We start from the raw sequence: 58996 nt of genomic DNA, 5'->3' as shown, positions 1-58996 counted from the left end.
GAAGGCTGCCTGGAGCTCCGTGGCCTAAACCCCTGCAAGCGCAGCCCTGTTTACAATTTCAGACACGCCTGAAGCGTCGGTCGGAGGCGGGTTTTTTCTTTTTTTTTTTTTTCTTTTCCCCCCAGAGCTCGCCTAGCCGACGGGCCCGAGAGCCAGGAAGCGGCAGCGCCGTTGTTCTCGGCCCAAGAAGCTGCAGAAAGAAACAGTTGCTGAGTCAGACGGACTTTCCCGGGGGCTCCGGCCGCCGCGGGGCCTCCGAAGACCTGCCAGCTCCCCCGAGTGCAACCGGGGGCTCGAGAGCGGCCCAAACAGCTCTTCAAGAGGGAACCTCAGCTTTAGCATAGGTTCCCGACGTTTGACGCTAGCTCTGTGGCAAGGAAATCTCTCGAGTGTTATAAGAAGCGTAGGTGCCGCCTGCACAACAGCTTTGCACCCTCAGCCGCCACCGCGGCAGCCGCCACGGGCGCCGAGCAGCTCTGCTGAATGCCGCGGTACCTGCTCCTGTTGCCATGGAAATGGACACTGGCGAAAGCAGGATAGGAGCTTTAAAGTAATTACCAATATAATCAGATTTTTACCCTTTGGGAACACTGGCTTCCCCCAAGCCTCCCAAGTAGTGAAACCTGCCAATTCAGACTCATCAATATTGCAATTAGTGTCTAAAGAGGCATGAGCCAACACGATCAATGTGGGAAYGACACGAGAAAGGAAAGCCCTGCGGGAGCCGGGAAGCGCTGGATTCCCGGGGCCGCCTTCACTCGCTACTAAAAAGGGCCTCTCCTCCTTCGCTCCAGCCACTGCTCCAGTTTCACCCTTAATTAATTCAGAGTCCACAGAAAGGGCACAAACGTGCGGAGAGGCTCCCGGTGACGGCTCAGTAACGTTTGCAGAAGGAACTGAAGCGGGGGAAGGGGAAAGATCTCATTATAGCAACRAATCTCAAGCTGCTAGGAAGAAACCTAAACAGACATGCTGTCCAGCAGCCATTCCGGGAAATCTAAGTAATTCTTAGTACGCTGCAACTGTCTGAATGAAAAGCCTCAGCTGATGAAATCCTCGTCCGAGTGGCACTACACAGCCATTACGCAGGACGAATCTTTCATCCAGGCAAGAAGCACATCAGTTGGTACATTTTGATCTGCATCAGTTTCTGCAACGTTTCAAAAACCTAATCAAAGGTCTCCCACGCTTCCCAGCAACCTTTACCTATGTAGGATTTAAAAGGGAATTTTAATTTCTGGTACATACTTCCACACTGTTAAAAACATTGTGGGCTTCTTGTATTCAGGTTGGATATGGCACTCACCTTCAGCGACCAGTAAATTGTTTGTCCTCGTAATCATTACTGCTTTCAAACAACATTAACATTTGGCTGGATACAGCCAGAAAGGTAAGTGCTATAGTCAGTCAGCAGAAAGGAGACGCACTTAAAAAAGTCAGGGCAAAATATTATGCATAGTTTTGTAGCAGAGCTCTTCATTCACTAGYGGATTTTAACAGTCTCTAAATACTGAAACATGCAATGAAGAACCCATGGATATTAATTTCCCCTGTTTAGCTATGCTTTCAGAGCCTCATGAAATCTTAGCAACTGTGGGCTACATAAACACAGGGCAAGACAATAGAGCTGAGCTCCAGGCAGAGCTATCTGAAACGACACTGTGTTCCTGGAGAGGTCCTGTATAAGCGAACAGTCCCACTTGCTACCATGTAAATCCCCTCCTACCTTCTCCCTTTGGAGCGTCTTGCTACTTACGTGTTGTCGCACAGCCTAGCAAATAAGCACAGCAGAGCAAATAAGGCTCTGTCCCCGTCAAAGGGTAACAAGGCTCAGCAGCACTAGGTGGCTTCTCACTTTACTAGCCATTAAAAAGAAAAAAAAACAACAAAAAAAAAAACAAAAAAAAACTTTAACTTATGTATTGTTATACTACTGTTTCTCATGCATCAGGATTTTCAAGACTCCTTAACATGACAAGCAATTTTCTAAGGGAGCTAGAACATCACCTCTGTTACTTACTCAGTGCGAGAATTTCTCTCAGAGGCACTGAAATCCAAAGGGTTCATTTTATTCATTATTGTTGCTATTCTTTGCAGAAATACAGTTGAAAGGAAAGATTGTATCATCCAGAAGCATTTGTCATAGCCTGTCTCCCTAGCTGCTGTTGCTGCTAAGTGTTTTCAAATCAGTGTGAGGGTTAGGCTAACTTCTTCCATTCAGGGCAAAACACGGCCGTGGGTGGAACACTTCTCTGCTTTCATGATGACAAGGCACCTAGCAGGCTGGACAGCTTCCTTCCAACAGAGAGTCCTGGAGACATCTGCACACTTGAGACACACACATTTTATCATGGCTAGTTTCAGAGAAGGCTGAGACTTTTTCCCCACAAAGGTAAGCAGTGCAAGAGTTGTGAAGACCTCCAAGCAGAGGGTGTTGTCATGCCACATGACTCCAGAAGGAGGTACTGTAGATCTTGGGGACTGTTTTGCTCCTACATTCAGCTTAAACAATTGCTAAAGGACTGTATCTACAATGTAAGCGCTGAGAAGTTTCCAAAATCCCTGGGCTCCATATCTGCTACCCTGAGCCCTCCTGACTACTACTCCTTCCCCAGAAAAAGAGGATAGCCGAAGTACTCAGTAATAGCTTTACTTTCTTCAAAGTCTACCACCAAATTTCTTCAATAACATCATTCACTTTAAAAATTTAAACACATACAAAAAACATACACTGATTTTTTCATTAACCAAGTAACTGTCTTCGGCAGTAAGAGGGTCACAGTTGACACAGAGGTTGCTGCAACCATGGCGTATTTTGTAAGCCAGCAGAGCTACACCAGACTGAGTTCCAAGGCAAGCACTCAAAGAGCTAGGAGGTGCTATAATTAAGGTACATAAGGTTAGGAGGCACATAATTACATTCAACCATAATTACACCCACTGGTGCATGTGCCTTATGATATAGTCTTCAATTACATGACCACCTCCTTTCTTCTTTTCCCTATGGGATCTTTGCCTATGTCAGGACTGTCCTCATGGCACAGTGCTGCAGAATTTCCCAAGCTGCCATTTAACATGTTGTTTAGGACACTGGAAAGAGCAGTAACATTTGCACTGCACTCTGTCCAGGACAGTAGCCTTTGTGTGAAACCAGGCTGGAGACAGAGAAGTCTGAGGCATGACAAGTCTTAAGGTTCACAACTTAAAATGTTCTTATGCAGATTTACAAAAATTTACAGATTTGCATGTCTAGCTTGCATATTATTAAAGCCTGTATTATACACCTCTGCTGATATACAGTATCTATGAACTGCTTTCTGAACTATAGGATAGAAAGCCACCTACTGGAACTTTTTTTTTTTTTTTTTTTTTTAACAGAAAAGGATTTATCCAGCTTCTATTTTTGAACAAAATTCTCACTGACTTAAACAAGAGAAGGATCATGTCTCTGGTACCTCTGCTATCCCAGCAAAGCATTGTTCATTTCAGCCAAGTCAGCAGAAAGAACACTGCAGAGTTACATTTCACCTATTTTTCAATTCATACCACAAATATATGCACACAACATGACAGACTGAGAGGCTATTCCTGTTGCTTACACAGAAAAAATGAGTTGTTTTTTCAGAAATACCTGGCAAAGTTTTGTGTGCATACTGTAGATCAGAATGGAGCACTCATCTTTTACAGACACTCATATGTCAGCATCATGAAGTAATAATATTTATATTGTGAGMAGCTAATAGCAATCTTTCAGAATTGTTTCTTATTAACATTCCCACACTTTTGAAGCATGGTAGAATTATATTTTCAGTGATGCTTCTGAAATAACTAACGCAATGACAACACACAAAGATAGTAATAATCTTAGGCTGTTTGTCTGAAGCAAGTGTAAATAATCTATATAACAATTATACTGGTGATACTAAAACAAAATTCCAGATGAAAATTAACCTAAGTCTGATTTTTAAAAAGACACCACTTAATTATAAATTTCTCTATCATATTACACTAGACAACTACTAAATCATGGGACTGGTCTACAGTATAAGTGTACTTGAAAATTCAAGAAGATTAAGTTAACTAGGAGAAGGGTGTGAAGATCCTGTTTTGATTTACATGGCAGTATAAGTATATTGCTTCTGAAATCTAAAGAAATTAAAAAAAAATCCAAATATGCATCTATCAAACAAATATACTGTACACAAAAGGAGGTACAGACTTCCTTAGTAAGTCCAAAGAGACCACAGATTTCAGAATTAATTGTTTGTTAATTTGCTATGACCAACTTGGAAATGATTCTGTAAAATGACTCAGTGAGAATACTTGTGTCCCTGCTGTAAACCACTTGGCATGGCCTTCTTATTCAGTACCACAAGTTCCATCAATAAAATCTCAGCAAGATTATTGGCAGCAGGAATGGAACTATTTCTACCCTCATTTAATCACACTGGACAACACAGATCTGTTATGACTCAATGCCTCGAAACTGGAGAAGGTTATCTGATATATTTCATTACAGTAGGATAAATAAGATTAAAGATCTTATTATATATCTGGAAACAAAACAAGTGTTTTAATAAAGTGGTATTCCCTTCCTCTGCTCTCCCATAGCAATAAATATTTTTAACCTCAATCTTGTATTTATATTCTGTTCATAGACACACACAACTATAAGTTTTGTAACTAATATCTCACTCTGCTTTTAATATCTCGTTCTGCATTATGCAGTTCATACTGCTGGTAGCATCTTTTCATGTTTCTACTTTTAAAAGTTAAACATCATATCACAGTGATAAAATCACACTCAGTCAATCAGATTTTACTACCAAGGATTAACTATATCACCTCTAAAGCTGCAGATTACCCACTTTAGTGCTTACTCCTATAATTACTACTCACTCAAGTGTCACTTTGCTTTTAGTCTCAACACATCTTGCAATGAAGCACGCACTGTGATCATTCGGAAGCTGCTTTCCTGCCTTTAGAATTAAAATGTGATGCTCCTTTCGTAGTGTGCGCCATCTACATTTGCATCTGTCAGCCTGACAGCCCTTTTTGTACATCTCCAAGTACTGCACGTAGACAAGAAACCACATGGATATGTGACACACAGATTTCTTGCAGCAGCAGCCTGGTCAGTATTTGCTCTCACCAACAGCTGTCAACTCTGGCTTTGTGGGTTTGTTTCTGGGAGATAGTTTAGGCTTCTTCATTCAATCCTGAGCACAGACTTGGCTGAAATAACTGTCTTGACAGTTTTCTTAACTGAGAAACAGCATCTAGAGACCTTTTAGGTTTTTGTTTTACAGCAGCATTGATAGTGCAGGCTTCCAAGGCTAGTTGAGAACTAATGCTTATCAGTTAAATAATATAGTTGCTAAAGTAAATCTAGCCCTTCTACAAAACAGAGTATATTCCCCTTCTAAAGTTAACCACTAATTTACCTTAGTGGACACTTAAATATTTGATTACTCTCATAGTTCATAATTTCTGTCCATGCAAGCTAACTAGACAGTTCAGGTAACATAGCTCCATTGCTTTTCAGCAGAGCTGTGTCAGTGTATCCCAGGTAGAGATCATCCCATACAATAGCCACCTGAAAACACACCTGATACATATTTAATTAAACCTTAACAGTATGTCTGACCATTCTTTTTATAGTCTGCTGCTTTTTAAGGGTAATTCTGTGAGCATTTCAATTAAAATTTTAATAATTTTCTCCACTAATATTTCACTGAAAAGTCTTAGAGAACCTACAGCTGACTAAATTCTTAAAAAAAAAAAAAAAAAGTCATGAAGATTGTTTTGCTGAGTTGAAATACAGAGCTTCAATTAAAAATATATGCCAAAATTAAAAATGCTAAGCATTTTAACCAGTAGCAACTCTGACTGCCAAACCATACCAAGAAACTCTTTCCCCTATCTGCTCTTACAAATTATACTCTTACAAGTTACTCTCTACATGCAGTAAATTACAGGTTGGGCTCGCAGACCTGCCTGCCATTTAGGTGGCCCAATACTTCCTACTGTAATAACCTGTTTTCAATTGCTTTTAAATTTGCCAAATTGTAACCATTTGATCTGAAATTCTCCATGCCAGACGTATTTCCCAGGCTGGTTTCGAGGAAATGAGGAAAATGTCAACTGAACTATTCTGGATACTTCTGAAATCAAAGCAAGTTATTATTTTATTTCAATAATTAAATATATTTAGTATCCGTGTTTTAGAGCAAAGATCTGAAATCTAGCAAAGTGCATTTTGTTTTGAAAATGTCCTTTTTGCAATTCTCATGAAAATACACCTACATTTATCCAGGTTTTATGCCTCCGAAAACATGCAAGTCACACATCTTCAGTAGCAACTTGCTGCAATTATATACCTGAAAGTTTCTGAAATCCCTTGAAACGCTCGAGTCTCCCACAGATTTTACAGTTGGCTCAACTGCAAATGAGCCATTTCTCCCAAGTAACTGTGTTCCCTCCAGGCCACAACCACAGGGTTGAAGCTGGGCAACCTATAATAACAGCTGCTAACCAGTTCAGGCTACAGCAAGATAAACCAGCAGAACTCAAAAAGTGCAGCTTGTCCCTCACGTGGCCTCAGCGACCCATTTCCYGGCAACAGATAAGGTGGCGGGAGGCCGCTACCCGATTCAAACGCAGAGGGAACAAACTGCAAGGGAACTAATTGAACAATTTTTCTAGATCTTAAATCTAAAACACAAATAGATTGTGAGCTACAATAAGTTGTTGTACATAAATCAGTGTTGTAGAAAAGATTATCCAGATAGTATCTCATTATTTCCTTCATGTTCTCAATGGACTTTGCACATATAATTAAAAACAAAATGTACTCTGTGCCCTGAGTTTCATAATGTAATTTAATCATCGTGTCCCTGTGAAATGTATTTGAAACAGATATTATTTCTTTCCATGCCAGGGACATTTTTTTTTTCCAGAACTGCCGATGTTTTACTCCCTTTGCATGGGGGTCACCAGCACCTAAGATCTGTGGAACTAATAGTGTCTGCAATGCCCAGCCTAAAGGACCCCAACTCTCTTAACCTAAGGCTCATCAGTTGCTTTATTATAAGAAAATTCAGTGCCAAAAGCAACATTAACRAATTACAAGGCTTAGAAATTAAGGCTCTTTAATCAGCAGAGCATTTGCTCAAGGCCTTGTTGTGTAGGGGTGGACCTGAACGCATGTTGGTGTGTGTGCTGAATCAGGCAGAGAGTATGCAGAGTAAATCATGCTYTTCATAGCAATTCCTTTTTGGCCATTTCAGTCACCGAATTGTTTTAGTCAGTATCAAAGAATCTGAAATATTGCTGCTTCCCCACATGAAAATTACCCAAAGTTTTATATGCCTGTGTGTTTAATAAATACTAAATACTGACCCTTAATTTATATACATACACTTAATTCATAATTATTATACAATGCCCAATATGTATGGCACAAGAAGGTAGGCATTCTTGCTTATGTTTGCAACTTGTAGCAAGCAAGGAAAGACTCATTGCTTGACACCTGTCAAAATATTCACTTTCTCAAGGTCTCATTTTTCTTACATTTAAAAAGAGATACTGTTATGCATTTTGTAAAATGCTTTCAGATAAAAATTGGTCAGTGAGAGGGAGATTAAAATTTTTATAGTGTCAGGCAAGTTACTGTAGCTTAATTTTCCAGCTTCTTTAACAGCAGCTGTCATTGAGCTCAATAGTTACTCATTCTCTAAAAAATCATTTTTACTTAAATAACTAACCTTGGGCTCTGTATTTTAACGTAAATTGTAAAACTGTAGCCATAAAATACTGTTAATAAATCACAGCTTACACATATAGGAGTTATACTTTGTGTCTGAGAATAAAAAATAAATCAGCTGGTTATTTAGACCACCCTCTCTTTTACTGACAGCAGAATGAACACAGTACTTACAAACACCAAACACATTTCAAGGTGGAAGAAGCCACAGTGTCAGTAAATAAGCTCCATCGAGGCAAAACCGCTACCAGAATACCAGGCATTGCCAGTACCAGTGAGATGACATGACAGGAACATGTAACTTTCATGCTCAACCTGCATTTGTAGTTTGAGATTGATTCCTTAATGACGATCTGACTACAAGTAAATACAGAAATCTTACTTTAAACTACTCTCCATTCTGAAGGCTCTTTTAGATGTTTTGAAGACATACCAAAGGACTCATGTTTCAAAGGTGTGCTGTTGCTGACACAAAGGTATCAATTTGCAATCCATGCACAGAAACAGTTTGCAAACACAGAAGGAACCTTTTAAGAATTCTTAGCCTGAACTCATGATATTATCCAATTATTGATAAAACCATGTATAACCCCCCAAGTCTAATTAAAGGTCAAGAGCAAGATCATACTCTCTCATACTTTCTTTCAAAACAAAGCAGTTCATTTTCATTAAATCTATATAAGAGAAGTCTTTTATTTTCTTGGAGATAGTATCGATTTGTATCCCTGACATACAGCAGTTTCACAAATAAAGTCATTATTTATCGTATATAACAAACCGCAAAACCTCCCTAAAATTTTTCCTTTGAAGATAAATAGCCTAAATCAGAAAACAGAAAAAGCCAATAGAAAATGTGTAATGCCTCACAATTAGGTATCATGATGCTGAGCTTCTGGGATAAAAACCTGAGTGAGACACTAGAGATAATGATAGAGAAATTTATCCTCATATACCTAAAATTTTCATTCTGAAAACTCGCATTCTGCAAAAATTTCATAAATCCTTTACTTTTTGTTAAATTCTAACTCTTTACCATAATGCTTCTGAACAAACCCCAAAGAGACCTCTTCTTCATGAGGCCAGCAGTATCTTTACACTTTTAGCGCAGCTTTCCCTTTTAGTAAAATGAGTGTATCATATCATTAAATGAGAGGAATATACAATTAGCACCTGAAACATCTTTGGTTATCTTGAGGAAATCATCTAGAAAGTATCACTTCTGCCATAATAATATAAAAGTGGAGAAACATTTGTCTGCAGAGCTAYTCTTTTACCTATTCAGGATTAGCTATCACCCGACAAGATTTGGGCACCAACAAGAAACAGCATTCCTTCCGCTGCGGAACAAATCCGTCTCTTGGAGCCTAGTAAGGTATCTTCTAGTTTCTGGGTGCTCAGGAAGATAATACACGACAGAGCAAAGGTAATCACCCTCAGTCCAACCCGGGCAAGGCCTGGTTTTATTAACGTTTCATGCAGTATCTGGCTTTATAAAACTGATTGTATTTCAGATCTCCTGCCAGATTTTGGCTGCATTTTGGAGGYTGAACCATGGCTGGCTTTTAGCAAATAAAGGGCTTAGTAAAAGAATAGGGAGAAACATAAATCACTTGATTCTTTGCCAAATGCATTCGCCTAAGTTTAAAGCATGTGTTTCAGATAATGCAATGACTGGATTTCTGGAGAGTGAAGCACTTTAATGGACAGGAAAAGAGAGCAGGAGGGAGAAGACCAGTTTTTGGTCTGGTAGTGACCAAAATCTGCAAGTATTAGCTCTGCAAAAAGACATAATCTGTTAGAGCCTAGCTGAAGTCTGGAAATAAGAATAGGTCAACTCAATGAATAAAACACAACTAACCTTGCCTAGTTAAAGAAGCTATTTTTAACAATAACTTGGGAATATTACTTACCACCTTCTATGTTTCCTTTTCTCTTTGAATTGACTGGCCTCTGCCTCCGGCTGACAATCTCCTACTAAAGAGCCTTTTAATATATAATGACAATACCTAGAGACTATAATTAAGTCATCACAGAATCTTTTTTTCTTTTTTTGTTAAGCTGAAAAGATAGAGCTTTTCAAGTCTCTCTTTGAATGTTGTTTTCTCCAGCTCTCAATAAGTTCTGTGGCTTTGGATCAAACAGAAGGTTGATCTGAATAGTATCCCATCTCCAACAGCAACTAAAAGCAGATGCCTAAGAGAAGCAAACAAATAGAGCTAGTGTATGTGATATTTCCTTCTGTACTCTTCTAATCACTCTCTACTTTTGGTGAACTTCCTGAAGTGGGGGGAGTATTTAGTTACCCCCTATGGATTTCTTTTCTAAGCCTGGAGCTTCTCGAGTCTTATTCTGAAAACACGTAAACTTGTAGCATCTACAGCAGCCTTGGTAAAGATTTCCACAGGCTAATCATATGCTACCTACAGAGCCACCTACAAACTCCTAACTACTTTCACTTAAAAATATGAACACCAAAACCACACGCAATTGCTGTGCCCATTTTACCACGCTATTCACAGAAGTCGTATCAATAACCTGCTCTTATGCAATAGGCTTGCACTCATCCATCATGAGACTGTTTTAATCATTTTTCCCACAGTCTCATAACAATTCACATCAAGTTGACTACTATAACCAGCCTTCAGATACTTTCAAAAGTCTGTACTTTTTGGAATAGTCCACCAAGCTGTAATCATGGCCTATATTTTTAGTTACCAGATGTGTAACTTTGTTCATGTTACAGAAATTTTTAGATTTAATCCCTCAAGCTCTCAAAAAATAYAGAGAATTCTGTGTGACTGCTTTTCTGGGTTATTTGCAGATTTCATCACCAGTGATGTTACATTACTTTCATATCTTTGAGCAAAGTACTGAATCTGCCAGGTCTTCTACTGATCCCTGAGGATCACTGTAGACCATGTAGACTCTGTTCAATGATAATTTTACACTAACAAGTACTCTCTGAGAACAGTTAGCTAGTTCTTAATCCATTAAACATTCTCTATTGATACCATATAGTGTTATTTTGAAAGAAAACATATAGCACTAAGCCAAATGGCCCTTACATCAACTTTTCTACATTCACTTTTGTCAGGCTTGTAATGACCATAAGTGATTAAATCAGACTTGTCCGACCAAACTCATTTTCCATAAAACTACTTACACTGAATTAATTATGCTCATCATTTATCAGCAGAACAATATTTATTTTCCCACTGATTTGCTGAAGACCGATTTCAGTCTCTCTGACCAACAGTCAGCCACTTTTTCAATACTGAAATCATTAGTAGTTTTACAACTGTGGCATATACCTGGTATCTCAAAATTAACAGCAGTGAGGAAAAAAAAAACCCTACCAATTCTTTTAGGTTTGTAGAGTGCAAGTTATCCAATCCTACTAATTTAAAACTGTTTATTCTTAGTAGATATTGCTTAATATCCTCCTCACTTCATAATGGACTGGAAAGTACCCGATTTTCTCATATGATATGATTACATCATGCTGCTTCTTTCTAAATGCAGAAGAGAAATCATAAATGAAAAATTCTTTTTTGTCACTAACAATATTAGCATCTCCAATTAGTACAGAATCTGTAAGACAAATGGGATTTCCTTGATTCTTACTATATTAACTTCTACATCTTATTGACCATAAATGTTTCGTTCTTAGATTTTTTCTTGATGCCCTTATTTTTTATCTTTTCCCGACACATTACAATTCCTAATTTTATATCTGTTTCCTACTCCTGACCCCATTTCTGTTTCATTTACTTCTAATGCTGTTTTACTCATGAACAGATTGGTTCTTAGGCAGAACTGTTCTCTTTTTATGTTGTGAAAGTGTGAATTTTTTGGCCATTTAATTTCTAAAGTCCTACTACTTCTCATTCACATTTTTAATTCCAATTAATTTTATTCATTGGCCTCTTTAGCAATGATATATTTGGCCCTTTTAATCCATTGGCAGCATAGTGCGAGTAAGTATTGGTTTAGTCTGTTCTGTTAATCAATACTGAACAAAATTAGGTCACGATTATTGGTTTCTAGGCAACCACCAACTTCCAGTCCTGTAATTAATTCATCTTTATCTCTCCTAATTAGGTCTAAAATAGATTATTTGTTGCTTGGTGCCATTTCTTCATCTACACTTTTTACAATTGCCAATGATGATTATATATATGGGACTGTCAGTACCATAAACCRAACTTTTCCCGTAGTATCATATTTTTTCTTTCCACAATGGGAAAATATTACTTAACATACACTCATGAAGTAAATGATGGCGGAATAAGAAACAATATTCAGATGCCAGAAAGAAGCAGAAGTATTCAAGCAATATTTTGTGCATAATCTCATATTCCTTGACATGTTAATGAAATGATAAGGATCTATAACTATCCAGAGATAAATATAACCATCTGTTGTTTTTAATTTGTAAAATAATAAAAAGCATTCAGTAGCTTTTCATAAATCAGCATGCACAGAGCCAGTCATTTTCCCTGCTATTTTTAAGTGAYCTTCACCCTAAGCCTTCTACAGCCATTGTAAAAATACCCTACTCCAACTTCATCCTTCCACCTCCTSCTTTACTCTTTTGACATGAGCTACCACATAACCTTACTCCTGACAGCCAGCCCCTCTAATTTGTCCAGTCATTGACTCAGTTCTCCACACCTCCAGACATGCAACTCCCACTCACCACATCTCCAGTTGCCAGCTGTCCTCACCACTCCCTGTACGACCAATTCTACGCTTCTGGAGATTCCTGGAGGGGTTTTCCATTCAATTCAACTACTACCTACTATGTCTAAATGCATTTGGAAATGGTTTCATTTTTCAGAGAGGAAGCAGAGATCCTGACCTTGTGATTCAGCTCTTCTTGCAGTAATCTTACTTCTCCCACACCAAATGACTGCAAACATTAGAATTATTTTCTGTCTGATCTATTAAAACAGAGTTTAATACAATTGTGTGACAAACAAAATCAGCAGTTAGCTGACCCTGATTAATTAAAATGAGCAAAATTTTGGGCTTCAGCCCCCTCCCCAAAGTGCATGTTATATTACACACTAATATACAACAGCACTATTTGTACAGGAAAACAAATTGTAATAGCATTAGAAGCTCAAGTATCAGAGTAAATATTCCATTTGATCTCTACAAACATGGACTCTAAGCCTTACAGTTCCCTTTACKGAGTCAGCATATAAACTGTGAGTCTCCAAGGCTCAGAGATGTTGAAAACTTTCTTCAGTTACAACGAAATTTAAACATTTCCTTCAGCCTTTTTAGCATTCAGGTTTGGCCATATGGCTTGCAAGTAATCCAGAAGCAGCCTACATGCTGGACCTACATCAAATGACCAGCAGCATTTCTGCTGCAGGAAAATATGAATCCTAAATACAATGTAATTATAAAGAAATAATATATTAGTAACTYGAGAAGGCAACAGTTTGCTACAGAGTAAGATCACAAATTAAAACAACTTTTTCATTTCTTTATTACAGTGAACATATAGTTAGGTGGGAATCAATACAAGTTTTAGAAGCTTTGAATTTAAATTGAAGCATAGTTTTAGAAACTCTGAAATAGGCTGCTTTTGCCAGGTACCTACCTTTTCGTGTGTTTGAACAAATATGATTGTTTCTGTGCAGTGTCAAGGCAATTAACTCGTTTCTAAAACATTTATGATCATGTTTCCCTGTTTTCTTGGGGGAYTTTATTTCACTGCCTTGGAACAGTGTCCGAATAAGCTTGTTTCCTATACAGACAAGGTTCTTGCCTACAATGGAAAGTTTCACTGCAAGAACAGAAAAGATGTCTTTAGCTAGGTTATCATTTTCATTCCAAGATCAGGTCTTTGCAATAAGGAATGAGAACTTGAACTTAACTCATAGGCTTGAAGAAGCTGATATAAAAATGAGCAGCCAAGTTTGATATATTACTGCATTAGATATTTCAGAAGCACCTCACAACTCTGCCCATTAACCTTCTGTTTTTAGTGCAGTTTTAGGCATAAATGATCCGACTGAGTTACTGYCCGATGCAGACTAAAGGAGCTGGCTTCAAAAAAAAACTAATTGTAAAAAATCCTATTCTTTTTGACAAGTATAGATTGCAACACATTTGTGGGGCACAACATGGTTTACATTTCTCTTCTCCCTGCACACAAGCACATCTAGCTCATGAAAACACAAGTCTACACATTCATGTAGGTATTTTCACATATGTATAATAGTGGGCATTCTCCTGCAATTTCTCTTTGTTACAATTTACTACATAATATGCATACTSTAAAGAGCAAGAAAATAAAGAGCCAGTCAATTAAATTACAATCATTACTGTCCTACGTCTAACTTTTAAATATTATCATGACATATTTTTGTTTACAATTACTACATTTGCAATTTAGCCTAAACTAAGACTTCTTGTTTATGCAGAGAAACGTCTCCCTCATGTGGAAATCTGCCTAGTAACTGTGAAAGAAATAATACCATTTGCTTCTTGATAAACCTTCCATTGCTTAGATTTGAAGACTGATTTCTGGAAAGTATCACTTAGCAGCTTTTTGCAACATTTTAGTTCATCAAAACTACCATCACAGTGTGAATAGAAAAAAAAAAAAAAAAACTTGATCAGACACGATCACAATAATTTAAATAGCTGTTCAGAAAGAAAGAAAGCAAAATACTTCAAAACCCAGTCAGAATGTAATGGAAATTAATGTATGCAAAATTCACAGAGAATTAGAATTCACCTATCTGCTGTGATAAAACTAAATAGTTTATATATTTTGGCTATAGACTTTTATGTTTCCTTACGTTTGTAACCAGTGTAATTAAAAAGTAAGTCCTGTCAAATTTTCCATTTTGAAACAAAAATACAAGTAGAAACAAATATAATTCTTTTCTTTTTTTTTTTCAGTTGAAATGCTTTAAAGAAAAAAAAGTTTCAACTTAAGATTCACAGGGTATTTTTTTTCCCCTGAAACATGGAAATTCGACCTCAAGTGAATGCTTTCGGTTTTCTTCTGCTAGAAAGAGGAAGTAGTCTTTTGAGTTGACCAGGCATATTTTCTTAYTTTGTGGTTGAACCAACAAATAAAATATCAGTAATATTTACAGCCATGGGTGAATGTCTCAGAAATGCTAATTAGTAAACAAATTAAAGTTTTGTTCATATGAATGTTGTAATCTCAAAACCAGACATAACATCTAAAGACAAAAATAGCAGTGCACTTGGATTAGCAGTTTTATTCAGGATGTAGAACTGGCTCATWAGACATTTTCCCTGATGTTTCAGAAAAGCTGCAAAATAATTCCTGGGTTACTTTCACACTCAAACAGCTGAAATCATGAAACTTCTGAAGCTTTTTTTGTGACACCTCTGCATACCACACTGGATAGGACCTGTAAAAATTCTGAACTGACTTTTACCAATCACACAGAGGACGTATTCATCTTCTTTTCTTTATATGTATGTGTGTGYGTGCGCCTGCATGTTTTTTTTCTTCCAAAATATTTAACAAACCAACTAAAATCATTATAATTGTTCAGGTAGGACTTGTTAGCAATTGCCATCGTTAGTATAATTTGGAAAACAAACATCTGACTAGTGATCATCAACAAAAAGTAAAAAAGTAGTAGAACTGCCAGGCTCATAGATTTTGCCTGTTCCTCCTGAATGAAGAAAAGTTCACATTAGTCTTAGTTTTTAGTCACATAGTATAATTTCATAAACAGTACAATAATTTAACATGCATCATAACAAAATATAAGGGTATCACACAAGTATCTCAGCTGTAAACCTGTTTGGAAGAAGGCTCTCAGTCTTGAAATCTGTCAGGAAGCTAGACTGAGCCGAAATCACAATGAAAGCAAACATACCATCTCTCCCGCACACACAYTTGTGAGCCATCAATACCATAGAAGAATACAGAATAAAAATGCATCTGTTTCTTTTATTGCTGGTAGTGCTCCCTTCCCTCCTCCCCCTCAAGTTTAAAATTTGATCACAAGACATAGTTTAAATGTGTCTATTAAAAGAGATACAGGGCAGCAAACCTCCATATTGATTAATATTATTTCATAACAATTCACAAATAAATCACCATCTAAACTTCTCAGCTGGTGTATATCTCAGATTTTTTTTCCAATGTGTTGAGTTTTGTTAGCCCTTTGCAATTAAAAAGTCACATTATTAATACAAATTAAAAAAATCAAAATGTGACCCAAGTGACCTAGAATGATACATGTTAAGGTGTGAAATACACTGACATTTCCAGCTTATTTCATAATCAGATGCCATTACAAAGGAACCATCATTTTACTGAACACACAATCCCTTACTCAATAGGAAAGCTCTCTGGCTTGGTTTACGCCCCAAGAAATTTTGAAGCATATCCATCCCATCCAATGATCCTCCAGGTTTCAAAATAAGGTTTCTGTATTTCATCCCCGCCTGATAAAAGGTAAACAGAATGTTAGTATTTCTTATCTTGCAAATTGCCTTTTCTCTGTATTAATTATATATTTAAAAACCTACAAAAGATAAAACAGCTTCTCTCCTTCTAGATTTACCTAAAATCAAATGCAGAATATACCACAAGTGTAACTTAGATCTGTTGGAAGGCTTAAGACAGCAGAAATTTAATGTATTCTCTAAGAGGAATCCTTTTTCTTGGTTCTACATAGTTTTAGAAGTTATAATCACACAATGTGCCCAGCTTCTGGCAGATGTTCCAGGTGTAGCTCACATACACAGTCTCCACATAATCTTCAGTAATGCATTATCCCCTTTAACTGAYGGTCAGTAAAAGGGAAGCTAACATCCATACACTCTTAATAATTTCATACTTTCTCTATTCTCTCTTTGGACAACAGATGACAGTTCTTCTRTCTACAGTACTGTGGAATAATAAGGCACATATACACATATTATACACATAAACACATCGTACTTCCCTATTAAAGTATCTTAAAGTAATGGAAACTCAATTCATATTTTATATTTTCAGGAAGAAACATTACTTCAGAAGGAATGAATGTCTTTAAGAAGAATGAATCAAGAGCTTCTGAGACAACAGTAAAATATGAGGGCTTTCTTAACAAGAAGTCATACTTCAGAGAATGCACCTTAAGTATTTTGGGCCTCTGAGTCATGAAAATATCATTTTGCAGGCAGAAATCCTATATACTTTTATTTTTTACATTAAAGAAAAGAAGGTTCTTCCTTTTAGTCATTGCATATATGCACATATACTTCCTCCAACTCAAAGCTATGAGATTAAAGGACTACACAGCTTCCTGATAGCTGTACTGCAAAACAAGCATAGGTCCTTTTCACTAATGGACTTCAAAAACTAAATTGTCAGTTGCATCATCACAATGAACAGCTGGAAAAACTGAAAGGAAACAAAAATCACTCAAGTGTTGCTTATATTTTGCTGATTGTGTTAGTTGCCTGAACATTAGCACAAACGAAAAAGTTGTTCCTTTTAATTATCTGAGTAAAACGGAATCTTTGGTGTTGGTAAAACAAATCTTTCTCTACAGRGACAGCGTATGAACCAGTTCTAGGGAGACCAGAGAAAACTTCGGACTTGTATTGAGGAGTTCGATAGTTACGGAAGTTATAGAGTTAAGTGTTTGCTGAAGAACTGTTACAGAGGCAGTCTCGAACTAGTTTTACGTCTGTTGCTCAAAACAGGAAGAGAGGTTTAATTCTAACAGGAAGAGGTAAGCCAAATTTCTAAAAACCCTAGTCATGATACCGTAACTGTTTTCCTTTCCTGCTGTTCTGAAAACTAGTCTAAATCTAAATAAAATGAAATATGAATAGAGAAAACATACCKGTATCTAGTAATTTTTTTTAATAAGAAATTACTTGTGCCATCATAGTGGTATCTAATATTTGTTTATAAAACAATCTGTCCCATCTTGGGGAACTCTATTACGCTTATAGGTAAAAGATGACTGATTTGAGAAGATTGTATTGCTCTGAACAGGGAGTTACATGAGCACCCAAGCGGGCACGTGCACACGCACCTGTCTGTGAGACAGACAGATACACAAATATATACATTGCATACACACTAAAACAACCATTTTTCTTCCTCACTTCTTAGCCGAGACAGCAGGYTTCACATTAAAAGAGGCGCTAACAGTCTTTTAGTTGAAATACAKTAAATATCCCTTGCTCCTAGCATAATTAAATTATTCTCAAAGCCCCCTGTAGAAAGAAAACAAAAGCCTACAGAAAAATCAGAATAAAGGGCACTTCAATCCTTAGGGAGAAGTAAAGGTCACAGAGAAATTCTGGAAAACGCAGCTTAGGGTTTTGACTACACAATTATTCTGAGTTTTGAGTAAAGGGAGTAAAGATAACAGGAAAAAGGTCTGTGATGACACTGGAGGGGTGTGTGCATATATGTGTGTGTGCACACACATGCCAGAACAGAAAAGCGACACAAAGTCCCATAGTCCCAGCACCAGCACCCTACTCCATCTCTCCCAACTGCAAGCAGTTCAAAAGATATTAAGTCTAACTCCTCTCAAAATACTTCTTTTAACATTCATATCAACAGCATTTTTTCTTAAAAGTTATTTTACTCTTATTTAACTTGCCATTTCTTCTTCTCTTCTCTGGGACTAACACTCCCAAAATTACTGTGATACAATAGTTTAGTCTAACAAGCAAGGGTCTTTACCCTCACATGTACCTGTCATGAATCCCTCAAACTTCAAAATTAACCTTGATCTCCAAACGTTTTGCCACCTCTACTCAAACTCTTCAGTTTACTTCCTTCCTCCTAAAATCCCTTTTCCCACAACTCTCATTGGCCTAATCACTACCTCAGTTATCTGGCCCCTACCCCATCGCCTCATGGGACTCTGTCCAGGTCAAGGTTTAATTTTATTGTGTTTCTAGCAGTTCTGGTTGCTGTGATAAAGAAAGAGAGGAATGAAAACAAATTCCAAGAGAGGAACAGGGAAGTCAAGCACTTTCTACTCTTGCCTCTACTTCTTCCTATTTAAAGTTACTGGATAGAGAGAAGGAAGAGCTAGTGCTGGCTGCTGAGCTCCAGAAGACAGGTGAGTGGGACAGGAACCCCAGAAGATCTATCCCATGATAGAGCTGCAGCATCCCTAACCACAGGTCTAATACTATCATCTCTGAAAAACAAAAAAGATCACCAGAACTGGTAGGGCTATTAACTACACCACTAACTGACCTTCCCTTCTGCTGGGGTAAGAGAAGTCAAAGGATTACATGGAGGTAAAAAGACCAGTAAATCTAGAACCCAACACTAATTCAAACTTTGAAACTCATTTGGGAGAAAAATTGGAGACGGAAAAAAAAGCGGGGTATAAATACGTACACTTGAGGTATTATTATAATAGAGCACTACTATCATACAGCTTTCACAGCAGAATAACATGCATCCACTCTCGCAGTAGAAGAGTGTGGTTCTCAGCACAAAATTAAAGGCGGCAGCAYTGGTAAATGTAACACAGAAAATATGTATTAAGAGTCATGAAATAATTGTTAATATTTGACCTTATGTACAAATTACATGAAAATCCAAATGCTCTTAGAAATTTCCAGCAATAAAGCAATAAAGTTACTTATACATCATCTTTGTTCTGCTGAATTTCGGAGATGCAGTAGAAGTATTTGAGACATTAAACCTATGGATCATGCTGATTGCAATAGATCTGGTTTTAGAGATAAACTGCAACTGAATTTTTACATAAAAATTACTCAGCACCTACCTTTGGATTCATTATTCCCTCTTGTTTAAAGCAGCTATAGAAAATGTCCATGGAAAACACTTCACTCCACAGGTATCCATAGTACTGGCCATCATAACCACCTGCCAGATGCCCAAAAGTAGCTGGCATGCTTGTTCCTTAAAAAGTATATTAACATTAATGTGTTTAAATCAAACACTGTAATTTATTTAATGAATATAGTTCTTCAGCTATAGAAAAAATTAATAATGCATCTGTGCCAACTAATCTGAAACATCTAACAAAAGGGTCTGTGTATGCCTCTAGAAGCATCAATTATACTCCACTGCCTGTAAAGAAAAGCCAGTTTCCCATTTTATGCCAATTATACATCTGACAAAGATGTGAAGAACATATAATGTAGACCTTATGGTATCCATGTCAAATCATTCCAAAATATAATCTGCAAAAGGTTACATTTTACATTTACTTTCATCTTCCTTAGGATAAAGAGATCATTAAGATCATCCCAAGTTTCAAAGTAATTATTTCAGGTTCATGAACTAGAGTCTTCTATGAAAACTTTCTTTTTCCCCCTTACGGTAAGCATTTCTGGAAAAGTAATGTTCAATCAAAGCACTTGGACATGCCATACAAAAGTTTTATGGTAACATACCTGGGGTTGCAGGTATTCCTAGAATCTCCATGCAGTTTTTGGCATATTCATTTGCCGGGTCAACAGATGGCTTTGTATGGAGTGCTTGATCAACCTTGCTCAAAACAATCTGACGGAGAGTTAAAAGACCTAGTTGGGTAACAGCATTCAATTAATTACCATCAAAGTAAGTTTCTTTAGCACCTTCTATTCAAAGATCTCAACTCATATCCTGAATTATTAGAATTTTAATTGCAGAAAAACACTTGGAGCTGTGTTATTAATCTCTTTTGAATTCTTCAGTTACAAAAATATAGGAGAGGGTATACTTTTAATAAAGAAATTACCATTGCAAGCTCCATTTTACATTATTTTCCTTGTGGATTAAAATCAAATTAAAAATAGGCACTTTAAAATAAAATTTCAGTATTTAAAATTATGCTCTCAGTTGTCCTCATTTTCAGTATAACATTTAATTCAGGGCTTACACAGACAGTGGTAATGTATCTACTGCTATTACCTGAGACACTTCAAAAAGCAGCAACTACTGCTGCTGCTGYTGCTGCTTTAGGCTCTGCTTTTTGAAGAGGCTACAAGATACAAACCTTTGTCCAGAAAAGATGCTTATGCAGCTACAATGCCTGTACAAGCCAGCAAGAACAGGCACTTCTTATTTCAGGACAAGGAAGCAGAACGAAGCAAACACCTGTGGGCTGACGAGATGAACTGTACCATAAACGGGTAAGACTGAGTTTGAGAGTCTTGACCACAGGGTCAGAGGAGTGAGAGTGACAGAATAATAATGGGATGAGGGGAAATGGCATGGRATTACAGAGCTGGTATGGAGATACAGGTAAGTTGGCATGAGATATGGAAAGAAAACGGAATTAGACTGTAGCACTGTATCTAGCTACAGGAAGGTGGGAAAYACGGACTTAGCGTTCTGCTTTGAGAAGTTAAGGGATTTATGAGCAGTTATGCATGCTCAGTAAACTTGCAAACAACTTCCCTGTCTGTGAAGTGTCACAGGCAAATCAAATGTAGAAGGCACATGCTGAAAATCTGATGCTTATGTAYTAATGCACAGTGTCTGCCCTGGGCTACCAGAAAACCAGAAAGATTGGGAGAGGAAAGAAGGAAAGAAAAGTCACATGCTCACACAGAGAGAAACACAAAAGTATGTTAGCCCTGTGGATAGCCCGGAAAACCAGGCCTGCTACCATTTCTGGACATGGCAGTATTTGTCATCACAGCCTTTACTAATGGTTGTACCCAGGCTAATAAATCCAGGAATTATTCATCCAATGAACCTATTTTATTGTAGTGCATGCTTAATTCTTCATGGCACGGACAGTGGTAAYATACACCCAGAAAAAGTATAATTGGCCTGTTAAGTTCTACAAAGAATATTATCTAGACCATTTCCTACAATTTTTATCTATATATACATATAGATTTACACTGTGGGAGGAAGAGGGGAGAAAGATACCTGTATTAGCCAGTCTAGAGGCAGCAAGTTTCTCAAGGAGAGTGTCTGCAATGTGGCTCTCATCTTTATAATGTCTTGACATTTGTTGTAGTGGTTCTTTTTCCCATACCCAGTTCTCAAACATTTGTGAAGGTACCTCTACAAAGTCTGTTTCCACATTAGTGCCACTAAACCTAGCAAAATCAGTCTAAAAGAGAAAAATCATTGTATGAAATGAAAATAGAATAGGATTTTTAGCAGAATATAAACTTTCAGATGCCAAAACTTCAGTGTTAATCACAGTAGAAGGAATCATTTCAATAGGTCAACAGTATGAAAAAAAACTGAACTTTGAAAGAAAAGAGGGCATAAATTCAGATAGTTAGGCTATTACCAAACAACAAAATGGATTTTTCAGTCATTTAGTGCATTCTCTATTAGTGTGAAATGATACTTCTGTTTTTCTTAATAATAATCCTTTCACCTCTTAGGTGAAAGCTATACAGCAAGATGAATGTTTTAGTGCAGTTTTATGACAATGCTATAAATTGTTACAGAATTTTGTTATATTACAGCTGGGAAGTAATGGTGATAGAAATGGCTATAATAAAAGACAGGAGAGGTGCAAGTGTGTCTTGGCTTCCAAATATAACCATCTACCCATCCATAACTGCACTGTGCTAACCATAAATATTAAGACATTCAGGTACTTGAACAGCTCCCCTTCCCTAATGCTATGAACAGATCTCTGCCTTGCCCTAGTACCTCACTTTCAAGCAGCTCCCACTACCTCACAAGGAGCACCATTCTCCAGAAGCTGACCTTCATGTGCTGCTCACACATTCTCCTCCAGTTAGATCCCCCCCATTCCCTGGAGAACCTGTCCTTAAATGTCAAGTTTTAAGATGTTCAAAAAGCCGGGGGGGGGAGGGGGGAGAGAAACAAGACACTCTTTTGCAATAAGACACTGTTTTGCACACACTAAACCAAGAGAGGCCAAGATGTTCTTCTGTGGGCAGGGAAGTTATTTGCAGGTGTGTTTATTAGTCCATTATATGATTTACATGAAATAGAGCAGCACCAAGCACGGCAGTTACACGCACAGAGACCACTTCAGCAGTGAGACAGGCAGTTGAAAGCAGGCCTCCCCGACCTATGAGCAACTCCACAGCAAGCGAAGAAATATGTAAGTTATCAGAGGTCATGGCTGGGCTGCCCTGAAGATGCTCTGCAGCACGTGCACATCTTCATTGGTTACCTAAATTCAGTGGTCAATTTTGCATGAAAGCTGAATGTGTCACATTTACCAGGAGAAGCTCTGAACTCTGAGCTCTGAACTGACCGTCTTGGGATGAAGATGATCAAATTATCATTACATTTCTACCTTGGAAATAATGCAGTTATATAAAATCTACCTTTTTGCTCTGAAATGTGATTGAGTATTGTTTGTTTAATTCTAAATTTAACATAGGACTTCCACGTCACGATTTCTTCACCCTTCAGTCTCAATGCCTAGAACCCAGGTCAAGAATTAAAATCTATTAAGTGCTGTATCTCCTCCTCCAAATTGTGATTTGGTACTTATTTATAAAGGAGATCACAGCAACACCACACAAAGGCTGGATTTGTGGATAATAATGCAAATTTACAGTTTTGGTGAAGGAATATTGAAACTCGTCTCCCTCTCTGGAGCATAAAATAGTCATTAGGCYTATAATAAATTTATCATCATCTGGCAGATTCAATCTTAAATGCAAGTAAAAATGAAAACAGGAAGTTTCACACTTTTTTGAGGTCTTGATGTGAAATCTGCAGCCTAGCTTCAGTTCTTTACTGCTGACAGTGAATATCCCAAGTGCCAGATGGGAGAGCAGAAAATAAGATAGCTCAGGCAAGACCTGTTTTATGTTTTTGATATTCAGAATGGTAACTCAAAAGGAGTACTAAATGCCAAAATGCTGGAGGTGAAGGCATAACTATCTGGATTCACAAATCGTTTGCATTCCTGCAGATAGCAGCCTTTGTTTGGTTGTTTTTTTGCTTCTGCCAAGTACCCAGCATGTGACTAGGAACAGCAAGAAGCCTTCCAACAGCTGTAACAGGAGCCACCACTGAGCTCCTTCTTTACTTTATACAGGGACCATACTGTGACCTAGTCACAGGTATTCTGAAATACAAATGCAAAATGATACGCTCTTATGAAACTTTTTCAGAAGCTGTATTCACTGCTATAGTTTTAAATGAAAATTAAAAAATAAAAGCAGGTTTTCACTTTGAAGAAGTGTTTTGTTGTTCTTTCACGTCGAAGAACAACAAAAAACCCTCACACATCCTTTACTGAAATTAGAAACTACCAAAATAGACTTACACCTTGCTTTGAATCATTGGGGAAAGAAATAGGTCTTACACTGGGATAGAAACATCACTAACCTGTGCACATATCTGATGCATTACATGACCAAATTCATGGAAGTAAGTCTTCACTTCATCATGTCGCAGCAATGATGGGCGATCTGATGCTGGYTGTGTAAAGTTGGTTACCAGAGCAGCCACAGACATCATTCTGCTGCCATCAGACAGAAGGCAGCCAGGCTGGAGACCAAAGCATGCTGCATGTCCATACTTCCCCTCTCTATGTAAGAAAATATACCAGAAACTATCTTTAAACAATAGGTCTGCTCCCCAGAATAAGAAGCCTATTCAAGGACAGGGATGATGAGTCAGAGTATCTTTACAGGTTTACATGAAGAAATGAAACCTTTTCATTAGAATGATCACATAGCACGCTAAGAACATACAGGGGAAAACAGTATTTAAATCACATCAGTTCAAGACTGACAGTAGCATTTACAATCATCTGATTTTTCATTTAGATACCACAAGTATATACACTTCCGAAATCAATTCTATTTTTAAACTACTCATGAACGCTGTAACAGGAAGGACTGGGTTCTGTTCTCAAGCAGTAGCTTTTCTTTCATTACAGCACATAAAAGAATGCAGTTTACTGCATTTTCAGTGACCTCTGATCATCTTCGTAGCCCTACGCTGGACTCTTTCCAGTAGTTTCATGTCTCTCTTGTACTGCAGAGCYCAGAACTGGACACAGTACTTCAGATGTGGCCTCATCAGGGCTTAGTAGAGGGGCAGGATCACCTCCCTCAACCCGCTGGCAACACTCTTCCTAATGCACCCCAGGGATACCACTGGCCTTCTTGGCTAACTTGGCTAATGCTTGCTCATAGTCAGCTTGGTGTTCACCAGGACTGCCAGGTCCTTCTCCACAGAGCTGCTTTCCAGCAGCTCAACCTCTAACCTGTACTGCTGCATGGAGTTATTCATTCCTAGGACCTATGAGGGAGGAGCTCATGAAGTTCCTCTCCACCCACCTCTCCAACCTGTCCAGGTCTCTCTGAATGGCAATACAGCTTTCTGGTGTGTCAGCCAACTCCTCCCAGCTTGGTATCATCAGCAAACTTGCTGAGGGTGTACTCTGTCCCTTCATCTAGGTCAYTGATGAAGAAGTTGAACAGGATGGGACCCAGTACTGACCCCTGGAGGACACCGTTAGCTACAGGCCTCCAACTCAACTGCACCACTGATCACAACCCTCTGAGCTCCGCCCTTCAGCCATTTCTCAAACTGTTCTCAATCACCTCACTGTCCACTCATCTGACCCACACTTCCTGAGCTTACCTATGAGGATGTTATGGGAGACAGTGTCAGAAGTCTGGCTGAAGTCAAGGTGGACAACATCCACTGCTCTCCCCTCATTTACCCAGCCAGTCATTCCATCCTAGAAGGCTATCAGATTGGTTAAGCAGGATTTCCCCTTGGTGAGTCCATACTGATGACTCCTGATCACTTTCTTTTCCTCCACATGCTTAGAGATGGTGTTCAGGATGAGCTGTTCCACCACCTTTCCAGAGATGGAGGTGAGGCTGACTGGCCTGTAATTTCCTGAACCCTCCTTCTTGCCCTTTTTGAAGACTGGAGTGACACTGGCTTTCTTCCAGTCCTCAGGCACCTCTCCTGTTCTCTGTGACCTTTCAAAGATGATRGAGAGCGGCCTAGCGATAATATCCACCAGATCCCTTAGTACTCGAGGGTGCATCCCATCGGGGCCAATGAGTCTGTGGGTGTCAGGTTTGCCTAAATGATCTCTAACCCGACCCTCCTCAACCAAAGGAAAGTCTTCCTTTCTCCAGACTGTCTCTCTCGTCTCCAGGGTGTGGGATTCCTGASGGCTGGCCTTAGCCGTAAAGACCGAGGGAAAGAAGACATTCAGCAACTGCCTTCTCTGTATCCTTTGTCACCAGGGCGCCCACCCCATTCAGTAGCGGGCCCGCATTTTCCCTGGTCTTCCTTTTGCTATTGATGTATTTGAGGAAGCCCTTCCTATTGTCCTTGACATCTCTTGCCAGATTTAATTCCATATGGGCCTTAGCGTTCCTCGTCACATCCCTTCATACTCTGACAGCGTTCCTATGTTCTATCCAAGTGGCCGGTCCCTTTTTCTATATTTTGTGTGCTTCCTTCTTCTGTTTGAGTTTGGCCAGGAGCTCCTTGCTCATCCGTGCAGGTCTCCTGCCCCCTTTGCTGGACTTTTCACTCATAGGGATGCACTGCTCTTGAGCTTGGAGGAAGTCTTGCTTGAATATTAACCAGYTCTCCTRGACTCCCCCTCCTTCTAGGGCCCTAACCCATGGGATTCCTCCAAGTAGTTCCCTGAAGAGGCCAAAGTTTGCTCTCCTGAAGTCCAGGGTTGCGATCYTGCTTATTGTCCTGCTTCCTCCTTGTAGGATCCTGAAYTCCACTATCTCATAGTCACTGCAGCCAAGGCTGTCCCCAGCTTTCACATCTCCAACTAGTCCTCTGTTTGTTAGTTCAAGGTCTAGCAGCACACCTCTCCTCGTTGGCTCCTCCACCACTTATGTCAAAAAGTTATCAATCAGTCTCCAGACTGTTTGTACCTGCGTGTGTTGTCTTTCCAGCAGATGTCAGGGTGGTTGAAGTCCCCCAGGAGAACCAGGGCCTGTGATCCTGAGGTTGCTTTCTGCTGTCTGTAGAAGGCCTCAYTGACTTCCTTTGACACAACAGTGTCACCTATGTCAGCCTGCCCTTTAATCCTTACTGATAAGCTCTCAACTTGCTCTTCATCCAGCCCTAGGCAGAGCTCGATACATCCCAGTTGCTCTCTCACATAAAGAGCAGCTCCACCACCTCACCTTCCTGKCCTGTCCTTCCTAAAAAGCACATAGCCATCCATGACAGCATTCCAGTCATGCAAACTATCCTACCATGTCTCTGTAACTGCAAAGAGATTATGGCCCTGCGACTGCACACAAATCTCTAATTCTTCCTGTTTATTCCCCATGCTGTGTGCATTGGTGYACAGGCATTTCAGAGAGGCAATTGAGCATACAGGTTTCCCAAGAGGGGTACAAGAGGATCCTCCATAGTCATGTCCTATACGCACTTCCCCAGTATGCACCAGCTGGAGGCATCCTGACTTGAGCTACGTTTTCTTGTCTACCCTGTCTTCCTCGGAGGGCTAGTTTAAAGTCCTCTTTACCAGGCYGGCCAACCTGTTGGTAGAGACATGTGCCCCATATAGTGAGTTTGATCCCATCTCTCCCCATCGGATGTCARTCTTCARATGGGGTCYCATGGTTGTAGRAACCAAAACTCTGTTGCTAATACCAGCAGCGTAGCCACTTGTTATCTTGGAAAATCCATCTACCCTCCTCTCATCCTCCCCCCTCACTTGCAGACTTGAGGAGAAAATGATCTGAGCTCCCAGACCCTTGACCACCATCCTCAGAGCTCTGAAATCCTGTTTGATGGCTTCCCAGTTGCCCTTGGTATCATTAGTGCCCACACAGAAGAGCARCAGAGGTTAACAGTCCAATGCATGGACAAGCCTTAGCAGTCCTTSCATGACATCTCATATTCAAGCCCCTGACAGGCAACAAACCCYTCTAGACAAGAGGTCAGCTCAGMAGATAGGTGCTTTTGTCTCCTGCAGCAGGAGTCACTCACAACAATCGCTTGATACTTCTTCCTCTTCTTCCAGGTGTTCCCACAAGGCCTAGTTGCTTCCCGTGAAGCCATGCCCAGCTTCTCCTCAGCATGGAGGGCACCAAACCTGTTCTTCAACTTCAAGACCTCAGAAGGAGTGACCAGTTTCCAGCCTTCTTCTATAGTGTTATGATGTACCATTTCACATCGCACAGGGCCCTCCAGCAACTCCAGTGCTTTGGGGAGTTGGGACTCCTGGAGCTGTATAGTCTCCAAGAATACCTTCTCTCTTGCTCATCTTCATGGATGCTACATAGTCCACTGACTTCCTCCTGTAACTCCTTTACCTGACAACACAACTCRTGAACAACAGCACATCTTCTGCAGGAGAGCTGACTGTCAGCCCAGGCTTCACAGAGAGGTCCCAAGCACTCCTTGCAGCCTGAGACCTGTAAAACTGCATCTGCTYTCAGACGGTCAGTCCGGGTTGAAGCCTCTGTCACAGTTGATGTGGAGACTCCCCAAGAGCTACTGGGGGATGTGCTCCGTGGCATGTCATGACCATATCTGAGTAAGCATACTCTACTASGACTGGAAACAAAGGTGCCTTCTTGTGTCCTCCTGCACAAACTGCTGTGTTTGTTCATTGCCTCTGTCCGCTGTGCTCTATAAGCCTCTTCCTAGCACTGACTCACAGGGTGCTTGGCCCACCCTAATCAAGGGCCACCTAGATCCAAGACCCCAACCCCCTCTGATMAGAGGCAACCAAGAAAGCTCGTTAGCAATAGCTACCCCAGCYAGAGCTTCTCTCAGAAGTTAAGGCCTCCTGTAGCTGTCCTTGTGTAGATCCCCTTTCTTGCTAGTAGCAATCAACCTCTGATTCCTCAGGAGTCCCCAGAAAGCCCCAACAACGTCCTCAAAAGTTCTAAGCAGGGCTCAGATGCTGCTGCATTAACTGCTGTGTCTGCTTACTGCCTCTGTTAGTTGTGCTCAGATACCTTCAGCAATTCATGTRGGATATGGAGAAAAGCGAGAACAGAAAAACAGGTGAAGAAGAAAACCAGTGCCTGTCTTAAAAGAACAATTTATATACTTTTATACCAACCAACTTAATTTTCTTTTACCCAGAGAAGCCTTACATCCATTTATATTTTAAAAGTCATCAATCAATTTATAAATTGCTAAAGAAACAGCCAACAAGGTCTAGCTGAGAACAAATCATGTCAAATGAGTCCAGTCTTCTGGACTGCAAAGATGATTCTGATAGCTAACGAAGAGCTATAGAGATGAACCTGGAAGTACATTTCAAGGTTTGTTCAACAGGAATCTTTTCTTGGCCCCAATCTACTTGATATTTTCTTTAGCAAGCTGGACAACGGGGTACAAAATACACCTATAAAGTTTACAGATAAACAGGGAGAAGCTAGAAACACTTGGTATACTGGACTACAATTAATCTGAACAGACTGAAGTAACAGTTCAACACAAACAAAAGTAGCAAAGTCAAACAGTGTTATGGATAGGAAGGCGAAAAGTCACTGAGACAAAATGATGGACAACTGGCTAGACAGCAATACTACAGAAAATGAACAAAGAGTTATAATGCTTCATAAACTGAGTGTGAGCAAGGAATACAATATTACATAATAAAAATAAAGAATCAACTATTTTACTCAGCAAAACTGAGGCCTCAACTTATAAATTCTGCAATATTGTACTATAAGGAAGTGTAAACAAACTGAAAACAGTCCAGAGGACAACTTAACAAACACGGTAATAGTCTTGCCAGCAGGACAAATATTTACTTCCAAATGCATTTAACTCCACTCACTCCAGTAACCTGCTCAGACCAATTCCATTTACACATAAACATACAAACACATAAGTAAATAGCAAGTCATAATTACCTGGGGTAAAGGTCCAAATAGAATTGCCCTAAAGTTTCTCCTGTTGAGTTGTCCTTTACTGTATAAAGAGTGACGCTGTCATGCCAAACATGAGCACCCTCTACTTGCTCAAATACAAGTCCAAGCAGCTCCTGGTAGATACTCAATAAGCCTTCTGTAACAGCCTCAATTGGGAAGTATTCCTTCAGCTTCTCTTGATCTATGGAGTATTTCAGCTCTTGTGTTTTGTTCATATAATAGTGAAGATCCCAGGCATTGATTCTTCCATCATAATCAAAGTTTCTTTCTTCACACTCTTTTTGCTTCAAACCCAGAATGAACTTACTTTCTTCCTCAGCCAACGGCTTTAGCTTCTTACTCAAATCATCTAAAAAAAAAAAGATTGTCTTTAAATCTACTTGTTTGTTCCTCAGGAATATGTATTCCTACAAAATGCATCCAGATTTACACAGTATAACTTTAAGCATGTGTCCTAAAAGTGGATGCTAAAGTTTTCTCTTTGTTGATTAACAGCAAGCYAACTGTCTGCTTTCTGTTTCAGTGCGTTTAGTGCTCCAAATAGTACAGGAATACTCATAGGCCTAGCAGGGCTGGGAAGGGTTTTGGTAAGYTTAGACTCTTCCAAAGACATCAGAAATGAAAAGTAACAGTTCACTTAAAACCTTTGATTCTACTTTGTGTAATCTCAGTTCTCTTGATGTGCTTCTGTAGAAGCAACTGAAGACTGCAATTACTGTTAGTTCCTCGTAGTGTAAAACAAAATTCAACCATTACTTTTTCTTCCAGGACCTTTCAAAGTAGCTTCTGATCTAGTCCCAGCTGAAGTCCTATAAAGAACAAGTAACTGAAGAGTTCTTGCCTATTCTGTAGCTAGCTTCTGGACTAGCAAATCCACAGAATACTAATTCCCACAATCCCAATTTTTTCAGTGTAGCTCCTCTTGGGCAAGAAGACACAAGGTCACAGCACTATGAAAGTGCTACATTAGATATTTAAGCTTACTGAAGCTTCCGCAAAGCACATGCTATACCTGCCTTCTATGCTGAGTATTTTTGCATGGCCAAACACTTTTTTTCCTCCTTAAGAATTCAGGATTACGTTCATTTGTTTGTATTTGGAGTACAAGCTTCAGATATTATCATCCTGTTTCTAGGTAGACTATAAAACACTACGTGCATTTACACAACTAATAAATGGTAACAGCGTACAGCTTGCATGCACAAGACAGAATGCTTTTTGTCCTAGCCGTAAGATCAATTTATAAGCATCAATTTAAAATATAAATATATGAAAAAGCAAAGCAAATAATACTTTCATTCATACCAAAAGAATTAAATAAAAGCTGATAATTAATTTGATGAATATTCTCCATTTGCAATAATTACCATGAAACATGATCCTTGTAAACATAAAAATATATGAGCTTATATTGTAAAAAATYAGAGTAACAATTGCTATTAAGTTTTGAATTGTATCAGTTTCAAAACAAATGAGAACAGCACAGTACTGTAGAAGCCTGTTTAGAACAACAAAAAAAATACACTGGACAGAAAAAAGTTCAACCTATTCAAATGCATTAAAATCAGGTAATTCTAACATTTCATTATAAATAAAAACTAAGTTTATTGACAAAAATACAGATAATTTGCACTGCCAAAACASCAGCCAAGCTCACACCATATGAGACATGACAGAATTACAGCTGAAGGAGAAACATTTGAACCTCTTCACTGCTGTGCAAACACAGAAAAACATTGTTACCAAACAGATCTTATTGCTGCACTGAATAATTTCTTGGCTGTTTATTTATATAAAATATAAATACATGATTCTCTTGGTTAAAAGGAATAAGCAGTCTTACGACAAACTATTAAAGAAATGTTGTTTATTATACGGAACTGCATAATTTCAGAAAGTAAAAGTTAACTCTGTGCATGTGAATTGACCCACTGAAGTCAGTAGGATGACTGTACGTGAAGCCATAAACTAAGCAGTTCCAAAATTTCAAAATCTCTTTCAGCGCAAATTCCATTAGAGGATTTTATCTTCAGAGAGGATTTAGGTCATTCTTTTTTTTTTTCCAGCCTGTGGAGATCGCATCAAAAACCACCAAAGACCTAAACTGAGATAACACTTAGATGTTTTAAAAAAGGTTAAAATAATTTTACCTTACCACAGTATAAAAGAAAAATCATATGAATGTACAAAAGGCTATTCTGTCACAGTGACTTCAGGACTAGTTACATGCAAAAGATGGCTTTTACAGAAGCATGTTTTTTTTAAAGCATCAAGTAATGTGCTGTTTTGCATATCGCAAAGAGCTCTGGCATTACTACTCTTTTTCCAAATTGAAATAACAGAAAAAAATTAGAGCAGTGTAGCTGCCAAATTAATTCTGAAGTATTTCTTTTTAGAAGTCTTTTTTGTCTTGAAAAGAGAGAAGGAACTCAATAAATTGTGTTCATTAACTAAGCATTCTGCATTACAATCATACAGATGCTGAGCACATACCTGCTTTCTATTAACCTCTCAGTCAGCTCAGGAATTCACCTGCCAGCAGGTATGCTCAGTGACATCAGTTCAGGGATAACTACCTCATTCATCTACTTACACATAAATATTTAAAAACTGCTCGAAGCTACAGGTATTTTAAAATATCACAGAATGCACAGGTGTCGCAACAATCATACCGAGGCACATAAGTCATCGTGGCGTAAGTAACTATTCTAGCCCCACAATCCCATGTCACTCATCAAAAGACCATGCGCAGTCATTTCATTTTTAAATAATGGATACAAGTACTCTGTAAAAATTTCTCCTCCCTACAAAAGTAACCATCAGAAGCAGCAGTTGCGGAAAAATCACTGAGCTGCAYTGATCAGCATTCCTTTGTACTGCTAACAAAAGTTTCATTCTGTTGTAACCAGAACAGAAAACACTTCCACAGAAAAGCAAACACAGAAGTGGATTACTAAAAAGGGCACTCTGTGCCTTCACAAGTTGTAAGCTGCTCCTCTAAAACCTTTTATGACACAAGAAATACCTTTTCTCTCCAAGCAGACTTGTATCTTTTATTATACTTAATGCAGTTCTATCAGTGTACAGAAAGAGATGCTAAGGCTACAGACACAAAAAATCTGTAGCTAATTTACAGTAATAAAAAGCTGTAACTGTGACACAGTCTCTTGAACTGATAACAGATGCTTATGCTGCACATGCTATTCTGGTTCCAAGTTAGGATAATTACATTTTGGGGGCAGAAAAAAACACAGCAGCTTATCTGTATTAACTGTTCCAAAGTGATTATTTTCAATATGCCAAAGCTGGGGCAACAGAGAGCTCCTTTTCTATCTGAACATGATGCACGCTGTGACCCAATTATGTACTTAAATTAATCATGGCTGAGAAGTTATGTTGCCACGCTAAATATAAAAGTATTATTTATAAATAAAACAAACCTAAGAAGGCTGTTACGTTATCCGTGCTCTTTGCAGTGTTCACTTCCAGGACAAAGTTGGCGTGAGTATTATATCCAAGAAGCTCTGCTACTTTTGCCCTTAGTGGAAGCAACTGCTGAAGAATTTTTGTGTTCTCCTAAAATAGAAAAAAGGCAATTTTGTGAACTCAAACCAGTCAGCGCACATTATGAAAACAACTATCTGAATAACATCTGTAACCATAAAGAACAGCAAACATTTAAAATGAAACACGTTAAGACTTACATATACAAAAGTTTAGCTTGATTCTTGTAATTTCTTTTTTGCAACATTYGATTATAGATAGCTAAAAATCTCATTTTCTGATCAGTCTAGGTCATTTTTCTCCCTATTATAACAACTCTATTTCAATTAATTATAAGATATACAGTTTCCTTTTAAGGTAACAAATATTTGAGTTACAAAAAGTTGATTTCCTTTATCAATCATTTAAACATACGAAAGATAACAGAGATACAATTAAATTAAATAAATTGCTAGATCCTGCTGAAGACAGACTGCAAATACTAATGGTAAAGACAGACTATTAGGCCAACACACAAAGTTTATTTGCAAGTTTCCTTATTTTGCTCACTCTGACAACAGCAACCAGAGTAAGGGATAACATTCATCTGAAACACACACACAGGCACAGACACGCACACAGGCAAGGAGGATCCCTGAGAAGCTGAAAACATAGGTGAAACTCCGTTTCTGGAAAAGCGCAATTTCACTGGTAAAAACCATTTTACAAGGCAGGCACAGAATACTAGGTTTGAAGATGGTCCCACAGCTTTTACAACATATCCCTTTAAATGTGCCAGCTTACAGTGTTCAGTTCTCGGTGACATATTATCTTATCTTGTACTCTTCACATTTCCCAGCGTTTCGAGTATAAAAGCTCAATTCTGCCATTGTTCTCTAATGAATGATTGGTACAATTGCCTGAATGACACTTCTTCTATCCTTTCTACTCTTTTCATTACTTTTGTACCTATCTGTGTGTCTGTTCTCATCAGTTTCAAACAAATTATTTGCGAAGTGATTTCTCCTCTTTATAAGATATTTCCAGCTATTTTTCAGATAATTAAATGACTCGTGTTAAAAAAAACCAAAAAAGCATTTATTTCACATTTCACCTGCATTTCATAATTAAAACACGTGTTCGAACAACCCCTTTCGTTCTGAAGAATCCCACTTCAGAAGCTACATTCAGAAAGCCTTCTCCGGGAGGAAAGTGCCAACCAGTASCTGCGGAATAGACCATTGGGAAATTTGGCAAGAGAACAAGATCCTAGTTCTATTAACAGCACCACTGAGACTTTGACACACACACGCAGATCATGAGCTTTTAACGAGGAAGTGGAAGACTGCACTGACAGGTGTTGGTTTAGTAGTGCTAGACAATATATACAACCCAAACCTAACACCTAAATGGTGTCTAGCTCCATTTTTCAACTCTGTCATTACCCTATGGTAGAACACTCAATATATGATGTACCTCTTTGCATCTTGTGTTAAAGGCAGATTCCAACTTTCTCCTGGTTTCTGAAATGCAGCACTTCTTCATAACAGGAAAATAGTGGGGATATTTTAAAGTAATTTTATACTTGTCTTCTGCAGTCTTCTCTAAATTCTTAATAAAGTCATCGGGAAGGCCTTCTGTGGAACACAATTTAATAAGTGATGTTCACCAGAGTTAGCTACACCCCTCATTTTGTGAGATTACTGCATTTGTTTTGCTACAACCCAATTTGGTATCAGGAGTCTCCACAGAAAAACAACTCTTCTTTTTACAACTATTTGCCAATACTTTTTCAAATCAAAACCAAGCAAAATGAAAATTGGTGATGTTTTACTTGTGAGCAAAAGAGAAAGAAAATGTAGGGCTAGTAAAATTGATTATGACTATTAAAATATCTTCTCCAGTGCTGTTAAAGAGCATTTTGTACCATGCCCTCCAGATAATGAATCCCCAAATCCCTTATCACAGGAAATCTTTATACCAGCATTTAAATGATTGAAGTAGCTTAACTATCTTGTAAGACAGAGAAGTCTTTCAGATAATTATAACGAACAAAATGCACACCGTGTTGCCTGATGGCAGAGAGCAGACARAGAGAGGCAGAGAAAAGATAAGTTATGAAAAAAGTAGGCCAGATGCTCTAAATTTATGCAAGGCAAACAGTCCGGGAAGCAGCAGTCTATGAAGAAAACTCTACAAAGGGTAATTCTAAACTAACTTTGGAGAAGGATTGACAAGGAAATGGAGAAGATTGGAATGCAGCCAGGATTCCATTTCATCTAACCATCACCAAGTGGGCCAAAAAAGATTACTCAATAAAACTGGAGAGCTGAAGAAATGAAAAAAGCTAGTGAACTACTCACCAAGTTCTTGCTTAGAAAATACAAGAAATGTATTTTCTTCATTCAGGTTTTTGTTAAAATCTATGCACAGCTCACTCAAWTTTTTCTTCATTGTCTTTATTTCCTAAATCAAATATAAACTGAAACTTAGTCAAAAAACAAACTTTGAATGCTTGGCAATTACTAACCTACATTTGAATAGCATTTCATTTTTTCCAGCAAGGTACTATCAGGCTCATTTTTACCTTTTTGTTTTCTTGATGTTCTGAGCAATCTTGTTGCCAATGAATCCTGGGTGGGGCTATCATTCCAATAACATTTCAAAATGTTTCAAAAAATTCAACTCAGAGGGTACCGACAAYGCAATGAACTTTTCAGAATAGCATTATGTGCCTTCATTTAGTTATTTTCTCATATTTGAAAAGTCTAATTTTAAATATAAAAATACCAACTAAAATCAAAGGGAATCAAGGGAATAAAAAGCATGCAACCAGTTGAAAAACACTTCTTTKCGATTGTGGAGGTAAAATTACAGGAAGAGAATAGAGCCACAGCATAGAAGAGCATTCCAAAACCTTTTCTAAATCCTTTCACTTCTCTGAAGCATTTTCTCATGTATCTTCAGCATGTCTTTGCCCCTTACTGCCAGTTCACATAAACAGTATTTACCAGTAACAACACACAAAGATGAATCTGGCATAGGTTATTATTAGTCAAGATTTTACATAAATGTAATTCAACTATTGTCTTCTTACAGAGTATTTAAAAGTTCTCCTAGAAGAATCAGTTGCCTTTATGGAACGTAAATACATAAAAGACAACGGTCCCACTAGCTGAAGAATGTACATGATGAATGATTATTTTCAGCAAAGGGAAATTTATTCAAGAGTCATAAACCTAGAGTGTTACAAAACAGGTCAGAATTTAAGGAGAATTATTCCAGCATCTCAAATGCTGAAAACTTTATTTCATGATTTTCAGGAGTGACAAGGGCTTTTAGATGCTTGGGCAAACCCTCTCTTCACGGGGCCAAGCTTCTCAGTGCTGCCTGAGCTCCCTTGAAGCTACCTCAAGTTTGYTATTCAAAATCAGTAGCATCTTTGAAAATCTTTACTTATTTTACAACGTTGGCTAATATTTGAAATTAAAATAGCTGTGTCTTTATAACAATTACAACACATACACTTTGAAGCTTGAACTCACAGTTAATATTTTTGCAAGACCTCTTGATTAAGAATCCAAGAGGCTCTTGATTAAGAGGCCTAGGCCTCTTGGCTAGGAATCCAAGGAATCCAGTAATTTAGGCTTCCTCTCTGATCAGCAAATATAGCAAACTTCTTCCAGATAGTCTTCCAGATTAAAAGAAACCTAAGAGAGGCGATACCTTCTCTAACCACTGAGTACTGTCGGAAACTAATTTAAAAAACTGTAAATGATTGAAGTTTAAAGAATGGATCTGGGGATAACAACAGACAGTTAAGATTAGAGCAGTAATTAAGAAAGCTCCAAAAGGACTAAGCTCAAATATATGCTTAATAGTTCAGTTACACAACCATAATTTCATCCCTTGAACAATTTTTTTCACTTTGCTTTACAATCTAAGAACGCTTACTTACATTCTGCACTTCTTTAGGAAGATGGAGTCCATTCCTTTTTCCTACTTGAACTGATTTCTCCAGATATCGTTTTGTTTCAGGCTTTAAATTTTTGAGATTGCAGGTTTGCTGAAATGACATTAGATGATAATGAGAATTCTTTTCACAGCAYGTTGTGAGAAACATACCTACCAAAAGAAGGGTCTGAACAGACCTGTTCTTTAGAATAGCATTATAGAAATACTGCAGCATCCTGGATTTTAGTGTTTTTAAAAAACAGTTACCCTATAATAGTATTCTTTCACTGATATAAAAAAGTTTTAAAGTCATTTTCTTTTACTAAGTATCACAGCCAGAAATAAGAACAGAAGCATTTACATGTTGTCATAATGACAAGTCCTTTATGTTTGCAGTACTATGCACTTAAGTAGTGCACTTAAGTAGTGCACTTGCAGAAGTAAGCGCTGTAAGGATACTTTCAGTAAGCCTGAAACAGTGTATCAGATAGGATAAAGTTGAAGCATGTAAAATTTCCTTTTTCAGAACAAAACAGTGACAACAAATAATCAGTATTTCTAAGGCTGGTTGTGCCATTATGAAGATTCTTGAATGATCATTTGCTAAAGTAACTGACATTAAAAGACAAGATACTGTTTGGAACAGATCACTGAAACAATCCTATGAGAGTCTAGCTTACAAAGACAGATCCATTCAAACCGACTAGACCATAATAATTTAATTCAGAAACTTATCTTTTTTTCTTAAATTGAAAATAATGCTCTAAACATTTAAAATTCCTTTTCCATCATTATAAAGTGAATATTTTAAAAAGGCATAAGTTATAGTACTTGTTAAAAATGGCATATYTTATTAAAGTTCACCTTAAAGGTTGTAAGACATTGGAATCAGCTCAGACTTGTCTTAACAACCCTCTCATCAGCTTACCTACCTACAATTAATTCTTGACTGGCATCTCTGAAAAGTAAGGATGTTGAAACATGCAAATTTTATGAAAGAGTTACACAACTGTCAACTAATGACCTGTCAGTGCAAACTAGCTCTCCCTTAAGCAGGAAGGATGAGCGACGAGAACCCAGTTGTATCCCAGGATAAAATAAATAATAATAATAACTCGGAAACAGGTATTTTCCCAACTCTGATTTAAAAAGAATTCACACACTAACAACATATGAACGATGTCTGCTCTGATCAGCACCCTCACTGGTGTGATAAAATCTCTTAGTGAAATGTATCGAAGGTTCTGAAAACAGAATGAATGCGATCACATAGATTTTCCATTATTTACAACAAAGTCTGATGTAATGTCCAGCCAAAGCAGACTCACCGTGAGTACAGAAGTACAATAACAACAACTAATGAAAAATTTATCCTATTTTTTTCTGAAAAACAGAAATAATTAGATATGTATTTAATACTAAAGTGGTTTCTTACCACCTCCCTTTTGATGAAAGCTGATACACCGCCATTCTGCAGGCTACGAGCCAAAAGTATCTACTGACAAGAAACAGGATAAGCTCAGTGGGACTGCAACTTCTGAAAAGCAAAGCTCAACATACAAATGACTAAACATATCACACAGGGACTGACCTGCTCTCTCAAAGCCTCAAGTGGTCAACTGGAATAGGCAGAAGGAAACTGCTCAGGTGCTAATACATTTTGGTAGAGACTGGGGAAAACCAGATACCCCCTATTTTAACAGTATTTCTGTGATCATAACCACTGGTATTGTCCTGTTTTTCAGTGGCAAGATCTCCTATTACTCTGAAGATATTATTTGGGAAATTCCCACAGGGTATAGGATAAAAAATTAGTGGAGATGAGTTTTTAGAAACATGGAAGAATTTGAATGAATTTAGCTTTCTTTTTGCTCTTCAAAGAAGATAGTCACAAGTCTTTACTCCTGCTCACCATGCAGTGAGGAAGGGCAGAACTAAGCATTAACACAATTGTGCACAACTCACTTGTGCACATACCAGCAGTCTACACATAAGTGGTTTTTTTTTTTTTTTAAGTCTAATTAAAAAAGTACTGACAACAATCACTTTGCTTTGTGATAAACCAACTTTTCTAAAGCATTAGGCAGAATATCTTAGTTTACTGATAATACCATAGTCAAATGATGAAGAGTACTTTTCCTTTTTAGTATTATCTGTTATCAGGTTATTTTTTCAGAAATTATTTTTTTAAAGTTGGATGATCAAACTTGTGTGTCACCACATAGCCAAAGTCAACGATGCATGAATAGTGTGGTTATATGGTGCACAGTTCACTATGGCTATAATTTTTTTGCAGCACTGGGCCTCTGCTGTTTCGCTCTCACAAAATGATGTAAAAAGATAGCTCCTTCCTTTTGGTAGGAACCCGTCTCCTCCCCAAGTCAGATCTCACATTTTCAACCCTCATTTGTGATAAATGCATAAGATAAGCCATACAGAACACTTCCCAACACAAAGAAATAATAGGAATGCTATTATCCCATTCCCTGTGACCCTCAGGCTTCCTGTTCTGCTTCTAGCAAAGAATACTCCTTGATATGCTGCAGCTCCATAAAGTTCCTGTGCTACCAAGCACTACATGTAGGATTATGAAGTAATGCTGTGATATTGAGTAAAACCGTATTTGATATTTGAAATAATTAGAATTTTGATGTATTGTTTTTTCACTAGACAACTCACAATTCCTTTTTCTTTTTTCTGGGCTAAGATCAGTATGATAGGAAAAGCATGACTTCACCATAATAGAGGTGAAAAATGTAGATATTGTCATTGCATTAATACTTTTATTGTGCTAACTGTACTGTAAGGCTCAGAAACAGAAAGGGTGAATAAAAATGTGAATAATCTGATCTCTAAAGAGACACTTCTTTTATTGAAGTAATAGTTAAGGACAGAGGATTGTGAAAAGCCTCRCTGAACTACTTACATCTTGGGGGGGATTCCCCCCATCCTCATTAGACAGATTTGAAAATGAATCCGTCACACTCCCAAAAATCTCCTAGGYCCGAAGCCACTAGAGACTTTAGGCAGAAGGAGGAATTCACAAATATTTGTAAGCCCTTATAGCCAGTGAACATTTGCTCCTTCTAGAGCTAAGAAAATGAAAGAGTTTTTTTCTAGAAGAAACGACAAGAAAACTAATTTTGTGTTCTTCATGCTCCTCTTGATTAATATGCATCTCTGCATACATTTAACAAGGCAGCAATATCAAGTAGCTTCTAGCCTTAACAGTAGCCCTTGGGAAGCTTATCTCCATCACGGACATGCCTAAGGCAAGGAGAGTCACACTCCAGAGGCCAGTCACGACTGCAAGGACAAGCGACCGCACAAACTCTCACAGGCAGAGGAATTAAGGGGCGCTGCAGCCATCTCGCGTCCCTTCAGGATGCTCCACGCCACTCACCGCCCCTTCGATGAGCAACAACTGCAACAGAAGCGCTAACTGCAAGTACACTACTGCACATGAAATTTTGGAACTTCACAAAAATTTTGAACGGTTATGGCTGATGATTTTRAATGCCATTTATATATGTTTCTGAACAACTATGCTACCCCATTCCATGAAGAAATCTTGAGATAGAATAAGAAAAGAAACCTATTTAGAATATCAGGAAGAAAAACCGCAGCAGCTGTTTACATCAGGCCACGTTTCCTGAGGGTGTGTGGGTGGAGAAGATCGGCAACATTCTTAAACATGCCTCTGCTAGCCAACATGTGCAGATGTTAGCAGTAATGAAATCTAAAATGATAGTTTCACTACCAAATYCACCTTTATTCAAAATTTCAGATCCCAAAGTCAAAGTTTCCTGAAGAATAAGATCTGGAGTATATTCAATAACAAAACCTAAGTGGCATTTTTTCCCTCAGTGTATTAGGAAAATAAATAACACTCCCCCCCAACACTATTCCACATTTTTAAACTAAATACAAATATATCACACATTTTCCACCATGACCTATTTTTAAATAAAGCAAAATTCAAGAATCATAAACAGTTAATAGCTTTTATAGGTTTAGTCTTTGGATAAAGGGAGAAAAAACATTCCAGATGTCACTGAGAGCTAGGAGATTTAGTCATCATGCAGTGGATTAGTTCTATTATAAAAAAGCTCCRAGTGTGAGGAGCCTCATTCTCTTCATTGTATTTTAATCTGTACCTCTCTTTGTAATATCAAGACACTGAACTCATGTATCTCAACTCTTAYACCCTTGACAAAGCAGCTTAAAAAAAAGTTTTATTGTTCTGTTTAAAATGATTTCAACAGAATGTTTCTGTTTGTGGAAGAGTTTTTTTCATCTGCTCCTGGCACCTGACTTTTCAGCTAGGAGTTTCTAACAGGAGAAGATGAATTAGGCAAAAATTTTGTATTGTGATCTGGAAAGAGCAGGACTCGCTCAGTCTTGCACCGCTGGCAATTTCATATCTACCCTCCTATAGCAAAAACTGTTACTACTTTCTTAGCTATTACGAAGCTGATGAGTGCTCAGACCTCAGTGCAGGTCCTATCTCTGGAAAGCTAAGACTAAAATATGCCTGTATGCTACAGTCAAGCCAAAACAAAAGATACCTAAAAAAATGAAATGAAGACTTAAGTAACARTTGCAATTGTTATAAATGACAGATATTGCTGCAAAGGAAAATGAAGTAGGAAAACATCAAATAAAAATATAAAACATCAATAGAAAGTAATACTGCTGAATAGTAGCAATTGTTTTTCACTAATAGAACTACTTTCACTACTAGTACTATTAGAAATTCCTGTAAGTAAAAAAAAAAGATAGATACACAGATATTATAGACTAGTCCTAAATGTACCTGTGTACATTATATGGGGTCGGGGGGATATAATCACAGCAAGTAATAAATGCATATCAAAATTCAATTAATAGCAACAGATTAGAGAGAAAAAAAAACCTCCAACATAAGGCACTATCCGTCAACACACATCAGAAGGTCCTCAAAAGGAAACCATGAACACCTACGCGTATATGTAAACACCAATATTCAGTTAGAGGAAAACACTTGCAAATGCACCTAGAAAASATAGCAATAAAAGACAATAGAAGGGAGTTAAATACAATGTTGCAAATACAACACTGGTTCCAGTCAACACTGCAAGAAGCACAATGACTCCAAGAAATAGCGCTCCAATGTATTACTAGCACCGCAAGAAGTTTGAAAGTAGGTGAGATGGAAGAGAAGATTCACATTTGGAGCACGGACAAATGCAAGCTCTTCACATGTTCATGTTAAATAGTTTCCTAGCATTATTTTTAAATTATCTTTCTGAAAAATGATAATTAAATGTTACCAGATGCATTTGGGGGAAAAAAAACAAAAACAAAACAAAAAAATTCTTCCTGTTTAAGCAACAAAACAAACTGGACAGGAGAAGAATACAAAATCCGTGCAGGTGCTCAGTTAGAAGGGAAACAACAGAACAAAAATGCAAAGGGATAGGAACTTTTTCAATCAGTAAAAAATACTAAAACCAAATTGAAAGATATATTCTGAGGCTTAAGCAACACATAAGAATGAGTATACAATGTGGCTGTCTTATAAATAGCAGATCAGAACAGAAGACTGAAGGTCACTCCCAGTTGTATGTTATTAGCAATAACTTTTATAACTTAAAATTTAAATCCTCAACAACTTCAGAAATAAAGCACAACCTTGGATTCAAATTCAAAAGTAGCATGAGCCAATCTAAATAAAGATTGCCATATTGCCCCTTTCTTCCCTTCCCCACTTGGTGATGCTCTGGGCAAACCAGTTCAGGAAGCTTAGCCAACAGAAAACAATTCACTTTATTCTTCCTACTGGATTTCCTTCTGCTGGTCTAGCTTCCTGAACCAGCTCACTGGAAAATTAGACAAATGTCAAAGCTATTGCAAYGGAGAGAGAAGGAAACACGCCTAGAGATGGGAGGCAAACAGCAGAACACCAGGCTAGAATAGATTAAGTTTCTGAGGAACTGCAGTCCCAGCTTGGATAGCTGTGTCCCACTGGAAAGATCTGACTGCTACAGGAACAGGTAAAGCAAATACAGTGATGGGGGTTTTGAAAAAAGCATAGTGCATACTAACTTTAAATATTTTTTTCACTTTTTTTCAATTTCAGAATTTTATCTACACTTCCACAAGTTATGTACAGTGATGTCATTGTGATTTACCTGCAAATAAACAATCTTCTGAAATACATCTTCTCTCATGCTCATCTCCACATCAAAATTAGAAAGCTTTTTATCAGCTTCTGTGCTTGCTAAGCGCACCTCTTTGTCTGGTGAGACATGCTGTGGAAAATCCAACATGCTTCTTTCCACTGTTTAAATAAAAAAGCAGTGACACTTTAAGGATAAGGAACTTGTACTTACAAATGAACTGTTCCAGTAATYTCCTCTTTCCAATATCAGTAGAAACCATAAGAAACAAGTACCTAGAGCAACCTGAAGCTTCATATCAGGCCTGAAGGTAATGAAGTGATTATAGTTAAAGTAAAAATGAATGGGTAAAGGGATAAAACTGCATAGCACCGTAACAAACTAATATTTTACTGAAGTCATCCATTACCAAAGTCTAATTGTCTCATCCTTGCAATATTTCCGTAAGTCAACTGAAATGTATATAAACGTGATCTATGATTTTTGAAAGATGAACCATTTGTAAACAAGAAGACCAATACTGTTTCATAGATGGCACAGACACGTCCCTTTCAGTATTTTAACTGAAAAGATCTGAATCTTTCAAAACATGCCTATCTGTCCTGAGATCATTTTTATATTGGCATGACAGAACAGTGTCCAAGCCCCTCTCTTTCCTTATTTACTTAAGAGGAAACAATAAAGCAACCGCAAAGGATACTATCTATGTATTTTGAACTTCTTAAAGTCAGAAGCTGAATAAGACTATTGTTTTTAAGTGTACTTTTGAAATTAGATGAATTCTTATTTTGCAAAAATATATTGCATCTTTATGACACTGAATACAGGTGCTAAAATAAAAATGAAATGCCATGGTAAGCTGAATTAACTTCTTATTTCTATCCAATTATAATTTAACTTTTTCCCCTCAAAAAAAAAAAAAAAGAGAGAGAGTAACAATAATCCTAGGAATGAAGTTGTAAAGCACTATAATTTTAAGTAACCTATGTTTTTTTWAAAAGAAAAACACACACACACTGTGATCATCTCAGATACTCCCTTTAGAAACCTATGGAATGCAAGCATCGGCATACAGTTCTTGAAGCTCACAGGAAACTTCTCTTTTTTTCCTCCTATCATCAAGCCAAGATGGTTCAAAATGATGAAATGAGTTTTGGCAGCTTTCAAGTGAAAGGTAAGGTCTGTTGTCATTTGTGTCTTTCCTGATAATGAGTTCAAGTTACTGGGACAGCACTCTCACTTTCATGTGCATATGAGAGGGCCACACAGGACTTAAATTCGAGGGTCTAATGGAAGTATACTGTTGTGGTAATATGTCCTTATCATACACTACAGGGTGTTTCAGAGTTAAGTAATGCTAATTTCACATACAGCTTTGAAGATTAGCATTAAAAGATTAGGTATGACCTACCCGTGCAATGGCATGTAAAAAGAAAGCACACTTGGAAGATGTAATCTTGATGGTTATACTGAGAAGCTGATGGCCACTATTTTCTGAATCAGAGATTTGCTTTTTAATTTAAAGCAGATTTTTTTTTTTTTTTTTTTACTTTGGTGAAAAAGCTTGCAAATAATAGTACCAAATACACTGGTACAATTAAAACCGAATCTGAGAGGACTAGATAAAGATTATTCAGTCTTCTGCCAGCAAAAACTCCAGTCAATTCACTAGATATGTCTGAACTGTAATTCTAAGGAGTGTAAATGCTACAGACTAATATTACTATACAGTCATTTATGCTGCAGGCTGCTCTTTTTTACAAGGTGAAGACTCAGTGCTTGAAGCCAAGGTACCTGCTTTCAGCACTTCCGTTGCCACTGTGAATTTTGGAAAGGGTAAGAGAACCTGACATTCTGTTAGAGTCACTATTTTTGGGGGAGTCATACAGTATGACTTTTTTCTTTTTTTTCCCTTCCCCAAACAAAGGCACTACAATCACATTTTACGTTTCTATTTCACCTGACTGATAAAAGTTAACTGAATGACTTGTGTTGGGCCATTAAACTCCATTTACATGCTGGCATGTCCTAATAACTCATAAGAGCAATTCAGACAGGAGTATCTTTCCCTAGTTTCTTCAAGTACTTGCAAGCAATAATATAATAGTGAGTAGGTGAAGAATTCTTTTTAAAAAAAGAGCATACAAAAATTCCTCCATATTCATCCATGACCTTTTCTCTATTAAGAATTTACCAAACTTGTCATTATTCAATTTGACTTGCTCCTCTCAGTCAGATTTCTGCAGTGTCTGAAGAAATGTACTTAGAGTTGAAGGTATTATACGTAACACAGACACTGTACATGCACACTGTACAGGCAGCTGCACATTGTCCCCTAGTGGTTGTACACAGTTGGAAAAGAAAATACAACTCTGCAGAGCTTCAAATGCAAAAAGAAAACAGTGCCCAGTGTAGTTCTCTGGATGCGTCAAAAAGATCAATGCAACAGTTTTACTAATCCTAAATTTTGTCTCTACAGTAACATAGCAGAATTTCGCATACAATCAAATTACATACTGGTGAGATGCCCAGAAAAATGACAATGACTGATGGCCCTTATGAGACCTCTACATATTCTACACAAGCAGTTCGGATCAGAATCATAAGTGATAATAATCATTCCTCAACCTTTTTTCATCAGTGGACAAAATGTGCTAAGTAAAGAATCACAAAAAAAAAGTACACTAACCTGCATATTCCACTTCTATATCTGCCAAAGCCTGTACAGTGTTCTCATGTGTTACTTCTTCAGTATTAAGCATCCCAACRCTGTCATATACATGCTTTGTCTTCCTGATCAGTTCTTCTGTTCTTGTTCTAATTTGCTCTGGGGACAGGTCCCATCTCAAAAGGTTTCGGTTTGATGTGATATAGGAAGAGGCTTTGAGCTGGCCAGTAATTTCTGCTCCCAACGTCATCCTCAAGACAAGCCGTGGCCCAACAGCCCTGAAAGTGTTAAAATGATTTTTGCATACTGAGATTGTAGTTCAAAAGGTAGTTTATAATAAATTAGAAACAGGCAACAGGCTTAATAATTAAAGAATATTTTTAGAAGCAAGATGAAAGTTCTTTTTAGAGCCACCATTTGTCCAGCAGGACCATAAGCAGCTTTTACCCTTATCAAATAAATCTCATTTTAAAATAAATCAGAGGTCTGTTTTCTACCTATTCTATTCAGAGGAAAACCAACTATCATCTAATATATTTGCAGACAAATATAAAACCTTTGGTATTGATGAAAACAGACAGATTTGAGTTGCTATTCWGTCTTCTAAGCAAATCATAACAACTACTGAATAAATTACTAAATAATTACTGAAACTACAAAAACAGAGAGTATTTTGCATTTTTGAAATAAAGACCAAAATCCACACAGTAATTTGTAGATTATAAAGACCAAGAACTGCAAACAATATACGCACAAGAAAAAAATGCAGTTTGCTAGTGTTCACTGAAACAAATAATTTTACATTTGTACTGAATGTTTGCTGCATAATGGACCATGGGAAGAAAACCTAAATTGTTACTCCCTTGAAAATTTACTCCTTTAACTATTGAAGATTTTATACAGATAGTTTCACTCTATTGCCAGAAAAGGGGAAAAAAAGGTTACTGTAATTTATGTACTAATAATCCTGGTTATTTAACTCATCTATATTTCAGCTTTAGTTAGACGGAAGGTTGTACATACATCGGTTGTCTTAGTTCTGTTGCTGTGCGAGCAAAGGCTGCCCCTTCACTAATCTTTAATGATAAAAACAAAACAAAACAAAACCCCACTGAAATTCAGCTGTTTTTCAAGTGCTTTAAGAAAGGAGGAAAACTCAATATTAAGAAAAACATACCTGATTTTCTTTCAACTCACTGAAATACCAGAAGAAAGAAAGTGTTAGGATATTTCACCAACTTTCCTCTGCTCACATTTTTCCCCAGGATTTCATATCTTTCTCTTCATACAGTGTATTTCAGTTACTTATTCTGCCTTATCTTACCATTTCTCTGATACACTATCCTGTCCTTTCTTTTCCAGTCTTCTCCAGCCTTTTCCCACTCCTTACCCTGTTTTTTCTTCCCCATTCATTTTGGGGAGATCATCCACGCAAGAGGTCACGCTTTTCAACCACTACGCAGTTTCTCTCCATCCCTACCATCATCCCTTCAAAGTCTCCACAGCTGAGCTGACACAAGACCCTTCTCCCTGCTATATTATCTGGAAAGCTATGGTCTACTTACACAAAGATTCCAGAGTGGAATGGGTACTGAAACATGCAGAGATGAGACTACCTATAACTTACCAGTCCTTTTCCCCAAACCTTGTTTTTCTATGAACAGAGTGATTTGCCTTTTCTCCTGCCACCTCCAGTCCAGACTAGCTCTTCTTTGTTCATCTTTTCTCCCTTCGTATACTTGCTCTGTTGCCTTTCTCCCTTCCATAACCCTTCTCCTCTCCATCTTAATCTGTTTTCAGCATCAAAAGAGTCTCCAGAATAATGCAGAATCACACCTACATTCATCCCCAGCAGCATCAAAAGATGGCTAACTCCTTCCCTAAGCAGGATCAAGTTTCATCGGTTTAATTTGTTGCTATTTTCAATTCCATTAATGAGACACTCCTAAGCTTCTTGTTATACCCAACTGGTAAATTGTATTCCAAATTTGCATACCCTATTTGAACACAGTTATCATTTCTCCATCTATGATGGAAGAGATGGTTGCATACTGTGTACAAACCTCTGGATTTGCATATATAAAATATGCATAATAAAAGAAACTAGTCCTGAAGCTCTGGAGGCTGAAAAGATACAGGACTTGGAAAAAAAGATTATATTTTGGAGAAATGAACCCCAAATCAAAGGCAGGAAGATAACGGTTTTGGAAGTAGTGGCATCCCCACCAGCCTATCTGCTCGGACAAACCTCAACTTAGTTGTATGAAGGAGAAGGATCTAGACTCAGGCAGCTGATTTAAGTAGGGCCAACAGAAACCCACGTAGTCAAAATGTCCATCTGGAGAACACCATAATACCTCAGTTATACGTAAAATAGTAGGTGATAGAAAACAATTGTACAATGATTAAAAGAGAGCTTGCATTTGAGGAGTAAAACTGCTTGATAGTGTTTAGAATCATAGAAGGGTCAACTCACAGTTTCAGAAGAGCAACAGGGAGATTTTAAACCTTTAAGTTACCAAGAACAACTCAGGCAGAGATTTACTATCTGCCTCCCCATTTCAGCTGTATAAGTTTAAAGAACGGCATGTGTTGGTATGGTGAAGCATGGTAACTTAAGATCTTCAATTATAGCTAAAAATATGTAAGACTATACACAGAGAGCTCACTATTAAGAGAGATATTTACTTAACATTAACAAAAATAGGTAATTAACATTATTTAACATCAGCCATTTAGCTGTGTAAGTTTTATTGTAAAATCAGTCTGGTATGTGCATAAATGCTTAGATAGGTTTTCGCATACAATGCAGGAGACATACATAAAAGGACAGGCAATTTTGGCCTAAAGGAAAAACAGCAAGAGTAAAATGCCAGCAATCTGAAAAGGGCTGCATGCAGAGCTGCTGTTTAAAGGCAAGACTTTTTGTTACAAGTCTCCTCTTCTATATGAGAAATTTTTTAGAAATAGCCTTGTCAAGATTATATAAGACATAAATGAAAGTCAACATTCCTACTTACATTTAATTATGAGGATTCTTTTTCCTTGTTACCAGTTTTTTCAAATCTTCCTATACCAGTCTAGACAAGATGTTTACTTTTCCCCTCTACAGGCAAACAGAAACATAAACGACCAGCAATTTGCAAGCTTTGAAAATGAAGCCTGAATAAAGAAAATTCCTCCCACCTCTCTTCCATCTCTTCCTGATACCAACTGAGATCTGAGACTAATGTCTTAGTAGCTTCCCCACTGGACTACAGAAACTTTGAATCTCATTTAGAAGTTTACGAGAAACAAAGCTGCTTTCACGAAAACAAAAGGATATATAAAAGTATGAGCATTCAGAGAATGCCTCTGTTTCCCATTCCAAAAACCACTGATTAGTACCCTGAATCAACAAATTCGTTAAAGGACAGGACTTCATTAAGTCATGAGCTGCTTCCCCCTGGGCTGTGCTATGTCTAGTCTTCCACATGTTGTTAACACAGCCTGGTACAACCTGAAGCCAAACCTCCTCGAGACTAGGTTCCAGACCTCAGATAATATCCAAAAGAGTGCCAAATCGTGCCAAATTAAGGTGAAAATAAAAGATTTCTCTCTGTCAAGGTTTCACATATAAATGAAGCAGAAGCAAAGGAAAACAAGAACCTGGAAAAAAAATAAAGGCTGACAACTATGCTACAGTGCAGTATATGAAGCACATATTCTTTTTTAAAGGCAACCTTCCACTTTCTGCAATTCATTATCTTCACCTGATGCTAAGTGCTTTAGAAATGCAGGTACAGAGCACAGCTCTGTCACTGACCAACAGCATATCAAACACTAAAACAGTCACAGAACCTACTGTTTATATTAATTTCAGCCTGTCAAACAGGTCTAAAAAACAATTAAAGTTGGACTGATTTAAAGAACTTGAATGTAAGGTCCAGGTGGCTTTAGAGTATTGCTTTTAAGTACCAAAAAAGACTGTGCCACTGGATTTTATTAATATGCTGGCTAGCTGCATTGAGGAATATATATACAAATTTGATAGCTTCATAAATAATTGCCATAGCCAGTAAGTGGTTGTCTATATCTGTTAAGAGAGGAAAAATTGATACAGAACATAAACTGCCTCTTATTGAAATGCTGAGAGCCCGCCTCCTCCTCCTGAAACACGGAATCAGTCATTTTATACAGATTCATACAGGTTGTACCATCTGAGAAAGACCTGTTAGTCCTTCTAACTAACCAATTCACAGTGCAATCACCATCTTCAAATTGCTCTCACAAACTATGGCATAACATTGCAAGTAAAATAATCACCATATGCAGCTCCTTAAATAGCCATTTAAAGACACGCGGTCACATTGCTACCAGTCAATCAGATTATACTTTGTGCCAATGTAACAGCAGATTAATGAAAAACCAGAAGCAAGTAGAAATATATTCACAGATGAAGCCTCAACCATTTCTTTCATGGCTTAGTATTTCATATTCTTTGTCCATATGAAGCTGTAAACAAATAAATTCCCCAAACTACAAGTATCGTACTACAATAAAACTGATAATATGCCAATACATTTCTTTACCTGTAATACATTATACAGTAACTGTACACTGTAATAACACATTACCATAGTAAAACAGGCATCTGCTCATGGTTCATCCTCTAATATTGTGTTGGGACTAAGATCTTGTTCCTTGAGTTCCAAAAAAACACCAATACTTGTCACTACCACCGGAACTAAGAGAATCTCTTTATCTCTTTATAATAATCGTATCCTTCTGTATTTTCCTTATATTTAAGTTAAATATGAACCAAATAACTTACTCTGAGCAACTGCTTAGCTTTGATTATGTTTATGGCTATCTGGATTCACTGCAGACCTGAAAATGGGCTTCTGTGACCCATCTACTTTTTCCAATTACACTAGTTAGTCTAATGAAACATATTACCTCTGTTCACTAACTTTGTATTGTTTGTTCAGGAAAGAAAGCAACAAAGCCAAACAAAATTAATGAAGGAATATAAAGAAACAAGAAAAGAGAGCACAGCTGAAATAATATGACTGTGTCAAAACTGCTCTGGGACTATACTTGCGTTGTTATTAGAAAAATATTGTGGTGAATCATACACCGGGGGAATATACCCAGATATAAACTGGAAAAAAAAATCTATTAATAATAGTAGGAACCAGATACTTCTGAATGTAATAGTGATAGCATTCTTCACCAAACAGTAACTGAACCAAGAGAAGGTAATTACTATTTTAGACTCACTTTTGGTAAATGGCAGTGACATTACAGAAGAGCCAGACATTACMTTGGACCAAACAATCTGAAGTTTGTTCAGTTTAAATTAGAGAGAAGTATAAACAAATGTAGATCTGTAACTAAGGTTACATATATACTGCAGTCACCAAAATTAGGGTAAAATTGTCCCGTGTTGCCATAGGTAGGCTGCTGCTACTGCCTGAACTGACTAGTTCCCGCTGTTTCAGACACAACACTCAGATTTTTTTGCAGCACATAACTGTTGATATACCTAAAGAAGCCTGGATTAAGGTAAGTACCACATACAGCAGGAGGACTGGCTTACAGTACTCCTCTCCTGTCCCTCCCTCTGCTGCTCATTTCTGTCCCTGCCCACCGCTCCGCCAATGAGGACAGCACAGCTATCAGCAGGRCCACACTTCGAAAAGAGCCAGAGCAGTATTCAGGTGAAAAATGATCTGAACTGAAAAAAAGAGGAGGGGATGGGATTGCAGGTAATCAGTGGCAACATCTGTTTGATGTGTGGCTTCAATGCAGTTGTGCTTGCAGAAAGGAAGGATCAAAAGTGTACCAACAGCCATTTAAGCCAGAATTACTGCTAGGAAATGCATGTGAAATGCATGGGCTTAGTCTAGCAATAAAAGAGATTCAGGATGATTGTTGTCATTAAGTAYATCTAAGGTTAAACACTAGGAACTGAAAAGAATTATTGATGCTAAAAGGCAACACTCACATAAGAACAAACTAATAAATTGGTCAGGAATACTCTCAAGCTAGAATTTAAAGAGACATCTGTAACAATCAGGGCAGTGAGATTCAGAAATAGCTGCCCAATAAGCCCCATGGAAATAAAAACTTCCTAACTATTTTTAGTTGGAGTTTGATGAACTTATAAAAGGGCTATCACTTAGTTGTCTAAGGTAGCACAAGACTAGACTGGATCTCCCCACGTGCTCCTTCCATTGTCTGTGTTCCTGTGCGGTTCTTCAACATTACAGCACCGTTATGTACCTTACATTTTTACCATGAATGCTTAAATAGCTCTTAAAAAAAAGGGGGGGGAGGAGGGCAGAGGCAGTGCAAGTCTCTTAAATGAGTCCTATGGGATCTAATACTGTCAATGGAATGACCTACAGGGCAGCCTGGAACATGCTACGCATCGTGCACTGCATCAGCTATCAATGAGATTCTGGGAAAGAAGAACACAGGGGACTTTGTTTGGACTTTCAAGCTACCGCAAAGAGTCTAGAAGCAGCTGTTGCTCACCAAAGCAACAAATTATGGCACTAAGTTACCAATTCCAAAAGCAGCAATAATGAAAATTTCAACCAAAAGCAGTGTAAGTTGAATAATAACTTAGAAGTAGCTGCTGAGCTTTTACAAGAGGATTTTTAAGCAGTTTAGAAAACAAAGCATCTAAGTTACAGACTGCAATCAGGTATGAAAGACTGCTATTTTTGCCAGAATGCCAGACAATTTATTTTGCCAATAAATCTAAAATTTGATTACTTGTTGCTTCTGGAAAATACAAATTTGATTTGATTTTAGAAAGAAGAGTATTACCTTTGTAATACTTTATTAGAGCAGCAAACATAACTGCAGCAGACAAGCAAAGCAATTAAATTTACCAGCTGATTTTTAACTCATGCATTAAGTATTTTAAACATTTACGTAAGTCTGGTTTTGTTTCAAAACAATGTTTCATGACAGGAATGTGCCAAACAATCCTTTTTAATAGGCCACTAYGAAAGTAAGGCTAAAAAACCCACAACCTATGAAGCAGAATCAGCAAAGGGTAGTACTGGCTTTAGAAAATGCAAACAAAAAAACCCCGCAAACTTGTTCACAAGATGCTCCTACTACTAATATTCACTTTATAATGTGGTCAAGACTCAAGTCTGTCACCTCATTTAACTCTGATTACATATTGATAGCTATAATTCTATCCAAGATGCTTTAAAAGCTTTATTAGTTTTCAAATTAATCTCCACCCAAACAGTATTACTTACAACGGCAAGTAAAATTCTACAGAATAATTTAAGATGTTATTTATTTATGGATTTTTGAGAAACACATACAGCCAGTTTTTCTTGTACTTGCTCATAAATCTGACAGCTCCATATAGCCATGCAAGAATCAAAGTATATCGGATTTGTGTAGAACAGAAAACTATATTGCTGCTGACATAAAAGGTCTGGGACAACGGCATCAGGGGTAAAGTGGGAACCAAGGCAGTAGATTAAAAAAAGAAAGAAAAAGTCTGATCTCAGATGATTCAGCACTGAAAATTTATTCTTCCAAGCTGTGCATACTGAGTTTAAACAAAACACAATCTTAGGCTTTTTGTGCATTTCCAGAAGTCAAAAAAATGATTCTTATCTTAAAAATTATATCAAAATGTAAAAGTTTCTTTCTAACGCAAAACCACTAAGATACTTTGGCACCTTCTGATTTTTAAATAGTCTGAGGGCAAATAGATATGAAGACACTTATTTAGCTGTACCTCATATACACGTTGAGGGGGTACTTCTAATATATAAATAAGAATAGATTTGAAAACCACCATGAACACAATGAATTTATTTTTCAAAKAGCAATTTACTGTATGAAGTTTTGCAAAAGCTGTTAATTTTAAGAACATGAACAACAAAATGACCATTTTGATCTTTCTATCTTTTGAAATAGCAGATCTGAGTAAATAAACACTTCCAAGYCTTACAGGCTGCAGTAGAAATAGTGATGCATGCTGGAAGCCAGTACTGTACATGTAAAGAACATACTCACCAGGTAACTGCAATCAACATTCACATGGCTTCAATGTTTTGACTCCACCTAGCAGGCTTGCTTTAAAAAAAGTTCTATTAAGGTAATATAAAACCTGACAGTTTGCCTCAGGACCAATTATTTCATGCTTGAGTAACATGCCATATGTTGGCACTTTTCCTGAGAGTAAATGCCACCAAATACTAGTGGACAGGCATGATTTGAGTAAAGCTTTAGAATAGCCAAGTAACAATTTTTTTTTTTTAATTAAGGCTTGCAGAAGTTAAAAAGTATTTCAGAGAGAAACCACTGTGAGTTTTCAGCAGCCTCTAACACGGTTTAATATACAACCAATTCCTGAGAACATAGAACACAATATAAAACAGTAATTATATACACTAAATTCCCTTTTTTTTTTGCTTGAATTTGAAATATATCATCACCTTGGTTCCGTTTTGACTCATGGCTTCAGATAAGAAGCAATTGTTTATTTTATAACAAAATAAGGACAAAATCATGGAAAGTCAGCAGAGGGCTGAGTAACATGGAAAAACAAGAACAAAAAAACCCAGAGAACTTCAAGACAGAACAAGCAAAACACAGATAGATCACTCAAAGGTAATGACAGGTCAGCATTCATTTAGTTCAGCTAAAGGAATAGCACCATAGCCCCAAAACCGAAGTCATCGTTTTTTCCTGCTGGGCAAGCACATTTGAAGCCTTTGTTACACTTTACCTCTCATCTCTCTCATCTCTTTGGCTCTTGACAGTGTCTGGAACAGCATATACATGCTTTGAATTCTTGGGACATTTTCCTTAGAAAAGTACTTGGCTCTGTGTCACAACTGTGTTTGGCATAGATAGATCTCACTATGGCAAAGGAGAGCATGTTTAGTACTTCTTAATTTAAAGCTCTGTAACTGCCCTTAGAAACTACTTTTTCCTGAAGCTGTGTTCAAGGAAATAGAAGAAAATATAGCACCTTTTAACACTACATTATTAATAGTGTCAATTCCCTGCATTTCAGTTCACTGCAAGCTCTATGTTGACCATATTTCTACAATAGACATAGCTTTAGTTGTTATAGTCAGTTTGAGCTAGCCAGAAAAGCTGTAGGTTTTAAAAACATTTTAAAATCTTTATTGATAAATTTAATCTCTGCAGTGCTACTTTTATGATCTTATCTGGCAACAAATATTTACTGTTTTTTTCTGATAGAATTAACATCAACAGCAGCAAAGTATTTGAAGATGGCACTCCGTGATAACTGACGGGAAAATACAAACCTTCAATGGGAACCTATACCTGTGCATGACATGTTATATACGGCACAAATCTCTAGGCAGTCTTCTGTTGTAATTGCAGTCTCTCCTCCCGGATAGTCTTTAAACAAAACGAATTTGGAAACTGCTCTGACTGACTTTCATAAGGGGAGGTGACTTCCACACAGTAGTCTGCAGCTGACTGTATGGAGAAGTCATGATACTGTTTCTGCAGAGGGTTGGCACAGTGGAAAAAAACATAATGCTTTTAAGGTTCTACAGCACTCTCAGGTGTTGCTGCAAATAAGCATCTATCATATGACTATCACAGCAGCAATATAAACAACAGGTAAAATGCGTATTTTGTAGTGCAACCACCACACACTGTTACCACTAAGATAGTCCAGTACTTGAATGTAATCAGCTAATGCATGAATGCTTGTTGACCCTAGTTAAGAAAAAACTTAAGAGACTGCTGGACAGAAAAAAATATAGAGGAAGGCTTGTAAACACAAAGAATTTTTCTGTTTTACAGCCACAGTTAATCAGTTCAACCAGTACCGTGTGAATGCCCTTTGACTTCCTACTGCTGTTAAGTCTCATACAGTCAAAGCCAAGACTAATGCTTTTTGCTAGTTGGTTGGAAAACTCAGGGCAGATGATGAGCTAGTCTCACTTACTTGCACCTTTTTAAGTCACTATTCTCCTCTGGGAAGAGAGTGAATTATACTGGGCCATGATCATTTCAATGCTTGCAAAATTCCAACCAGTGCTCAATACTACAGTGCATCTGCTCAACAACATGAATCACTCAAGTGAATGAAGCCTGTTTTCTGCTCTAGCTTTTGAGTGAACAGTGATTTAACAACATTAAATGGTTCCGAGGCTACTTCCAAGCTATCCAGAAAATTGCYTCAGCATAAAAACTATGGCCAAGAACTTCACTGAGCGGACGCTCCACAGTAGACATAAAAGGTGTCTGTATTAAAGATGGAACTTTCTTAGATGAACACACCCCACCAAACCATATTTCACTCAAAAATGTATGCCCCCTACCCTTACTTTTTCTAAATACATACAATATGTACTGGAAAGAGCCTCTTCTACTAACAGAAGTCATGACTCACAAATCTATCAGAATTCTTTGAAGGAGTTGCAATAGACAGAGACCAGTTAATACTGTTAATGTTTGATTTCCACAGGCTTTCAACCAAAATCTCCTAAAGAAACTAAGCTGCTATGAGACAAGAAAGAAGGTCCTATTACCGATAAATGATTAGAACACAGGAAAGAAACAGAGAAATAACTGATCATTTTTCTGAATGGAAGTAGGTGACTAGTGAACCCCACACAGGGTTCCATGCTAGGTTTTTTTTTCTAGATGAGATTATAAATATGTTAAAGAATAAGGCAGGATTAATGAAGCAACAAAACCTACTGATGATAAAACAAATGTGATGTACTAAAAGCATACATAAAGGTGTGAAAGAATCTTAAAACACTGAGTAAACATTAAAATCACTAAAAATTATTTTCAGTCTTAATAAAAGAGAAGTAACATGATCAGGGGAAAAATTCTAATTTTACATACACAATAATGAGCTCTGAATTAATTAACTATTTGGAAAGAGGTTCTGGTTAAAACAGTTCCATGAAAACACCAGCCTAGAGGCAGCCAAAAAAGAGGCAAACAATAGGAGAGAGATGAGGAATGGAGAACAAAATAGAAATATTCATTATACCATTCCAAAAATATGTGAAGCATACACATACAGAATACATTGTGCAGTTCCACTCCTCCCAACATGTATAAACTCTCTGGTCCTCTCTTCTTTCACCTTCCCCAAACCTTCTCCTGTTCTACCTCATCACGTATGTGTTAATAAGGATCAGCTGCAGCACAGAATGGATTACATTCACACATCAACTAACTAGATCAAGATTCTTCAGCTTGGACAAAAACAACAGACCAAGTATTTAAGAAATCCGTATGATCAYAAACAGCACAGGAGGAGTGAACAGGGAGCAATTTTTCCCTTCTCTTCCAACATGAGAGCCAGGAGGAGATCAAACACAATATTGGGTCATAAGTTCAATACAGGAAGGTATTACTGGATAAACTGTCAGGAAAAAATCATATCAAACGACTTCCCTTTTTTTTTTTTTTTTTGGAGAAGTCCCTAAGTCCCGGACTGTCACAAACCAGGCGACTGTTCTGAAGAGAAACTCTTGATCTAACCCAAACTGTTTAAAATAAATCTTTCCAAGCTAGGGATTCCTTCCCTTGTAGAGACCATGACAGAACAGTTACCTCCCAAAAAGACATTAACTGCATTGCATAACCTAGTGTGGTCCACCTGCTGCCGTGGTTCAAACCGAGTCCAAGAAATGCTTTTGAGCCTGACAGTCTTTGCCCCAGCAGGTCTAAGGAATAGTTTTTGGATCCACAAACTCTGTCTTAAAGCGAGTTTGTTTGTCTAGAGGCTGCTGTGTTTAGTGAAGTGGCAGCTGCTGCTTTTGCCCGCAGAACAATTGCAGCTGGGGTACACAGAGGAGGCCGTGCAGCCCACGGAGCCCAGAGAAAGGGAAGAACGTTCCAAGGGCCCTACCTGGCCTTTGTCATTGCTGAGGTGTTGGGTCCAAGAGTTTAAGGAAAGCAAGCACAAACACTACGGTGATAAGCATGACATTAGAAYGTGGCTATAAAAGTTCTCCCCTTGTTTCTTCACTCCACTCCTCCCAGTTTCTTGCTGCCTTGCATCCCCATGTACAGAAGAGCCAAACAGTGTTATCTGATGATGAGAAATTTTACAGCGCTTAAATGTACATGGACTCTGGAAAAACTAGAGTTTAGATTTATCTCCTATTAGAAACTTGATTTTGAAAGAAAGATTCCATAATTCTTGAATCCTAGAAAATGATTTCCTAACACTGAAATTATGTCAGTGCCTACTTTTTGTCAGATTCTTTTCCATTATTGAGAATGTCCTCAAAAAGTAAACACACTATTGTGCTGATTAATCTGCATTTTAGCCTACTTTTTCCCCATGCACTTAATTGAAATACATTTTAATCTTTGAATATTTTTTGATACTAATAGGAACGGTATTTAATTGGAAATAACCTATTTCCCAAAATCCATCACTCTAAAAGAATCAAACCCTGAATGTTTTATTCATCATAAGACATGCTGCTTGAAACTTGCTGAAAACTGTCATTTTTAAATGACAGTCTGAAAACTGTCTCACTTTAAGATGCCATGGGGAGAAACAGAATGTATCAAYATTTTCATGAACATTTGTTCAACTTTTTCAAGTTGGGAAGTCCCTCTCTGGCATTAGAAATTACTCTTTTCCCTGAAACGATTATTTGGGTAGACTCAGATGAAGACTGACAAAAGATTTTCAAATTAACAAACAGCAGTAATCATTCACAGGTGTATTTACAACACAGACAYGATAAAAGTAAAACCCATACTTATAATGGAAAGAGCTAAAAACCAGGAAGATTGCGACTACATTCMAAGAGCCTCTCCATCCTTCGAGCACGGGTTTTCCTTCCACACCAGACGACATGTGCTGCTTTCCTCTCCATTCCTCCGGGGAAACCCAAAACCCTTCCACAGCGTATTTTTTATGTATTTTTTTTTTGGGGGGGGGGGTTAACCTAAAACCCTTTGGGAGCGTATCTGTGCCCGATCCACCCTCCACGTAGCGCGCAGCAGCGGCACGCTTTTTCCATGACGCTGAAGATAAGCTACACGTATATAGCACACATATAATACGTTAAATATATACTACATCTATAATAAATAAATGTGTATCTCCGTAGCCTCGCTCTATTGTTTCCCCCGCGGCGAGCATGACAAGGCGGAGGAAACGCC

The 58996-nt window shown here is 37.8% G+C and overlaps 1 protein-coding gene across 1 annotated transcript; it reads right to left on the bottom strand.

Annotated features, from left to right (window-relative positions):
• Window positions 1-15003: 15003 nt before the first annotated feature.
• NLN (neurolysin) lies at window positions 15004-46118 on the bottom strand. The gene is made up of 12 exons (XM_085322368.1): window positions 45854-46118; window positions 43177-43325; window positions 37008-37115; window positions 35413-35515; window positions 34526-34686; window positions 33007-33142; window positions 29549-29915; window positions 24051-24252; window positions 21642-21828; window positions 20174-20302; window positions 19540-19676; window positions 15004-16225 (listed from the first exon to the last, which is right to left on the bottom strand). The coding sequence occupies exons 1-12, from the start codon at window positions 46080-46082 to the stop codon at window positions 16091-16093; spliced, it is 2043 nt and encodes a 680-aa protein (XP_085178494.1). The 5' UTR covers window positions 46083-46118; the 3' UTR covers window positions 15004-16090.
• Between the last annotated feature and the right edge of the window lie 12878 nt (window positions 46119-58996).

Source organism: Rhea americana, unplaced genomic scaffold (genome assembly GCF_003343005.1).
Source record: "Rhea americana isolate MKP2758 unplaced genomic scaffold, rheAme1 scaffold_77, whole genome shotgun sequence".
Classification (NCBI taxonomy): domain Eukaryota; kingdom Metazoa; phylum Chordata; class Aves; order Rheiformes; family Rheidae; genus Rhea; species Rhea americana.
The sequence above is the reverse complement of the archived record's forward strand: the minus strand, read 5'-3'. Positions and strand labels throughout refer to the sequence as shown.